Source organism: Mya arenaria, chromosome 8, assembly GCF_026914265.1.
Source record: "Mya arenaria isolate MELC-2E11 chromosome 8, ASM2691426v1".
NCBI lineage: Eukaryota > Metazoa > Mollusca > Bivalvia > Myida > Myidae > Mya > Mya arenaria.
Window position 1 is genome coordinate 46,132,548 of NC_069129.1, and position 54,328 is coordinate 46,186,875.

Consider the following 54,328-nt stretch of genomic DNA (forward strand, 5'->3'; position numbering starts at 1 on the left):
GTGATCAAATATCTAAGTCCATATGCATAAATGGAAATACATGTGTTGCGACACGCATTGATACGTTAGAGGTGGAAAAAAGAGTTGCGGCATCATACTTTGATTGCGAGTACCACAAAATCCATAATGAGCCATTAGATCTCACAGTCAATTGTTTAAAAGATGACATTCATGTCATGCAACTCTTGATTGGCCGCATTGAAACAAATTCGGATACAACTATTCTATATCCAATGTTTTCCATTATATTGGATGACGATGATGCTCTAATAGACATTGGTTGCTCTAGTTCGAAAGGTGATGTGGCCATGCTCATATCAACATGTCTCTCGACATCTGTCTTTATTTACAATTTAGGTTCGTGCTCCTTGACACAAATTGAAATCGTTGATGTGTCGTCTGAATTAACGATGCATGGCTTTCAAAACGGATTTGCCATCGCCGATGAAAATGACATTACTCTTGTCAGACATACGCAAGATAGGAGTGTTGTTCAACATTTCGAGATTGAGTCCTCGCCTGATCGGAAGATGTTTTCAACTGACAATGCAATTTATCGATATCAATACCATTCATGTGTGGAGAATTATACATTAGATATGACCAACATAGAGGAAATAGAAGAAACAAGAAGCTTTGACCACATCAATTGGAGACAGTTGACCAGCCCTGAATTAAATGTCGAATGTATAAAGTCTGTAATTGTTTTGGAGTTACCTAACAATATTGATCGGTGTCATTTGCATTGCCCACATTGCGAGCAATTGCCTAGGGGACGCAAAAGGAAATATTTTGATATCTGGTGGGATTGTTTTTTTCCCTACTGTCCAATGTACCAGTCTCAAATGTTGTCAAATGAACAAAGCGACAGTGAAAGCGATATCATCACCGACGGAGATGAAAGTGACCAATCATAATTTGCTGATTTTGCACGGTGAAACAAGATGTCTGTTTTATGTAGGCAAAAAATAGTAGAAATAGTGCCAATACACAGACGAGAACGAACGATGATCTGATCAAACACACTAACATGATATAAAATGGACAACCTAACAATACAAATGACGAACAAATAAATGCAGCGAGACGCATTCATTCGAACATTATCTAAACTCACATTGCATAAAATCATATTTTTTATAAATGTTTACAAATCACCGGATACACGCCGGAAATCACAACGGTTTAAAAAAAATGACTTTTTATCTGCACTTGCATTATACTGCATCATAAAATGTCTACATGTATTGAACTTGTTTACGTTTTCTGAAATAATGCGTGCCCTAATTTGTGTATTGAGCAGATACTATTATCTGATTTCAAAGAAGAACGTTATTTATAGACAGGATACTAGTTTTAATACAAATCTATAATACATTGTCGATACAATATTTTTTCGATGACAAAAGCAACGGATAAAACTGTTCTATTAGTATGATTCATAGAATAGTTACGGGTTTGCAAATGTAAAGCCTTTTAAATATGAAAAGGATTATCCGCCAGTACACTCGTTTCGCTTTATGAGATTCCAATTTCAATTGTTCTTTTGTTAAATTGAATTTGATATTAGTTTTGGTTATTGAAGGGACTCAGTGTATTTCGTATCTTGATTAATATAAAGGTTTTTTCAAATATTACTTTGTTGAACCTTAAATTTATTTGTGCACTCGTTTTAGTTTTTCGATTGTAAACATATGTATGATTCCCCTTAAAATTTGTCTTATACATTTTAATTTTACATAAAACAATAAAATTAACATAAGGAATTTCATTTTTAATCTCTACAATATATGTGTCAATTCATTTGTATTAAAATGGTACCATTAAATAAAAAAACATGAATACATAATTGTCGCTATTAAATGCTTTTTTACATTGACGGATTTAAACAATGTCTTCCACATTACAATGATATCATTTACAACGATTGAAGTGAGGAACCAAGTTTAGCAAAGCGTATTCATACGACAGAGGTCGCTGTTAAATACTTACGTTTCCCTTCCGGTACGAACGTTAAATCACCTAAGGTGAACTGGAGGTCATATTATAATAATTATAATCGTTTCTCCTATATGTAATTCTTAATCTGGCCATCTTCCAGTTATTTTTAAGGCATTTTTCGTAAACACAAACTGACTGTTAAGTGCTTAACCAATACCTTAGCCGAATTAACCTTAACAAGGTGTCATTCATGGTCAACCTGAAGCTAGCCCTTATTCGCTGGTACCAGGTGTAAGTCCTAGATGTGTTCTACGTAGTAGTACCCTAGCTTTGTGCGTCACATCACCTCCTTCTTGTAGTATTTACCCCGATTTCGATGTCCATACACTAGCTTATAATAGCAAAAATAGCGGTCATTGACCCTGGTAGTCAATTGAGGTAAACCTGATCCCAAGTCGGCCCTTAGTTGCTAGTACCATGTTTCAGACCTAGATATCCCATACGTTCTAGTATCCAGTGTTCGGACGTCACATCGCATCCTAGTAGTAGAACTAATACCACCCGAAAGTCCACATACTGGCTTATAGTAGCAACATATGTGATTGATGACCCCATTTTTAGTCAACCTTACCCTTGCTTGCCGTTTTTTTCGCTGGTTTCAGGTGTTGATGTCCCCTACGTACCAGTACCATGTATTTGGGCGTCATATTACCTCCTTTTAAAGTTTGCATGCTCCCCTATTTCGTTTGATGATGTATAAGGCAAACCCCAAATGTTACCCTTATCGCTAGTTCTTAAGTAAGGTGTGGTCGTATATACTTTTAGCATAGAACACTTTTGTTCTAGCTTTTATTTAGCAATAAAACATTTAACAGTCTTAGTGCAATAATTATACTTATAGGCTGCTACGGAAATATAGTTTGTTAAAAATGTGGTTATATTTTAACAGTTTCTTATTGGCTGCAAACTCAGCGAGCAGTTATTTTTTTAACATTTTACCAGTTATCACCTGTTGATTAAAAAAGCCAATATTAGCGCATAAAACTAATGAATTCTGGATTTTACTGTGAAACTCTCATTGTTATGACTTCTGTGTTAAATACATAATAAATAATATCCGCATATGCATGAAATTACCGTCATTTTTGCTTGCAGAAAGCAAGTTCAAATATTTGAAAAACTGTATAAAATGTGTATTAAATTATTTTCAGAAACCCAATTCAAATAAAGGAAAGACGAATTAAAAGCTAGGAAATGCAACATCTGATTATTTTTTGTACGTTATTCATATAACCTTAACTTTAAGGTTCCAAAGTTCATTAAGAGCTCGATCTACGTCATATGGTACAACATTTTAAAAACATCATATTAGACAATAACACAGCTTTAAACAAGTAACATGCAATTATGAAATACAGATATCGTAACGAATAACATGTAAAAATGTCATAAAGCATATTAAGTGACCTTGCGAATAATCCATGTTTGAATGCGAAAGCCTTTATGTATCTTTTTGTAAATAAACTCAGCCTTAACCTGCATTGCCCTTATTGAGTAAAATGCAACTGATTGACGATAAACGTGTGCATTGCAATTCCAAACTGCGACATATTGAACTTATCTTTATGAATGTCGCAGTTAGTTCTTTGACATTTACAATTAGTATTATCTCAACGACGATTTGTCCTGCATTTCACCACACAGTGATTTACAGTTTATATACATGATTCCCACAATCATTTATTGTAATCGCGTTCGGTTTCGTAGGAGATATATATATATATATATTGTCTACATATTGACAGATCACCTTATATTTCATACAACATGGAATAAAAACAAATTTTTATTCTCCATCATTTTTTCCATGAATGGTTGGATTGCAAAATCAAATCGACCGACAATGGCGTTTACTCATAATCTTGTTATAATACTGTTTATGAAAGATAAGCAATGATGAGCAATACGAAGAATTTGGCCTGTACGCGCACTCTCCAACCATTGTCCGCGTTCCGGCATCCGCATTTCTTATACATAAAAACAAGCCATTTGACTCGCGTTGGATCTAGTTCATGAGTCTGTATCCGCATCCACATTTGCATCTGATCTGCATCCTTCCGGTATCGTGCAGTGAATGATTTTTTATTGCGAACTCGGACCCAGTACTGGCAGTCTTTGGAATAAAAAAGTATAAAGAACGTGGAGGATACTACTTGTTTACTTAACTGAGCAAAACACATTGTAATAAAGTATATCATTTGAGGAATGAAAATGTTATAAATTACTAAAACAACTTTGACTACATGGAAAAGTTACATGTTGATAAAGTATATTTATGATTAAGCATTCGCATTAGTAAAAGTAAAAACAAAACACTAGTAGCGTTTCGAGCAAACAAGACTATTAAAAAACGTAAATGTTCTCATGAAGTCCCGACTTAATATTACTGAAGGTCTGACACCTTAACACCGTCCTAGCTAGTGGTTTTTAATCGGAATCGTAATCTTACATTATACGCGATAACATGATTACGTGATAAATGATATGAAACTAGTAGTGTAAATAATGACCAACCGTATCTGCATTTTATTAAGAACAAACAGTCGTTTTACTTTTAAAAGAACTATAGTTATTCTTTCGACTCTTAGTTAATGCGTTCAAATTGCTTTCTTTATCAACTTATTTCCGGTTTGTCATTTTGTATCAATTATTATTTTCCAGTTTCTTTACTGTCATGCATGATCAGGATCCAATACAACTTTTAAATATACAATGTTTGCCCCACTAATTATAATTTTGTCGTTATTTTTTTCACACGGGACACACACAATGTAATCTTTAACAAGCATATTTACGCAATGAGTTGTTTCTAAATATAGCCTGGGACTTTTTCCGATGACTTAAGACCTATTTATATTAGAAAACAGCTTGTGGGGTTAAAATTACTTCTTGTTTCGTTTACAATTTCTTGACTTTTGTTTATTTATCTATGCTTTAATATATTTAGTATTGGTTGGTGGCAATGAAGACTATAATGGAATAAATTCATTGAATTAACAGTCAATAGCGGTTACATGTCTGCTCGGAGCAGAAGATACTTTATCTAACAACGGAATGGAATTTGAACAAGGATATGAACATACATATGTAGATAGGAAACTGTTGAAAGAAGTAAAAGAACAAAATGCACATTTATGTGATGTACCGGTGCAAGTTGGAGGACGGGTATGCACTTTGGCTTTCATTATGTAACTATAATGAATATCAAGTATGTTTGTTTCAATTTATGTTAACTTTATCATAGCTGTCAGGTAATTACCGTTTTATAAGTTATATGGTGCCTTACCAAACACTCAAATTTCTTCTGTAGTAGGTTAGAATATATGTTTCGATATGTAGATATATATTTCTTACCAATTCTTAGAAATTGTTGATGCTAAAAAAGTAGTTAATGTGAAAAATATATCCTTTCCCAGTGACATCGGCTGCTTTCGTGAAATATACTGTCTGTTAGTTTCTTGCATAACCATAATTTAACCGGGCTGGAAAATTCCGCCTGGCATCCCCCATGCTAGATGAGTCTCAACATCACACCACTTCTTATTTTCTTTAACTGTATGATTTATGAGAATAACAGGTGGTATTTCTTAAAATAATCCGGAATATAAATAATCATCAAAAACGTGTTATTAAGAGGAAGTAAATGACGTCAACAACTAGATAAATATTTAGTCACTAAACAACGTCGCCACACTATTTGGTGAAAGGTACATACTTTCACTTTCTATGTCCATTTTTTAAGATTATTTAAGGTATGCAATATATTCGTATGCATGCATTAGTCTTTATATTTGAATATATTTAAATTGATTTGACTTCACAGGTCAGACGATTCCACAGTTGCATATTAAAGGAGAGTGGATTTTTCAACACATTATTTAACACCGGCAAATTCCGAGAACATTTAAGAGGTATATCTAAGAATCTTTAAGTTTTTAAAGTCTTAGAAAATGATGCCGTTCTAGTTTATTACGATTTACCAATTTTATCGCAAGTTAAGACAAGTACATGGTAACAAATGTAATGATTAATTTATATGTCTGCCTGTATATTTTTCAGTATATAATTCGGAAATATGAGTTTCTTAAATAGCATATCTTTTAATTTTTGATTGGAAGAAGAAATCTCTTTTTATAACTGGTCAATTCTATTTCAGGAGTCGTTGAAATTCGTGAAAGAAGATCGCAGATTTTAACAGAGGCTATTCTGTTTCTGTACAATGTGGAACCTACCTTAGATATATACAACATTTGGGAGTACTTTGACATTGCAGAATTTCTCATGATACCACGTCTCAAAGCCTTTTGTGTGGAATGGCTTGAACAAACCAAAAAGACAAACAGTCTGATTGAAATCTGCCTTCCTATATGCACTCTCTTCGATGTTGATATTTCTGCTGTCATTGACTACATCAGGCAGAATTTAAGAGAACTTATGAACGGAAGTGAATTGCGTTACATTGATGTTAACTCATTGAATAATTTATTGTCAGATAAACATTTGTCATATGTTCCAATGGAGATCAAATTTCGGTTTTTGCTGAAATGGGTAAAGTTTGATTTTTTAAATCGATTTCAATATTTTGAGCCGATGTGCGCTTTCATAGATTTCTGGAAATTAAGCGAGACAATTTTAGTCGCTGCAAAACAAGATCCGTTGTTCAGTTTGCTAGATGTAGTTTCTAACTGTGAATATGTACAACATTACGATGAATCCAAAGCTTTCTTAACAGTAATTACAACACATCAAGATCTCGGCCATGAGAAAGAGAACGTAATAATCTATGATGACATTGAAAATGAATGGTATCGTCTTAATATAAGTTTAAGCTGCACAGGACGAAGCAAGTACTTCACTAACACTATCGACAAATCTACGTTCTATCGTGTCCGAAAAACTTTATCAAGCGATACAGTGATAGAGGTGTGCTCAGCTGATGGAAGAATTATATACCATAGTAAAGTAACTGTGAATTCATACGAGGACCAAGCGAGAAGATGCAGTGATGGACTTTTTGAATCGATTTGTATCAGTGGCCGGACATGCGTTGCGACCCACATTATAACAGTGGAAATAGAAAACCTAGATATACCGCATGACAATGACTCCGAAGAGTGTGATGATTCATCGGGAACGGAAGAAATAACGGTCATTCAACTTTTGATTGGTTATATCGAAACGAATTCAGAGACCACTGTTCTCTATCCAATATTTTCCATGAAAGCTGAAGACGATGAAACTAACGTTTGCTTACACGAAGACGGCAATGTGGCCTTGCTTATATCAACATATTTCTCGACATCTGTCTTTATTTACAATATTGATTTGTGTGCCTTACGGCAGATTGAAAACGCTGAAGTATCGTCAGATTTATCAGTTCATGATTGTCAAAACGGATTCATCATCCCTGATGTCTTTGATATAACCCTGATTAGAAATCCTCACGATACGAATGATGTTCAACATTTTGAATCAGTTCTTGCTTTAGGCTTGCAGTGTTCGTCTGACAGGAAGGTGTTTGCAATTGATGACAAACTATATCGATATCAATACCATTCATGTGCGGAAACTTATTTATTAGATATGGCAGTTATTGATGAAATAGAAAGAACACAAAACTGTACATGTGTAACATGGAAACAGTTGTCTAGTCCTGAGTTAACAGTTGAATCAATCAATTCGGTTATTATGCTAGAATTGCCTAAAAATGACGATCGGTGCCATTTGCATTGCCCACATTGTAATCCATTTTCTAGAGGACGAAAACGAAGATTTTATGAAACAGATGAGTGTTATGTGTCCCACTGCAAAACCTATAAGTCTGAAATGTTGTCGGATGAACAAAGTGAACGCGAAATCGATGGTAGCATCGACGAAGACGAAAGTGACTCCTCATAAGTTGCTTTATTTGATGACGTAGCTTTAACACATGTTTATATTTATTGTGCCGTCTATTAAAGTCATATAAAATGATAGTTAACCTATTGAGACATAGTGAACAAATACTTATTACTTATGTGATCTCATCGGAATATGTTATGTATATACAAGACCTAAGAAATTACTTGTTAACCAATTCCAATACAATGTCAATATTGACTAGAGTGGCCCTTGTTGTACTGTTTACACGAAACTGGTATGAATTTGACTAATGCGTTTTACGGCGAGTTTAAAATGAATAGCAATTTAAAAAATATACAATGAAAACTATAGAGAAAAGCCAAGTAACCGAAGTTTGGGGCACTGGACAAGATCCCAAACGACACTTAACTAGAGCCACAAACATATTAAGACCACATACACACATAGAAACTCAACAAACAGGCAACACGTTCATCAAATTTGCTTTATCAATTACGCCAACAGATTGAATGGCCACCGGTCTATGCAGGTAGGAGACTCAAAATGTATGTAAAGGAAACCGATAAACCATTATGCAATGTTTAGATGCCTGGTGAGCAGGCACAACTGTGTATCCTTTGATATGGCTGTATACGTTACATTAAATGATGATAATATAATGTCGACAAATGCTACATTATTGTAAATTAATCTAATTTGACTATTTTGGACGCAAAACTGTACGAGCTTCCAAGTCTAGATGTAAGCATAGTATTATCATCCGATGGCTTGCCGAATTATGTATATATGTAGTTAAAGTTGATCAGCACTATGACTAAGGCGTACGCCCAGTTGTCCGACCATTGCGAGATACGATACTGGTCCTTCTACAGGTTTAAATGATGGCAAGCATTGAAGTGTTGAGCAGAGCAAACAATCGTCAAAACTCTATAGCTATGGCATATTTTTTCTTCTATACTTTAAGGAGCTAAAACTCGCGACATATTAATTCAACGTACAGTTTTTAGCAAATTTAACGTTATTCTCCTGACGCTTTTCGATGTCAGACAAGCTACTTTACGCTCACGATAGTATTGATACACATACATCAATATTTTGTATGGCATTTTGAGATGCACCGGTATGAAAATATTGAGGTTGTCACTGCGTTAATCATTATCGATGACAGATTTAATGACTAGCAGTCTACACAGCTAGGGGAATCCAGAATCCATTTAATGGTATCTGATATACAATTTTTCAATGTTTGGATGCATGGTTACCACGAATCATCTCGTTGTCATTAACTAGGGTTTATATGTTAAAGTAAATGAACATTATGTAAGAATCATAATAATATAATACACACGCTTTTTTGGCGTTGAATGAGTGTACAATAGATCATTTCGTGTCCGATCCCGGTTGAAATAGTAAAACCAATTCAAAAGGCATATTAAATAACAAACACTACATTATTACGAGTACTTATCGGCTTAATTATAATTATTCATAAAAAAACACTGATATTTGGAATCCTTGCGCTATTGTTGAATACTTTTAAAAATAGATCTTAGCCTATTTAGTCATATTTTACAGATAATATCATCTGATTTCGACGAAATGAAATATTTATAGACGAGATATTATTAAGTTCTTTTTGCAACCCATTCCAGTACAATGACGTATCGTTACATTTTTGCCGATAAGATAAGGAACACATCTTACTATTGAAATGTAATTGAAGAGCATGTTTCATGGATCACAATGTGAAATCGGGTGCACAGCGAACTCCGGCTCTATTTAAGTATTGACAATTGATACGGCATGTAGTGGTTCTTCATAGTGGCATAAATTACATAAGTGACTGACAGTAATGAATTAAAAACATACTTTCAAATTAAGGAAGCATAGATAGCATCGTTAGAACAAAAAAAAACAAACACTTAATTAGATAAGTACTACCTTTACAGCCAACGACATCGAAAAAGAACATGAAATTACTACAATTGTTTACATATTAAGAGCTTACTACCGAAAACGAACAGTACAGGATACTGATAACACGATAGGGCTTGATACAGCTATGGCTATTTTGTCTCAATATAGTATTGTTTCTAGCAGCGCCCCTGTTAGACTTAAGTTAGGTCTTGTATGTAACCCTGTTTCTTCGTTAGGTATTGACTATTGTAATGCATTGGACTTTTCAACACTGGATTCCTAACTTTATTTCAACTCGGAGGTTCGTCGATGAAAAATTCTGCTTATCTCAAACTAAATAAATGGTTCGTTATAACATGTGTATAATCACTTTTAAAGATCACACAGAGTCTCCTCTAAAAAGATTGTCAGAGATTTTGATAACTGTCGAAGTATTCAGCTTTTTAACACCCTTAACAATATTTTTCATAACGAACAATGTCACTGCCAGTGGTATGTGCAGCAGGTCTGACCTCCCAAGTGAGCTATGACCGTTGTCGACTGGTCGGAGTGTGCCTTGATGTTCCTAGAGTACTATGTTTTGGTCAAGGTGGCGTTTAAGGTGGCATTTACCCAGACCACTTTTAGGCATTCGCATACGGAAAAGTGATCGACAATAAAATTTCTTCGACTATCGGCTTTTCCATTTGTCGGTATCCTGACACGATTTGAACACGATTCGAACACGTTGTTTACACGACTAGCAAAGACACTGCATACAAAATCATACAGCGCAATGTATTTACATGAAAAAAGCCAAGAACAATCGTTAACGGAAATAAACGAGTATTAATCGGCATTATCATATTATTTCATTGGACAGATACTGTTATATTGTTTCAACGTAATATGTTCTTTATAGATAAGAAACTACAGATAAAACAATTAAGCCTGTATACATGTTAGTTAGTTAATAGCTACGTGGCAATAAAATCCCAAGTTAAAAACGCGTCAAACTATTTAGATTGTTTTATTTGTGCACAATTATTATACATTTTTTTAGTTTTGATCGTTATAGTAAAATGAGCTTGTTTAATTACATAACTACATAATGCCTCAATGACTAGCAAGAAGTAAATGTTGATATCACACACAACTTGGTCGATATCTGGACGCATGTAATCTACAGTGATCTGCAGTATGACTAAGATGTATGACTTATTTAGGAAGTATTGGCAGTATGCGAAACTACCCCTTTACTTGCGACATTCACGACTGGTTCAGCGACATTGTTTTTTCGGGTAAAACAGTAGCGACAAAAGCAAAGATCTTTATGCTATAAAACTACATTGTTGATTTTTCTTCGAAACATTTAGGAGCTAAAATTACTCAAAAAGCTTGATGGTTTAATTTATCATTCGACGCAGGGAGTTGAACAGAATGTGGTTATGTGCCCATGACTTTATTTCATATAAGTTTATACTACTCTTAGTTACAGACAAGTTTGTATAAATGCATATACGTGTACATGTTTTATGAAACTTGTATGGAAATACCGCATTTGACAACGATTTTATCGACGATACATTTAATAGCCAGCGATTTATGCGGATTAAGAAATCGAGAACTATTTTTGACTATTAAGGCATCAGATCCACATACATGTAAACTTGAAACTTATTTGTTTGCTTAAACGCATATATCTACATATAAGTAAGTATTCAGTGGCGTTGTACAATACTGAATTAGAAGATAATAACAGCATACAGACACAAACATTAAATAACCAGTAATCAATGAACACATCATGAATATTAGCACACATTACATTACATACATAGTTCAATTCATAGTATATAAATGATGTACAACATGTATATAAATAATGGGTGTTCACCAACGTGTAAACAGACAACAGCGCTTCAATATATTGGTAAATAGTTCATGGGTATACGTTTTAAAACAATAAATAATAATCTCTGGAAAGGTGAGTTTTCAAATGTTTCTTGAAGATGTTTACTGACTCACTTTGGCTCGGAGGCAGTTTATTCCAAAGCTAAGAGCCAACAGAACTAAACCTTCTGTCACTGAATGTCCTTTTCTTATTTAAAGGCACAACGAAGCATCCTATTGATGATTCCAAGGATCGTAGTGTGCGTTTGTTTTGAATCTTTACTAGACAAAAGTTCAGTAAGGTATTGAGGAGCATTTCCAACAGAATAGATGTACAAATAAGTGAGGATCTTAAAATTAATTCTTGCCTTTATGGGTAACCAGTGCAGATCATATAATGCCTGTTTTGAACTATCACGCCTAAAGCGGTTTAGAACAAGTTTAGCACACACATTCTGGATACCTTGTTATTTACGTAGTTCACACTGAGTGACACCATACAGAATGACGTTTCAATAATCCAAGTGAGAAATTACTAATGACAGAACTAAGACCTCAGTTGCTTCTTTGGTTAGAAACGTACGGATATTTTTTATCTTGAAATAGTTCAACAAAGCAGTTTTACACTTTCTTTTAATATGCTCATTGAACTTAAGTCTGGCATCTAGAAAAGCGCCCAAATATCTGATATTATTCTGCAGTTTGATGTTATTAGCGCATATTTAAATTTCATTGGTGTGACACTTATTCAATTGCGGCGACTACCAAAAAAGATAAATTCTATTTTGGATGCATTCATTTTTAGTTTGTTATTGTTCACCCTGTCGTTTATGACAATAGCACAACCTTGCAGATCTTGAATTGCCGTCTCTTCTGCGATTGCTGTTGGTTGGAAACGATCGTTCTCTGTATGGTCGTCCGCAAACCCGAACACGGAAATGGACGGGGGCACAATGTCAAATAGAGTCCCAGCATAGGTCAAATAGAGCCAAGGACCCAAACAACTTCCTTGCGGGACATTACATGTAATATGGCGTTTAGATGAAGATATTTGATTCACCTTCACGTGACAGCCACGTGGTCGCAGGTACGAATCCACCAATTCCAGATCGCTGATCCACAAACACCATACTGATTGGTCAATACGTCGACGAGAATGTCGTGGCCAACCGCGTGGAACGCCGCACTAAGGTATAATGCTATTAGCGCCGTAACCTAATGTACCATCCCATTAAGCTGATCATTCACAAGCCGGAGTAAAGCGGACTTGCACGAGTGAATCTGTCCATAAGCAGATTGGTTCTTTGGAAGGAGGTTATGCTCATTCACATGCTGATTTAGTCTATAAATGCCGCTTTTTCAATTCATTTCGACAAAAATGACAAATTGCTGATAGGGCGATAATTAGAAAATTTCAGTTCAAGGACAGACTTTTTCAAAAGTGGTCAGACAATTGCCTGTTTCCATTTAGCTGGAAACACTTCTTGTGTCAAGGAAAGGTTCATACGCCTAGTGATTAAAGGCAACGGCTCGTTCAGGAATTACTTTAACACTTTTGTAGGCAACACGTCGAGTTCTGATGATTTTGTTTTTATATATTTATAAGTTTTCTAATTTCCTCCTCTGAAAGTTCTTCAAAATATTCAAACATTGGCACTTTTTTACTGCTGGGTCTAAATTGTCGAAGTCCTTCAAAGATTCTCGTATGTTTTCGATTTTGTCCTTGAAATGGTCAACAAACTTATCAGCTAGACTGCTTCCGTCCTCATAAGGTCTGGGCTTTTATGTGTTACAGTAGATAGCGATTATGTTACAATATGATGAGTATATTATTACAAACAAGCTTTGTTGGCATAGAATAATGACACTATAAGCGACGGAAAGCAATACCGTTCAAAAGTATGTGGGTAATGTAGGCATTACAATTTAACATTGTATGTGCTCCTGATTTTGCCTTCCACTATCGGTCAATTAGATTCAAAGTAACGTACTTATATATTATTTGTCATTCCAAAACTGTGAGATGCATTAATTGTGAATCGCAACTTCTCGGTAATATCAATATCGGTTCGGAAAAGGAACTCGGATGTTTTGGTACATAAAAACATGGTTTTGAGGTTTGTGCTTGTAAGTAGATCATACCTGTCGTCTTAGTAATGTCATCAAATTATGCATCCCTTTTTCATTGTATATGACACTTAAAGAGACACAAACATTAATCATTCGTATATTATAAATAATGTAATGTTAAACGCGAACAACTTTCAATACGATGGCATATGACTTTCGAGATCCATCTCTTAATTTAGCCGAGCGTGATAAGGTTGACTATTTGCAGGATGAGGAACGAATTGAGACGCAACAAAATTAATATGTAATATATGATATAAAAGTAACTGCGACTAATTTAAAATACTTTCATTTAGATCTCAACAAGTTTGTGCCCGTAAATATTTTGTCAGGGTACCCTAAGTATTATCACATATCAAGTTACAAAGCTGTAGTAACTGTTTTGCCCATATTTGCAAAGAGATGTAAGAGAGCTCAGTGACAGAAATATATTTTTCCACAACTATAAACAATAAAGAAGTACAGATACGCTTGACTTTGAAAATAATATCAAAATCGAAATGTGCGCAGTTAGCTATACATATTGGTTAAAACATAACATATTTTAAGTATTATCAATGCGTACCGAAACCTTACAACGTGTATTATTCATATTTATACGAGCCCTGCATGTATGTAAGTGCAGCTTGGTTTTCCTTCGTGTTCATCTTACTGAATATACGTTTAAAACGCTTTCTTGTCCCAAAACAATCATTTTTTGATAACTTGTAACATAGAAAAACCAATGTTTCATTCTTATAGGTTTCGTGTGCACGTATAATGTTACTTACATGCATTTGTTGATTCGTTTTAGTTCGGATAACTCTAGTGACAACAAGAATTGAATGTAACGTAATTATATTTAATTGACACTTGCTCCAATACGTGTGAAAAACTACAGAAACAAGCATAGTAGCCAAATATTTAAACATAAACCCCGTTTAATGGCACAGGATGTATTTTTGCATTATTTATCTTTTCGACGGCTATTGCACTTACATGGGCACTATAAGGCCGATTCATTGTATTTACCGTATTGCGGGACGTTCGTGTTACATCAAGGGTTCTTACATTGATATACCGAGTAATAATTTTATTTCCGAGCACATATAGATGAATTGCTAGAATACTATACAAGTGATTTTGCATAACAAATGCACGGTACGTTCAAATTTCCTTTTGTTATAAATATTAACATGTGTTACAGCTCGTGTCTTAATTTCACTTCTATTAATGTACGCATATTCTGATTCTGCTTCACAAAAAAACTGCATAAAACTTCTTGACCAACATAAAAGGTGTTTAAACATAAATTAATCGGCCGTATAGTGCCCATGTAAGTGCGCTAGCCGTCGAAAAGATAAATAATGCAAAAAGTCAATGAAAAATAACTAAAATAGGTACAAGAATGGTTTCAAGTCACGCAATTTTCTATTTTCACTTTGTAAACAATCAATCGTTCAGCTTATACATTCAATAACTTCTTTGTTAAGGCCTCTAGAAACATAGGTAAAAAAAACGAGAGACGCTTACATGTGTGGTCTCCGGGTAGGCGTATTTATATTGCGAGAAACGTGATATAACTTACCTACCAGGTGAAAATACCTTCCTGAAACACAGAAATTCCTTCCAACGCCGCCATTTTATTCTGCTTCAAACAATTCACTCACTTAAAATTCGGCAAACACAAAACACGTTGGACCCCCTGTCTATCTGCAGACGGAGGAATACAATTCAGAGTACCTAATGCAAAAACTTTTCAAAGATACGATGCAGTCATTGTTTGAAACTTTGAGCATCACAAACAGTCTGTCTTAGAAAATTAAAGGTTTAAAACCTGATAATAAAAGGTTGTTCAGATCGAAAAACGTTATATTTTGAGGACAAGTTAGTAAATGAAACAGAAAAGGGAGTATGCGCATGAGTTTTAATATAATAAACAAGAAAAAACACTTTTAAGACAAGTTCAATAGCAAAACAATGATTTCTGTGATGTACCAGTGCAAATCCAACAATGGGAAGGAATTTCGCTTTAATGTTTTGACTACCATCTTTGGAAGCGTATGAACGCATCCAAGATCCACACTCTATTATATGGTTTTGATGAATTGTATTTTAATTAGGAGATGCTGAGTCGAAATAAGGCGATATTAAAAGTAATAAGGTTTTAAGGGATACTAAGTTCTTATTTGAACATTCCCTTTGTTCGCATATCTTTGCGCATAGCTGCACCCAGGAGGGCCGATACCGTTTCCTGTCGCGACAGGGGTCGACTGCCGACGTACGCAACCTTCGTATTGCCTTTTCTGAAAGTTTGATATGAGATTTTGGCCCACAGACTGCTAAGAATACGGGATAGTATGGATATGCAGCCGCAGTTTGACCTCGGACGTAACGAGGCAAACGATACGCAGCACAGCCCCCTCCTCCGAGTTCCCGTTTACATACACAATCATATGGATTTTGTTCAGAGCCCATGAGGGTCGTAACCGTTCAAACATGACCCTTGACACGATTGCAACTGGTTCGGTTAGGAGATACTCAGTCATTTTTACTAGATAATGTCGATTTAAGATAGAATACACTGTGGCATTAGCACGCTTCCATGATTATGTATATTAACATTTGAATTTGAAGACTTCCAAACAGTTTATCATCCTTTTATTTACGGCGTTCGACTTTTTGATAGTACACTTCCGCCAATCCTTCATCAATAATTATGTTAAAAATGCTGAACAGTCGCTTGTGCAAAGCGGTTTAACTCTAGTGTAAAAATTAAAAGGTAAAGACAATTTGTCTGAACTATGTATGGCCAACGTTTATCTGCTTCTTTCGGATAGATTCTATTACTATACGAGTATAACTCTTTTGATAAGGTAATGTTTGACGTCACGTTCACTTCTTAATTAGTGCATTCATGAGTCCAGCATTGATTCTTTAGTAAGTTTGGGTGATTAACAATATTTAATTTTACAGGTAAATACTTTCCACCCAAACATCGTCATTCTTCATTTTTTCAAAAATCGATAGTACCTTGAAAATAGTGAACAATCGAAAATGTATGTTATAGTACGTAAAACACCCTATTTATCACAAACACGTTTGTTTGTTTTGGTTTCTGATATCATTTGTTTATACATTTGATAATGGAAAACCAGAAATCTAATTTTAGAAACACGCGACAGTGTGACATTATGAAATAGACATGTAATTTTTCAACGGAATTTAAGTAGTATATATCGTTCAATACTTCTTGTTTCGTTTTCGCATATTCCATCATAAGGAGAACTTGTGTTCATATTTGACGTATGCCTTTGCTAAATCATTTATGTTTAGATATCTCTTATATTTGAGGCATACAGAATCAACTGGAAATAAATTGACATTTTCTTGGATTTATATCAGGAATATATATAATATAAGGAAATATGCAAGTAGTACACTATTAAGAGAAGTTAAAGAGCAAAACAAAGTTTTGACACTTTCTTGGATATAATAACGGATTAAAAATGGAGTATGAACAGGAGTATGAAAGGAAATATGCAATTAGTACACTTTTAAGACAAGTTAAAGAGCAAAACAAAGATTTCTGTGATGTACACGTGCAAGTTGGAACATGGGTAAGTAATTTCACTTTTATATAGTGACCACCATGAATATCGTTTTTTCACGTCATTAACATCCGAGTTTCCTCTTAAATAATCGATATAATTCTGTTGTTTTGAAAATACATTAAAACAATTTTTGGTACTGATACGCATCTAATCTACCAATTTCTATAGAAAGTATCTAGATTTTGGAAGAAACAATGTCTATGTGGTGTATCAGTCGCTTATGCAAAGAGGTATAATAAAATTATTATGTAAAGTACGTTTTATTATTATTCTTAAACCCTCTGTCATCGTGTATAGATTGCTTACATTGTTTCATCACCCTTTTCACTTGATAATGAGGTAATCTTTGACGTCAGTGTACTCTTTAGTTACTAAATGCCTGACACAATAGTCACGGAGTCGTTGATAACTTTGAACAATACTTTATACATGTTACAGATATATAACTCCCGTCTAACAGCAAAATTAATACAGACGGTACATTATCATTTAAAGTAACATAACATTTCTAACCATAGTTGCTTAAAAATATGTAGATTTAAAACAATTGTAGCTTATCAAATGTTAAATGAGTATTTTTGAATATACATTTGTGTATGGTACTTTTACAGGTCGAACGCTTCCACAGTTGCATATTAGTGGAGAGTGGATTCTTCGACAAGTTATTTCACACCAGCAAATTCCTGGAACATGTAACAGGTCCATAACATCTAATATTTTCTGAAGTCTTGAAAGTAATTTCAATATAATTGAGCTGTCTTTACGTATACGTAGGCTTTTGAATGACAATGAAAATTCAACCTGCATGCAGCAATTTTGATTAAGCTACTCTGTCTGTGCAGTTAAATGTATCGCATGTATTCCAAGAACAAAAAAAAAAACTTTCACTACTTGTTTTAACTTTCTTTTGCAGGAGTTATTGAAATTCGTGAACGAAAATCATATGTTGTACACGAAGCTATTCTGTTTCTTTACAATGTCGATCCAGTCTTAGATAAAGACAACATTGGTGAATTTATTGACATAGCAGAATTCCTCATAATACCACGTCTTAGAGCATTCTGTGTGAAATGGCTGGAACAAACCAAAAAAACAAATGCACTGATAGAAATCTGTCTTCCTTTATGCACACTCTACGATGTAGATGTTCCTTCTGTGAGTGACTATATCAGGATGAATTTAATCGAACTCATGAATGGAACTGAATTGCTAAGTATTGATAGTAACTCATTACATGATATATTGTCGGATCAATATCTGTCGTATGTTACTATGGAAACCAAATTTAACTTCTTGATGAGATGGGTAAAGGTGGATTCTTTAAATCGAAGTCAGTATTTCAAGCCATTATACGAACTAGTAGACTTCTTGAGATTAAGTCAAGCAACAATTACCTTGGCGAATCAAGATCCGTTGATTTGTTCGACAGAAATGGTTTCTAAATTGGAGTACGAACAACAACATAGTGAACCGAAAGAATTTATCGCAATGATTGCAGAATATCAAGACCTTGGCATTGAGAAAGAGATGTTTATGATCTATGATGAACATAAAACGGAGTGGTTTCGTCTGAATATCAATATGACAACCACACGAAGTAGCAAATACTTCACTAACAGAAACGATAAATCAACATTTTACCGTGTCCGCGAAGATTCGTCTAATGACACCGTGATAGAGTTATGTTCCTCTGATGGAAACATTGTTGCCCATAGTAGGGTTACTGTGGAATCATACGAAAACAAAGCGACAAACTGCAATAAAGGAATATTTGAGTCCATATGCATTAATGGAAGTACATGTGTAGCGACACGCACTGATACGTTACATGTGGAAACCCGAGTTGCGTCATCAGACTATGATCTCGAGTACCACCAACTTCATGATGAACCATTAAATCTCACAGTTAGCTGTTCAATAGATGACATACAGGTCATGCAACTCTTGATTGGCCACATAGAAACGAGTTCAGATACAACTATTCTCTATCCAATATTCTCCATGAAATTGATTGACGATGACTCTCTGACAGACATTGGATGCTTAAATTCAAACGGCGATGTGGCCATGCTTATACCATCATATTTCTCAACATCTGTCTTTATTTACAATATATGTTCGTGCTCCTTGACACAAATTGAAATTGATGAAGTGTCGCCTGAATCAAAGATTTATGGCTTACAAAACGGATTTGCCATTGCCGATGAACTTGACATTACTCTTGTCAGACATATTCAAGATTCAAATGATGTTAAACATTTCGAAGCCGTTCCTGCTTTAAACTTTGAGCTCTCGTCTGATAGTCTGATGTTTTCAATTGACAACGCAATTTATCGATATCAATACCATTCATGTGTTGAGAATTATAGATTAGATATGGCCGCCATAGAAGAAATATTACAAACAAGAACCTGCGACCCTATTAATTGGAGACAGTTGACCAGCCCTGAATTAAAAGTCGAATGTATAAAGTCTGTAATTGTTTTGGAGTTACCTAACAATATTGATCGGTGTCATTTGCATTGCCCACATTGCGAGCAACTGCCTAGAGGACGCAAAAGGAAATATTTTGAGATGTGCGAATGTACTTTTCCAAATTTTCAAATATACCAGTCTCAAATGTTTTTTAATGAACAAATCGACAGCGAGAGCGATAGCATCACCGACGGAGATGAAAGTGATTAATCATTATTATTTGATGAAACAAGATTGGGTTTTTCTTAAACATGTAGGCAAGAATAGTAGAAATAGTGCGAATAGACTGACGAAAACGAAAGAAGATCTGATCGCACACAATTAAATGATAAATAACTGGATAATCTTACTGACAGACGCTTTTAAAGTCTACTTTTTGCAACAATAACAAATGGTCAAAGTCAAATGGAAATGATGAACAAATATACAGCGCGAGGCATTCATTTCAACCATATTTTAACTCACATTGCATGTAATCATATTATAATAAATGAAAGGATTAATATCAGCGGAAAACACGCCGGAAATCACAAAAATGACAGGCTGCATGTCTTATTAAAAACAAAAAATTCATTGTCGTTATTATTTACATTATTTACTTTGACATCATGAGGCCAACAGTTCGCAGCGCCCCGCTTCGGGTTCTCGTATACAAACATATATATATGGATTTTGATGAGAACCCATGAAGGTCCTTACCGTTGAAACCGACCCTTGACACGACTGAAACCGGTCTAGTTGGAAGATACTTAGTCCTTTTAACCAGAGAGTGTTCATTAAAGATAGAATACGCTGTGGCATTAGCAGGCTCCCATGATTCCATAAATTCACATTGAAAATTAGAGGAATACCAAATTCATGTTATCATCACCGGAGGACGGCTTTTTCATATTGAAACAATTCCGCCAATCTTTCATCATTAATCATGTTTTAAATGTTGAACTGTCGCTTGTGCAAAGCTGCATAACTTTAGTATAAAAATATTAAAGTTAAGACAACTTATCTTTACTAAGAACGGCCATTTTTTATAGTAGATTGCTTCCTTAGGATAAATTGTATTATAACTATTTTGATAAGGTAAAGTCTGATGTCAGTTCACTAATTCAAGTGATTTAAAGTGTCCAGCATTGATTTCTTTTGGGTGATAAACAATATTTAACTTTACAGGTAAAAACCTGTAAAATCCAAAATTCAAAATAAATACAGATGATACATACGAAACTGTTTTAATATATTTTTCTCAAAAGTCGTCCTTTATTTTTAAAAGCGGTGGTAACTAGATGATGAAAATAGTGAACACTTAAATAATTGTATTTCTTCCTAATTTTAATGTCTAGTAAATTAAATAAAAGCCATAACAGTGGGTGTTAAGTGCATAAAAACACGCTAGATAACAGTTTTGTTTATTTTCATTTCTGATATCGCTTCTGTATACATTCAAAAAACAACAGTAATCTAATTTTAAAAACACGCGATAGTTTGATGTTATTAAATATACATGTAGTTTTATAATGGAATTTAAGTAATATATATATATATATATTTGGTTCAATACTTCTTGTTACGTTTTCGCATGTGCCATCATAAGGAGAAATTGTGTTCATATTTGACGTACATAACCTTTGTTAAATCATTCATGTTAAGATATTTCTAGTATTTTAGGGAATACAGAATTGAATGAACATGGATTGATCATTTCTGGAAAGTAATAACGGTTAAAGAAGAATGGAGTATGAAGAAGAGTATGAAAGGAAATATATGATAGTACATTATTAAGACAAGTAAAAGAGCAAACCAAAGATTTTTGTGATGTACCCGTGCAAGTTGGAACATGGGTAGGTAATTTCGCTTTAATATAGTGACCACCATAATTGTCGTGTTTTTTCACGTCATAAACATCAAGGTTTTCTTTCAATTAATCGATATTTGTAATTTGGAAATTACATTTTGCATTTTTGATGTCTATTATCTAAATGTTACCATCTTTTCTTGGTACTGATTCATGTCTTATCAGCCAGATGTGAGCAAGTCCTATAGAAACTATCTAGAGTTTGAAGATACAATGTCTATGTGGGGTTTCAGTCACTTTTGCAAAGACGTATATATATGTCTAAGTACGTTTTAAGATTATATTTCAGTACTCTGTCATCGTTTATCGATTGCTAACGTTGGTTCATCACCTTTTTCATTTGATATATAGGTAATGTTTGACGTCAGTGTACTCCTAAATCACTGAATGCCTGACAGAATAGCCATTGAGTCGTTGATAAATTTAAACAAGAATCTGTCATCGTTAACTTTATTGATTGCTATCTTTGTTTCATCAATTTTTCATTTGATATTGAGTTATTTTACGTCAGCAGCGTACAACTAAATCACTGGATTCATACCATATAAATCATTGAGTCGTTGATAAGATTGAACGATACTTTATACCTGATTTTGCAAATATATATTTTCCCGTCCAATATCGCAATCATTACAGTTGGCAAAATGGTATTTACAATAGCAAAACTTTGCTTAGAAATATGTAAATCTAAAAATCTAAAAATAAATGTTGCTTATCAATTGTGATATGAGTATAGTAGTTTTAACATATTTGTATTTTGATCTGCCTTCCTTTATGCACACTCTACGATCTAGACGTTCCTTCTGTCAGTGACTATATCAAGAAGAACTTAATTGATTTCATGAATGGAAATGAATTGCTAAACAATGATGTAAACTCATTACAGTATTTATTGTCAGATCAATATTTGTCGTATGTTTCTATGGAAACCAAATTTAAATTCTTGATGAGATGGGTAAAGGTGGATTCTTTAAATCTAAGTCAGTATTTCGAGCTATTATGCAAATTAGTAGACTTCTTGAGATTAAGTCAAGCAACAATTACCCTGGCGAAAGAAGATCCTTTGAGTGGCTTAACAAAAATAGTTTCTAAATTGGAAAACGAACGAAAACATAACGAACCAAAATAATGTATTGCAATGGTTGCAGAATATCAAGCTCTCGGCATTGAGATAGAGATGGTAATGATCTATGATGAACATAAAAAGGAGTGGTTTCGTCTGAATATCAATATCACATCCACACAAAGAAGCAAATACTTCACTAACAGTAACGATAAATCAACGTTTTACCATGTCCGGGAGAATTGGTCTAATGACACTGTGATAGAGTTATGTTCCTCTGATGGAAACATTGTTGTCCATAGTAGGGTCACTGTGGAATCATTCGCGGACAAATCGACAAACTGCAGTGATGGATTATTTGACACCATATGCATTAATGGAAGTACATGTGTAGCGAAACGCATTGATACAGTGCATGTGGAAAATAGAGTGGCGGCATCAGACTATGATCTCGAGTACCACTAACTCCATGATGTGCCATTAGATTTCGCATTTGACTGTTCAATAGATGACATACAGGTCATGCAACTCTTGATTGGCCACATAGAAACGAGTTCAGATACAACTATTCTCTATCCAATATTCTCCATGAAATTGATTGACGATGACTCTCTGACAGACATTGGGTGCTTAAATTCAAACGGCGATGTGGCCATGCTTATACCATCATATTTCTCAACATCTGTCTTTATTTACAATATATGTTCGTGCTCCTTGACACAAATTGAAATTGATGAAGTGTCGCCTGAATCAAAGATTTATGGCTAACAAAACGGATTTGCCATTGCCGATGAACTTGACATTACTCTTGTCAGACATATTCAAGATTCAAATGATGTTAAACATTTCGAAGCCGTTCCTGCTTTAAACTTTGAGCTCAACAATGATGTAAACTCATTACAGTATTTATTGTCAGATCAATATTTGTCGTATGTTTCTATGGAAACCAAATTTAAATTCTTGATGAGATGGGTAAAGGTGGATTCTTTAAATCTAAGTCAGTATTTCGAGCTATTATGCAAATTAGTAGACTTCTTGAGATTAAGTCAAGCAACAATTACCTTGGCGAATCAAGATCCTTTGAGTGGCTTAACAAAAATAGTTTCTAAATTGGAAAACGAACGAAAACATAACGAACCAAAATAATGTATTGCAATGGTTGCAGAATATCAAGCTCTCGGCATTGAGATAGAGATGGTAATGATCTATGATGAACATAAAAAGGAGTGGTTTCGTCTGAATATCAATATCACATCCACACAAAGAAGCAAATACTTCACTAACAGTAACGATAAATCAACGTTTTACCATGTCCGGGAGAATTGGTCTAATGACACTGTGATAGAGTTATGTTCCACTGATGGAAACATTGTTGTCCATAGTAGGGTCACTGTGGAATCATTCGCAGACAAATCGACAAACTGCAGTGATGGATTATTTGACACCATATGCATTAATGGAAGTACATGTGTAGCGAAACGCATTGATACAGTGCATGTGGAAAATAGAGTGGCGGCATCAGACTATGATCTCGAGTACCACTAACTCCATGATGTGCCATTAGATTTCGCATTTGACTGTTCAATAGATGACATACAGGTCATGCAACTCTTGATTGGCCACATAGAAACGAGTTCAGATACAACTATTCTCTATCCAATATTCTCCATGAAATTGATTGACGATGACTCTCTGACAGACATTGGATGCTTAAATTCAAACGGCGATGTGGCCATGCTTATACCATCATATTTCTCAACATCTGTCTTTATTTACAATATATGTTCGTGCTCCTTGACACAAATTGAAATTGATGAAGTGTCGCCTGAATCAAAGATTTATGGCTAACAAAACGGATTTGCCATTGCCGATGAACTTGACATTACTCTTGTCAGACATACTCAAGATTCAAATGATGTTTAACATTTCGAAGCCGTTCCTGCTTTAGACTTTGAGCTCTCGTCTGATAGTCTGATGTTTTCAATTGACAACGCAATTTATCGATATCAATACCATTCATGTGTGGAGAATAATAGATTAGATATGGCCGCCATAGAAGAAATATTACAAACAAGAGTCTGTGACCCTATTAATTGGAGACAGTTGACCAGCCCTGAATTAAAGTCGAATGTATAAAGTCTGTAATTGTTTTGAAGTTACTTAACAATATTGATCGGTGCCATTTGCATTGCCCACATTGCGAGCAACTGCCTAGAGGACGCAAAAGAAAATATTTTGATATGTGCGAATGTATTTTTCCAAACTGTCAAATCTTCCTGTCTCAAATGTTGTCAAATAAACAAAGCGACATCGAAAGCGAAATCATCATCGACCCGACGGAGATGAAAGTGACTTATCATAATTTGCCGATTTTGCACGGGGAAACAAGATGTCTGTGTTTTCTTATACGTGTAGACAAGAACAGTCGAAATTGTGCTAATACACTGACGAGAACGAACGAAGATCTGATCACACACAATTACAGAATATAAAATGGACAATCTAACTGACAGACAAATGGTCAAATGAAAATGACGAACAGATGTATGCAGCGAGACGCATTGCTTAGAATCATATCTAATCTAACTTTGCATAAAATCATATTTTGATAAATGTAAGGATATAAAAATCAACGGAAAACACGACGGAAATCACGTTAAAATTAATTCTGACCCTTAATCTGTACTTGCATAATATTCATCATAAAATTGTTACATGTATTCAACTTGTTTGTGCATTTTTCTGGTTTCTAAAGATAACGCGTACCCTATTTAGGTGTATTGATTAGATGCTGTTATCCGATTTCAAAGAAATACTTAATCTATAGACAGGATACCAGTCTTATTACATAGATATAATGCATTGTCGTTATAAGTTATTCCCGATGACATAAGCAATGCATATAACATTTTAAATAGTATTGTTCATATACTGTTTACATGTTTGCATATAATGTGGAGCATTCTAAAATGGGATCTACTGGGACAAGTTTTATAGACTGAAATGTAACCAAGTCTCAATAGACACATAACTATTGTCGAAAGCCTTTTATAAATGGAAGGGATTATCCAGTTTACTCATTATGCTTTATGCCATTTCAATTTTTCTGCTACTTAAGTGAATTTGATGTAAGTTTTTTTTTTTATTTTAAAGACTTAGTGTATTTTGTATCTTGATAAAAACGAAGGTGTTAAAATATTATTTTGTTAAACGTTAATTTTATTTGTGCGCAGTTTTTATGTTTTTTGATTCTGAAATTTTATATGATTTCCCTTTAAAATTGTCTAAATATTAGGCATTGAAATCAACATTAGGCATTCAGTTAATCAACTCTTCAAAGTATGTGTCGATTCATTTGTATTAAAATGTTAAACATTTAATAGAAAAATGAAAACATATTTGTGTCAAAATGTTAAACATTTAATAGAAAAATGAAAACATATTTGGCGCTATTCAGTGTTGTTTTACATTGACAATGTCGTCCGCATAACAATGTTGACATTTTCAAAAATTGAAGCGGGGAACCAAATTTAGTAGAACTTTTTCATAAGCCAAGGGTCGTTGTTTTATACTTACTTATCCGTTCACTTAATGCGTACTTGAGGGAATATTATACTAATAATCGTTTCCTCTATATTTCATTCTAAGCCTGGTCATCTTCAAATAAGTTAAGAGGTATTTGTAGATTTGAACGTTAACATAACCCCTGTCTTTTCAGAATAGATACGCACGGGTTAGTATAGATATACATACGTCGAAAATCTATGAGGCTAGGAAATACCAGAACGTATTTAAAGGTATCCGATACAAAATAATGCAATGTATAGATGCCTGGGCAGCCCGTTTCATCTCGGTTTCATTTAGTAGGGGTTTTATATTACAATAATTGAAGGTTATGTCAGAATGGTTATAATATGAAATTGCACACACACTCTTTTGGCATTGAATGATTGTACAGGAATAAACAAATCTAAAGAAAAGTTACTGAAAAAAATAAAAAAAATAATTACGGCATTTTAATATTGCTCCCTAAAACAAGTGATATTTGGATTTACTGCGGCATTGTTGAAGACTTTTTAAAAAATATAAATTCTCCTATTTAGTCATACTTTAACAGATAATGTCATCTGATGTTAAAAAAATAAGATATTTATAGACACGATTTTAATAAGTTCTAATTTTTAACCATTCCGATACAATGGCCTGTCCCTATAGTTTTCCAAATGAGATAAGAAACACATCTTACTATTGAAATTTAATTGACGAGTATGTTTCAAAGATATCACATTACTAACTTGTCTGCTCGTACATAAAGCAAGTATTGTCATATGAAACGAATGTCTATGCGTACTTAATTGTAGATATATTACATCGAAATCTGTCTGGTCTGGTTTTTGGTCGATTATGAATGTTCGATTGTTAACAGTATAAATAGCGGACATACGCGCACTGGTGGACTTCGATGCAAGGCGATCCCAGGCTCTGTTTACAGACATAGTCTTATAATTGATCTGATATGGCATGTTTTGATCCCTAAATTTTGGGCATTCATTAATTAAAGTGACACTCATATCTAAAATCAATACATACACATGTTACACACATAACTTGTGAGTGACCTTTAATTTTTTACTTAATAGTGCATTTCTGGGAAGGTATAAATTACTGATTGCAACCGTGTATTAAATAGCTGAAAACGCACACATATTAAATGACTGATGGATCCATATGATGTACAGTGAACCACTACCGTCTTATATGGTAGAAATACCATGTACAGTTGGCCTGCCCTGAATTTAAAGTCGAATATATAAAGTATGTAATTGTTTCGGAGTAAATTACACATATAGATTGGTGTCATTCGCATTGCCCATATTGTACGCAACTGCCCAGAGGACGAAAAAGGAAATAAATTGATATGTATGGATGTTTTTTACCCAACGTTCAAATCTACCAGTCTCAAATGTTGTCAGATAAACAAAAGTGACATGAAAGTGATGATATCAATGGCGGACAGGAAAGTGACCTATTCCAACTTAGTTAATGCTGTTGTTGGACATTGCAATAAGATGTCTTGTTTTCCTATGCATGTAGTTAAGACTACAAACCGGTACAAAGATGTACTCTACCACAAATTAATGTGAAAAGGGCAATCTAATGGACGGTTTTAAAGTGTAATGTTTAGCGCCAAGAACAAATGGTCAAACGAAAATGACAGCCACATATATTCAGCGAGATTCATCCATAAGAACTATACCTAAACTCAGAAATTAAATCAATATACTTATTTAAATAAATAGGAACTGTTAAAGTTTACTGGAAAACACGACAGAAATCACAATTTTAAACAGAAACATGAATAATTATCTTGCATAGGATTTTGTCATAGAAATGCTGTTTCTATTCATCTTTAAACATTAACTTTGTGCCTATGGTTAATGTTTTCTGAAAATATTGTGTTCAATATTTAAAGGTATTAAACCGATACTGTTATCTGATTTAAAAAAATACGTTATTTTTAGATAAGTAGGGAATCCCATCAAAAAACATTAAAGCAATACTAAAATACCTTGTCGTCATTATTTATGTCCGCTGACATATGCAACCCATATTACATTTTCTTTAATACGATTTCCAGAATATTTACATGTATGTTTACATATGAAGCCATCATATCATGTTTCGTTTTCGCATGATGTAACATGAACAAATTTTAAGTGCATATGTTTTGTATTTGACCTGTGTTTATCAATTCTGTCATGATGCCAGTAGCATTGAAGGTTATGGATAAGTCATTTGATTTTAGGTGACACTTGCGTGGCGTTTAAATACGTATCACGTTTAAGGATATACACTTTTTCAATGAAAAAGGAATGGAGTATGAAGAGGAGTATGAAAAGACATATACAAGTGGTACACTTTTAAGACAGCTGAAATAACAAAACAAACATTTCTGTGATGTATCCGTGAAAGATGGAACATGGGTATGTACTCTCGCTTTATATTATGACTACCACAAATATCATGATTTTTAAGAAATATACTCTTACGTTTTTGACTAAGTTTCTTTCTTATTTTCTCGAATTATATAATACATTTTACACTTAATATTGAAAAAACAACAACATATTTTTAATAGTCTATTTTGTCCTCTTTGCCAATCAATGTTTCAAGATAAGTGGACTACTTGAGAAATTAAGACACGTCAAATCTACAAAATGTGAAATAATTCGATGAAAATACCGATATATTTGAAGAAGTAACGTTTTAAATGCTGTACCATTCGCTTTATCATATGGCTACAACTCGAATATGACAATGTAAAAGGTTAGAAAATGAAACTACAGCTACATATTTTGAATTAAGAACTCTTTCATCGTGTACCGACTGCTTACATTGTTTCATCTCTTTTTTCATTTAATGTTGTGGTAATGTTTGACGCCACTAAACTTTTTAATCACTGAATTTCTGACTGAGAAAGGATTGAATCTTTAAAAAAATAGAACGATAATTTATAATTGATTTAACAGATATACATTTTCTCAGCAAGCATGAATTTATATTCAGGTGGTAGTTAGCACTTTTGATTTAAATTGCTTTTTACAACATATTTGCTTACAAAATATTTACATTTGAAAAAAACATGTTTGTTATCAAATGGGAAATAATAAGTTTTAAAAAGATGCCTTTTTACAGGTGAAACGATTCCATATGTGCATATTAGTGGAGAGTGGATTCTTCGACACGTTATTCCACACCAGCGAATTCCTAGAACAACAACAGGTATGAAATATATTCAAACACGTGATCTAATTGAGCTCTCTGCATCTAGTGATCTGAATGCAAATTCACACTGTATTCACCACTTTAAAAAACGCATGCCGTACGCGTATATGATTAAAATATAATTTAGAAACGATTCTATATTTGCATTTGAATATATCGCCCATTAGAATATATATGTATCAATTAAACTGTCCATGTCCTTTCTTTGCAGAAGTCGCTGAAATTCGTAAAAGAAGATCAAAGATTGTTGATGAGGCTATTATGTTTCTTTATAATGTAGAACCTGACTTGGATGAAGGCAACATTGAATTTTTAGACATTGCAGAGTTTCTCATGATACCACGTCTCAAAGCCTTCTGTGTGAAATGGCTTGAGCAAACCAAAAAGTCGAATGCACTGATAGCAGTATGTCTGCATTTATGCACTCTCTATGGTGTATACGTTCCTTCTGTCACTGATTATATAAGGCAGAATTTATGCGAACTTTTGAATGGAACTGAACTACTAAACGTTGAGGCAATTTCATTACATAGTTTATTGCCTGATAAATATCTGTCGTATGTTTCAATGGAAACCAAATTTAACCTTTTGATAAAATGGGTACAGGTCGTTTCTTAAAATCGATTCTAGTATTTCTAGTCATTGTGCACAATGGTGGATTTCTGGAAACTAAATCATGAAACAATAACCTTGGCGAAACAAGATCCGTTGATTGGTTTGACAGAAAAAGTTTTGAAATTTGAATATGAACAAAAACATAGCGAACCAATGATTGTACAATATCAAAATGGCACCAATGACAGAGAAGAGATGATAATACTTGATGAAAGTAAGGAGGATTGGTTTCGTGTCCTCGAAGATTCGTCTAATGACACCGTGATAGAGTTGTATTCGTCTGATGGGAATCTTGTTACCATTTGTAGTGTATCTGTACAATCAGGGGAGGACAATGTAACAACCTGCAGTGATGAAATATTCGAGTCGCTGTATATAGATGGAGCTACATGTGTTGCGACACGCATTGATACAATAGAGATGGAAAAAAGTGTTGCGGAATCAGGCGGGATCACGAGTACCACCAACTCCATGATAAGCCATTAGATCTTACTGATCCAAAAAAGGATATACAGGTCATGCATCTCTTGATTGGTGACATTAAAACGAATTCAGACACGACTAGTCTCTATCCAGAATTGTCCATGAAATTTGATGGCGGTGACTTTTTGATATGCCCTAGTTGCGCATATTCACACGGCAATGCGGCTATGCTTATATCAAAAGATTCCTCGACATCTGTCTTTATTTACAATATAGGTTCATGCTCCTTGAAAAGAATTGAAAACGTTGAAGTATCGCAATAAGCATCGTTTTATGGCTGTCAAAATGGATTTGCAATCGCTGATGAGAAAGACATTACGCTGATAAAAAACACTCATGATGTCCAACATATTGAAACCGTTCATGCTGTAGAACTTGAGATATCGACAGAGAGAAGTATATTTGTAATTGACAATGCAATGTATCGATGTCAATACCGTTCATGTGCGTACAATTACACATTAGAAATGGTCCCTATCGTAGAGATCGAACGAACAAGAAGGAATGAACCTATATCCTGGACACAGATGACCAGCCCTGAATTAAAAATCGGAAATATACAGTCTATAATTGTTTTGGAGTTACCTAAAAATATCGGTCTGTGCAATTTGCATTGCCCACATTTTGAGCCACTCCTTAGAGGTCGGAAAAGAAAATACTTTGAAATAAACGAGTGTGTTTCGACACACTGTCAAATCAGCCAGTCTCAAATGTTGTAAGATGCACAAAGTGATAGCAAATGCGATGATCTCACCGACGAAGAGGAAAGTTACCAGTCATAAATTGCATTTTTATGACGGTGCAGCAGGATGTCTGGTTCTCTTATGCATTGGAGCAAGACAACGAACCCGATAAGATTAAGTAATCATAGTGGTAATAAACTGACGAGAACGAACGGAAGTTTACAAACGCATTTACATGAAATAGCATGGACACTCTAGATAATAGACGATTTAAGTATTTTTGTTTGGCAACAAGAAAAATTTGCCATAAAAAAGGCAATCACATCTATTCAGCTAGACGCATTTAAAAGAACCATACCTTAATTGTAAAAAAAAATCAATTTGTTTGAGGTTTAAATGGTTTCACATAGACTTGACTAATCGTCTACACCTGCTTAATACTTCATCATAAAATTGCAACATGTATTCATCTTATTCGTGACTTCTGTGTATGTTTTTCTGAAAATAAACAAAATATCTATATTTAAACTTTTTGCTACTGAGCTTGTTTCTGTAGTTTTTCATATAAGTATGGAACAACAGCACAAAATTAAACCTATATTGCCCTCACTAAGTTAAATGCAATTGATCGACGAAAAATGTGTGTACTATTTTCAAATTATAACATAATGGACTTATGACATGTCGAAGTAGTCGCACAATCACCATATTACCATTTCAATGATAAGTGCATTCTAGTTCATCGCAGAGTGGTTTTACAGTTGATATAGATGATTCACATAACTGTCATTGCATTTGTCGTAAAAGAATTAAAAATTTGATCTATATATTCACAGAACACATTATATGTCAAAAAACTTGAATGAAGTATATGTGTCCTTTCCCATCACTTTTTGCATGGATGTTTGGATTGCAACAAAAAAACGACGCAAAATGTTGTTTTCTTGCGCAAAACATCAATATCTTCTCTTTTAGTACTTATTGGGACCATATGATCCATACATACCAATCATATAGTCATGTCACTAGTGATACAGCAATAGAAGGTTCAGAACGGAATATCGTTTTGCGTATTTATTTTTCGGATATTGAAATGTATCAATGTTCCGGCAACATATTGTTTTTGAATTTAGAACCAAAAGTACGATGTTTTTCATTGGTGTCATTTGATCTCTTTGGTCACCCAATTTCGATCAATACCTTATTTTTAGCTCTTTTGTACTATTTTCTCGCTTTCGTAACCTCTTTGCGACGCATGTTTAGAAAACCAAAACGGAAAAGACAAATACAAGTCAAAAACGATATTTCTACTACTATTTCGGTCACATGGACTAAGCTTTCCGCTTTAAAATGCGGATGCGGACCACAAACGCACAACACGGATACTGATTGAGTTCACAATAAATACTTTAAGTGTTACTAAAGGTTTGATACTTCAGACAAAGTCATATCATTTTTTTATCGGAATCGTAAACTTTATACTGATTGCAATAAAATCATTATGTAATACATGATATGAAACTAATACTAATTATTTGAATTACATAGCGACCATATCTGCATTTGATTATTATTTTCACTCTATGAACATTCGTTCAAATTGTTATCTCAACCAACTCATTTCCGATACCGTTCTGTATCTATCAATACTTTACTGTCAAGCTCAGGATCATGTTCATAATTTGAATGTACTAAGTATGACCCAAGTCTTTAATTTTATCGTTATTTGTAACACACGAGACAAAATCAATTGTATCTATATCATGCATATTAACACAATGTGTTTTCGGTATCGTCAAGCCATAAGTCCCGCCCGCTCCTGGGCGAAAGTAGACCAATTATTGTGGTTTCTTTTCATCTTGTCATCTCCCAATTTCGATAATGGTGCCCCCAACCAACTAATGAGGCAAAGTTATGACTTAAACACAGCATCTTGCTTCCGACCTAGATGCAGATTTGCACAATGGGTGTCAAAAATGCTTCAATTCGCAACCTTATAGGCTCTGTCTGTCCGTCAACCGTCCTTTCGGTAGTTCAACAATCGCGTCAGGTCGCCGCTTCGGTGGATGGTTCGCGTGCCCGCTGTGGGACGTGAGCAGTTTTCAGAATTTAAGAATCTCTTTTATCGGTATCCAAAAAACTATGTTACTTAAATGCTTCTAGATGTGTGTACAGAAGGATTTCGGTTGAATTATACCGGCCCAAGATTAGGAATGGAATGCAAAAACCTATTGACGGCTTAAACTCATTTTTCGGGAACTCTTAGCAAAATAAACAAAGAAAAATCACGAAACCGCCTTTAGCTAATTTTCGTACTTCCCCAATAGGCATTATTGCCAAGTCTAGTTGGTGTTTCGCTTACTAACGCACTTGTCTTACCCCAAAGGTAAAAGCGTAAACGATGGGATTGACCATAGTCTTTGTTTTGTTAAATTTGCTTTGTTTGACACCGTAGCGGACATGCTATTAAATCTTGGGGAAGGTGCATTAATGGCAAAGCGTGACTTAAAATCAGCATTTAGATTAGTAAATCTAAGCAAGCAGGCTTCCACTTGCTTGGTATTAAACTCGATCACAACTTTAACTACGACAAATGTTTATGTTTTCTCTGCAGCCACGCCTCTTCTTTATTCGAACATTTTTCAACATTTTTATATTGGGCAGTATCCGATGCTTCTGGCTAAGACACAATTTATCAGTTTTTGGACCACTTTATTTTCGCTGGACCTGCGAATTCCAACCATTGCAAGGAACTCTTGGATAATTTTCGATTGATTTGTAATACGCTCGGTGTCCTTATTGCCGAAGAAAATTATGTAGGCCAAGTAATAATAACAATTGACACGATACTTAGAAAATAAAGTTCAATTGCGAGAATTACGGTCCTTGGCAGGGAAATTAAATTTTGCCCCTCAGGCAGTGCGTGGCGCGCATGCCTTTATTCGCCGGTTTTACGACGCAATGTCCAATGCTAAAGGAATACGCTTTTATATCCGACTAAGAGTCTCATTAAGGAAGATATTTTGCTAAGGCTCAATTTTCCCTCAAATGTTAATGGTAGGATTAGAATCCTAGAATCAATTTGGCATTCGAGTGAATCTTTGCAATGGTGGAGTGATAGCGCAAGGGCAGTAGGCTTAGGTGCAGCCTGTCAATGCGAGGTCGATGGGCTTTCTTAGAATGGTCCGCGTCATAAAAAAAGACACATTTGTTAAAATAATTGCCTTTCCTAGAGCTGGTCCCGGTCTTATTGGCTGTTTATTTATGGAGTAAACATATTTGCGAATAAAAAACTAGTCATGTGGTCAGACAATCTCGGCCTTGTGCATATTTTTAATAAGCAAACTGTTTAATCGAAACCAGTAATGCAACTCCTCAGACCTTTTATATTGTGTATACTATAAAACAACATCACGTTCAAAGCTCGCCACATATCCACCAAACTTAATGTAAATGTGTGATTCTATTTCTCGTATGCGCTGTGACAAGTTCCGGCAAGCGGCACCAGAGGCGAACCAGTTCCCAGATCCAATCCCTCAGACGTTCTTGTCAGTGATTTACTCGACGAAGCTGATATAGTGTTAAATGACTCCAGTTCCATTAATACGATATTGTCATACATGCAAGGCATTAGTGCATTCTTATAGTTCCGGTGCGCGCATCAGTTTATAGAACCACATAGTTCCATTAATTTCCTTTTTATTATTACAGAGCACAACACGACACGCTTCCACTAGTTACCAATGCAAACTCTGGACGTATTGGACCCAACGTCCAGTTTTATAGTTTTAAAGTTACTAGACGGAATGAAATGGCTGTGTAACCGCAAGGACTCTCGCTTACCTATCCACTGGCTTTATCGTCGTCTTTTCTGGGGGTTTTGCGGGTTGGGGAACCTACAGTCACAAAGGAAAATTCACAAGACAAAATAATATCGATGAGCGACGTTTCTGTTTGCAAGAATCTTGTTCAAATAAGTCTCCGCTTTTCAAATCTCAGCAGTGCTTTAAAAATCTCCCCACTGCACTTAGGCCTTAATTACGCTTGATTTAGCTCTCATAGCTTTCGAATTGGGGCTACAACTTCTGCAGCCCTAAAAGTGGTTTCCCTGGATGAACTAAAGCTCGCCGGAAGGTGGCACTCTGACTCTACATACGCCCGAATATGGTTTCCGTTCCTAGAATACTAGTTAAATTTGTCCATCAGAACATGCCCGGTATTATCATTGTTTGGTCTCAGATATTGCCAAGAATGTCATGGCACCAAAGTACAAATTTATCTGCAAAAGACAAGGCAAGGAAAAAAATAAATAGCTATGCAGCACTACTGGTTTTGAACATGGAGGCAGGTACATCAAGTAATGTGACATAAAGCTAGGCGCTTCTCGAGTGTTTTCTGATAGGGTACATCTTTCCGAATAAGGTAACAGTCTTGTCCTTAATCACATCTCGTCTAGACTCGGTTATTTTAATACACGTGGCAAAACAGTATATATACCCCCCCATAATAAGTTTTTAACCCAGTCCAGGGACAGTCTGGTATGGTCCCAAGATGAATATATACTTAATATGGTGTTACATTTGGAGTAGCGCTCAAGTCCCTACAGGAAAGTGGACTCTGGACTAAATCAAATGGTGTTCGCAGCTGGGCAAACTGTTATTTATTAATTGATGGTGTGCAAGGGACTTTTTGTAAATCGTCTTCAAACAACACTAATATTATTAAATAAGGAATTAATTTTTGGGTATAAATTCTTGTCGTTTCGGGTTATTTTTGGCGGTGAACCTTTGCTTCGCGCAGATTCAATTGGCACGGTGGCGATTTATATTTGATCAATTCTTAAAATATAAAATACGACTAGGCAGTTCAGTACCGCTGTTACCAGGGTCTATCTGATGATGGTGTTTAGTGTACAATACGGTGCGTCTTGAAAGGGTCTAAATGGTGACTCTAGGACTTGATAAGGACGAAAGGTTTTCAACCACTGCGTATCCCACCATTAACATTAGCCGTGCAAGTTTAATAAAGACTAAAATATATTGAACTCAATAATACACAGTCAATAGCGGTTACATGTCTGCCCGAAGTAGAAGAGTGTTCTATAAACAGAATGGAATTTGGATAAGGGTATCAAAAGATATGTGCAAATAGGTATATAGGTGGAACGAGTACAAGAACAAAATAAAGATTTATGTAATGTACCCTCGCAAGTTGGACCATGTGTATGTACTTTCGTTTTTATCATGTATTTGTAGTGAATACCGTGTGTGTTAACGTTAAATTAAAAAAAATAATAAAATTTTATTAGTAACAAGGTGGATAACTAAACGCTCATGCTCCTTAGTAGGTAAGACTTTTTTTCGTATTGCATATATTTTTTTTTCTTTATGAAATAATTGACTGTACTAAACTAAGTATTATTACCTGAAAATATCACTTTCCAAGGTTGCTTTCATGGCCTTTACAACATAGCAGGTGTTTTCCTTTAAATTTAACCGCTCAAGATAAGTATGTTTGCCACCCCAAGCTTGATGAGTAAAGTGCAAGATCGCGCCGATTCTTGTAACTTTTACTGTTTGCCTTATCAATTAAGCGCCTTTAATTATATACTTAAATTAAAACTGAATATTTGGTATCGTCAAAAAGGTATTTTAGAGGATTTTATTGATGTCAACAACTATAAATTATACGCGCCATGACGTCCCAACACATTTTAGTGAAATGTACAAAAAAGCGCTTTCTATGTCAATGTTTATAAACCTGGATTATTTAAGGTATGCAAGAAAAAATTCAGCATATGTGTCCTGCCATGATCGAAGGTCAAGTAGTTGTCTGTGATCTTATATATGGAAGAATTCAATCAGAATAAAAGTTTAATCTACATATGATAATGCAAACACTTCACTAAAACGAACGAAAAATCAACGTTCTTTCGTGTCCAAGAAACTGTTTCCAACGAAAGGGTAATAGAGTTGTGCTTAGCTCATGGAAGAATTATTGACTATTATAGAAAAATTAATGTAAAATCACACGAGAACAAAGATAAAAGTTGCATAAATGGACTTTTGATTTGCATCAATGACAGAACATGAGTTGCGACCCGCTTTTTAACAGCGGAAATAGAAAAACAAGATAGGACACATGACTACAATCGCGAATCTCGCCAGAGAATGATGAGTTATCGGAAACGGGAGAAATAACTTTAATTCAACGTTCGATTGGTTATACTGAAATAAATTCAGAAACAACTGTTCTTTATCCAATGTTTTCAATGAAATCTGTTGACGATAAGTATTTTATAGACACTTACATCTGCTTGAACGCAAACGGCATGCTTATGTCAACATTTTCCTCTACGTCTGTCTTCATTTACTATACAAACTTATGTGCCTCAAGACAAATTGAAACTCTGAAGTATTATCAGTATTGATTTGTGATTGTCGAAACGGATTTGCCATTCCTGATGAATTTGATGAAACCCTGATCAGAAATCCCCATGATATGAGTGGTATTTAACATTTTGAATCCGCTCTTGCCGTAGACTTTGAGTATGCGTCTGATAAGAAGGTGTTTGCTATTGATGATAATATTTATCGATATCAAAACCTTTCATGTACGAAAAGATATATATAAGATATAGCAGGCACAAATGAAATTGACCGATCAACATGTTGTACTTTTGTAACATGGCACCAAGTCCTGAATTAAAAGTCGAATATATAATCTCAGTGATTGTGTTTGAATGACCTAAAATGGCGACCGGTGCCAATGTGCCATTGTCAAATAAACAAAAAGAATGCGAAAGGAATTACAGCATCGACGGAGACTGCTAAAGTTGCTTATTTTAATGGTGCAAGATACACCGAAATGCAAAACAATAGCGAAGTGCCAACAAAATTACCACAGGAATGTAAATGTAAAGAATCAGAATTTTATGAACATGTCCACTGACATAATACGTACCTTATTTAGACATATAGAAGAAACACTTTTCACTTATTATCTGATTTAAGACACGATATAAGAAAGGACTAGTTGACCAGTTCCGATACGAAGACTTGCCAGTATTTTATTTTATAAGAAACAATTAAAGCCATTTCAAATTTGTTATCAGATCATTAAATATATCCTTACTTATAAATATATACGGGAACAAGACGCAAATGAAGATGTTGTATAAAAGAAATGTATCAAGTTTTTATTGGTAGACGTACAAAATCTTTCTCGCCTAGCTTTTGGGTTGAATAAATTGAAACCGGCGACAAAGGTCGAGTGATAATGTGTTGTATATATGAAATATATGATAAATTGTCTGCAAACACACAGGGAACTTCTTTTACGAATTTAGTTATAAGTAATGTTTTGGTAATTTACAAACAAAATAATTGTTGATACAGTATGGTGGAACCAATTAAATGTTATTGGTCAAATATTTGGTTCTATAAGTATATTGATTATATAAAGACAGTTTAAAACGGATTTTGCAAAACACATCTATTTGCTAAATAACTACAAATGCATGATTAATCGTTGGTGAATGTTAGTTTAAACATGTCTGATTCATCAGCGTATACACACATAACATAAAGACAAACAGAAAAAAACATGTACAATCTTGAAAAGGATAAGAACGAAAGATAAATATATCTTAAAAAGTTCTTCTCCAATGGTGGTGATGTTGTTCTTCTCCAATGGTGGTGAATGTTGACATCTGCCATTATCGGTTAAATACTTTGTATTCAGTATTGGTATAAGAGTTTGATCTTATCATAGATATCCAAACAATTGCTAAAAAAATTCAAACAACAAGAAGCCTCCGAATTTTTATGTTATTAAATAAAATCATTGTTATTTACCTCTGGCTTTTGGCACTTTTGGTTGTGCAAGATGTTGAAATTATAGATATATTATACATACTTTTTAAACAGCGTATTAATATTGTTAACCATAAATACTGGCAAAATCATGTTAATAATTCATCAAAATGTCACATCTATGAACATTACAAAACTTTATTAGGTTTCATAACTACTAGTATTAATACAGAAATGTATCTACATTTGGAAATTGCATTTTAAAATAACATTGCTTTCGTTAAATCTGATGCTCAAGCCACAATTTTAACATTGAACTTGTAACATATCTAAATACTCCGCAAAATGAGAGATCTGGTATTTTTTGTCTGATACAAAACAGCATGGCCGTTATTGACTCGCAATTCATGTTTAAAGAGTAGTGAATCCGAAAGTACTCGTAGACAATATATATTTACTAGGTATGCATCTGTAAACAATATGTCCTCCCTTTAGTAGGATTTGGCAATTATCGCTATATTGAAATAAACGAAGTATATATTACATCTGTTCAATTTGATTAACATGTAAGGATGTGTTATATTTATATATTTATAACTCTTTTTCTTTTTCATTTCTTAAATGAACGGCCTTTTGACCATTGAAAATATTTTCTGATGAACACAATATCTTCGGATATGCTCGGATGACAAATCACCGCGTATTAATATAGATTGCAGATTGTTTATTTTTTTATCGTTTGTTTTATGTCAGCAGACCACGAATAACTTTAAACAGTATTAAACGTGTTGATTTTTGTCTTGTTTAATGTATTGATGCCGAAAGCCTTTCAATTTTACGTTAAAAAGTAGTTTAACTATTTGTTAAATATGAAGCCATTTTGTTCCTACTTAAGTATGAAGTCATATGATAAACTGTTTCCAGTTTTGATCGGGTCGTTCTATTTACAGAATTGGTAAAAACTGAAAGGTTCTAAAAGGAAATTATTTTTTTAACGATTCTGGAAAGAACTTATGGATTTTTTATGTAAATATTAGTAATAAATTGCTTGATTGATGTCATTATTGGGGATATGTGGACTGATATTTGGGCTGATCAAAGTACGCGTAGAGTCCTTCGGACACACTTTAATCAGCCCAACTGCGTTCATTTCCCGATGAAAACATCAATTACGCAATTCATTCCTTAAACTATAAACATTTTATATTTATTTCATTAATTGGAACTACAAATCGTATCTTGCTCCCCTAGGGGCAAGCATATAGTTGCCGCTTTGTCCGTACGTCCGTCACATTCTTGTCCGGAAAACAACTGCTTGGAATGAAATAAAACTAAGTTTAAAGATGGATAGCAATGAGAGAAGGTGTTGTGCACAAACACCATAATCCTATCATGTATATAAAGGCAGCACATCCCGTACGAAAACTTTCAAACTCTTTAATGTTTATCCTTTAGCCTCGGTTGTTAAGCACAGGACTACAATTGTTTTGAGGGTTTCAAGATAGCGGATCAAATCCATTCAGGAGCTTATTTGTTATTGTTTTTTTGTTATCAGTAATACCATTTTTTACAGAAGATTATATTGATTTTTTTTTATTTAACAGATATTGAATACATTTTTTATTTCTTAAATATTAATGCTTAAGCCTATGTTGTGAAGTACAGGACTATAAGTATTTTGAGGGTTTAGAGTTAGCGGATCGAATCCATCCAGGATCATATTTTTTCAGTAGCTGACATTACTAACATAACTTTTTCGGTGTTTTCATTAATCAGTTATTAAATACATGTTAACACATAGATATTATTAGTTTATTTAAATATTCCATTATTTGCAGGCCCGGTGGCTGGGAATTTCAAACTCTACTTTTTTAACTCGAGACGGTATTTCTTTAAAAAAAATTGCATTACGAACCAAAAAAGGGTAAAATTATATTATTAAAGAACAGGTCTTGAATATTTCTAGAACTTTTTAATTTTGCTTTAAAACTTGTTCCAATTTTCACGGTCAAAACATTACGTTAAAGTTGTAACACCATAAGGATATTTCAGTACAGTTTAATTATATTTGTTGATGATATAATGATGTATAATTTCTGAAAGCTAATATGTTTCTTGTTACTATTATACCTAATTATTACCAAATTGTTGAAAAACAAATTGAAATAAAGGATTGTTCTTGTCGCTCGGGGGGCGTCGTTTTTGTAACAAAAATGAAGTCTACTACTTTCATATAGTTATCATTTTTCGGCGAACGATGATTCTAAATTGATACACATCACCCAAACCTTCTTAAATAAAAATGTTTTGAATATGAATCGGTCGCGTGTACAAAGTATGAATAGGGCACAGTTCAGACAATTTATCTTGGCTGTTTATGGCCATCGTGCCTCTAGATTGCTACTTTCGGATAAAATGAATCATGATTGGGTTATGTTTGACCTCAGTTTGCTTTCAAATCAAAGGTGTCGTAGTGCCTGACTGATGAACTAATGTGTTCAGCATTGATTCATTAGTAAATTGGTCCGATAGAGTATGTTTAATTTAGCAGGTAAATATTTTAACCGAACATCAAAATGTATACAGGTGATCTAAATCAAACTCTCATAATACTTTTTCACAAAATCATACATTTTTCAAAAAAAGTGATTGTGACATACACGTAGTGAACGTAGTTAATGTATTTCTTTCAAATTTTAATGTAAACTTTATTGACTAATAGTGAGAAAATCAGTCAAAACCTTGGGTTAAAAGAACGAGATAACACGTTAGCTATCACTGAAGTGTTTGCTAGTTTTCTTTTCTGATATCATTTATCAACTTTGATAAAAGTAAATCAAAGATTTAATTTTAGACGTACGGGACGGTTTAATGTACAACTGCATGTACATAGTGTGTATAATTTAATCTTACTTGTTTCGTTTTTTCATGTTCTATCAAAAGTAGAACTTGTTTTCATATTTGACGTACGTTACCTATATTAATTCATTAACCTTAAGATATCTCCGATATTTGAAGTAATCAAAAACTGAATGGAAATGAGTTGACGCTTTCTTGGAGTTAATAACGGTTTAATAAAAAAACAGAATGGAGTATGAACAGGGGTACAAAAAGAACTATACGAGTTCTTCACTTATAAGACAAGTTCAAGAGCAAAACGGTGAATTCTGTGATGTACCAGTGCAAGTTGGAACGTGGGTAGGAAATTTCGCTTTGATATAGTTACCACCATGAATATTGTATTATTCCACGTCATAAACATTCAGGTTTCCTGCCAAATTATTAAATTTATATTATTATATTTTTTATAGCCTATACATTTTATGTTACCATCATTTCTTCAAGTAAATTGTATACAGATTGAAAACTGATATCCGTCTACTAAATTTGCAACGAATCCGATTGTCTCGAGATTTTGGGGTAATGTTTGACATCAGTGTACTACTAAATTACTGGATGCTTGATAGGATAATCATTGAATCATGGAAAAGTGAATGATTTTACAGATAGATATTTTCTCATCCAGCAGCAGTTATTGCAGATGGTACCTTGATGTATAATTATATAGCTTTTCTCATCACCCTCGCTTAAACAAATGTAAAAAATAATGTTGAAATAAGTATATTTGATGAAATTGTATTTTTACAGGTCAAACGATTCCATAGACTGAGTTGCTTATTAGTGAAGAGTGGATTTTTCGACAAGTTATTTCAGACCAGCAAATTTCGGGAACACACTTCAGGTACAAACATCTTACAACTTCGGAAGTCTTGAAATTTATCTCAACATGAGTTAAGTTGTCCATACGTAGATATTTGAGAGAATCTGCACGTAGCTATATAGGCAAAGTGACTCAATTTTCTAGGTTAAATAAGTGGCATTAAAGAGGAAAACGCATATCTTTTAACTACTTTTTTGTCCTTTATTTTGCAGGAGTCATTGCAATTCGAGAGAAAAGATCAAATATTGTAGATGAAGCTATTAGGTTTCTTTATACTGTGGAACCTGATTTGAATAAAGGCAACATTGGTGAATTTTTAGACATTGCAGAATTTCTCATGATACCACGCCTCAAAGCATTCTGTGTGAAATGGCTTGAGCAAACAAAAAAGTCAAATAAAATGATAGCAGTATGTCTTCCTATTTGCACACTCTACGATTTTGATATTCCTTCTGTCATTGACTATATCAGGCAGAATTTAATCGATTTTATGCATGGATCTGAACAGCTAAACATTGATGCAGACTCATTACAAAACTTTTTGTCAGATAAATATCTGTCGTATGTTTTGACGGAAACCAAATTTAACTTTTTGATTAGATGGGTAAAGATCGATCCTTTAAACCGATTTCAGTATTTCAAGGCATTGTGCGAATGGGTAGACTTCCGGAGATTAAGTCAAACAACAATTACTTCGGCGCAAGAAAATCCTTTGATTGCTTTGACGAGAAAACTTTTTGAATATAAATTCGAACAAAAACATAGAGAAATGAAAGAATATATGGTAATGATTGCAGAATATCAAGATCTCGGCAATGACAAAGATATTGTAATAATCTATGATGAACAGGAGAAGGAATGGTTTCGTCTGAATGTCAATATGACATATTCAAGACAAAGCAAATACTTCACAAACAGTAACGATAGTTCAACGTTTTACCGTGTCTGCGAATATTCGTCGAAAGACAATCGTGATAGAGATGAGTTCTTCAGATGGAAAAAATGTTGCCCTTAGTAACGTAACTGTAAAATCATACGATAACAAAGCGACAAACTGCCGGGATGGAATATTTGAGTCAATATGTATTCAAGGAAGTACATATGTTGCGACACGCATTGATACGTTAAAGGTGGCAAACGGAGTCGCTGCATCAGACTATGGTTACGAGAACCACCAACTTCATGATGAACCATTAGATCTCACATTTAATTGCACTGATGATGACATACGTGTCATGCAACTCTTGATTGGCTACATTAAAACGAATTCAGATACAACCATTCTCTTTCCATTATTTTCCATGAAATTGGATGATGGTGACTATCTTATAGACAAATGTTGCTTGAATTCAAATGGTAGTGTGGCTATGATTATATCAACGTATTTATCGACATTTGTTTGCATTTACAATATAGAATCGTGCACTTTGATAGAAATTGAAGTCCTTGGAGTGTCTAAAGACTCAACGATTCATTACTTTCCAAATGGATTTGCCATCAACAATGAATTTGACATTACTCTTGTCAGAGATACTCAAGATACAAGTAATATTCAATATTTTGATGACGTCACTGCTGGATGCTTGGACCCCGAGATTGAGAGGAAGATGTTTTCAACTGACAACGCGATTTGTCAATATCAATACCATTCATGTGCAGAAAATTATACGTTTGATATGGCCACCATAGAGGAAATAGAAGAAACAAGAAGTTGTGTTCCTATAAAATGGAAAGAGTTAACCAGCCCTGCAATTAGCGCCCAAAATCGGCCCATAAAATGAGAGCTTCGAATTTTGTAACCCTTCTCAATGCATGTGAGCAAAACTACAAACCCGATTAGATTATGTTAACATAGTGCCAATACACGGACGAGAACGAACGAAGTTTTGACCAAACACAATTTCATGAAATAGCACAAACATTCAAGATAAAAGATATTTTGAAGTCTATTTTTGGCAACAAAAACTAATGGTCCATCGAAATTGATTAACACATCTATTAAGCGACATGCATTTTAAATATCAATACTTATAGACTATAATTGTATTAAATATTTCAACAAATGTAAGGGTTAAAATTGTTCAGCAGGAATTTGACTAATTTTCTAGACTTGCATAATATTTCATTATAAAATTTGCCTTTTGTTTATGTTTTCTGAATATAATGCGTGCCCTTTTTAGTCGATTTTAGCAGTTATTGTTTTCCGATTTCAAACAAATAGTTATTTATAGATAGGATTAAATAGGGATTTCAATTACGATATATATGAACTAAGGCAATACATTATCTTCTGTTTATGTTTGATTGAAGTCTTGGCTTTAATTATTTTTGTATTGTATTTGCATTATACCTGTCATCACCTGTCGTTGGGAAAAATATAAAAAATAAGCAAAGGTAAAAGCTTTAAATCATATTTCCAAAGGGGAGTCACTGCCGTGTAGTCAAAAATATTGGTAACACCAGACCACCAAAAATGTTGTCTGCTACGCTTTTCTATAAATAAATTTTGTAGTCATGTTTCAAAGATATATTTTCAACAACATGTCGCTAAAATGCGTTTTATGTGTTATCTTTCAGCATGATAAGGATCGAGAACCATTCATTTTCTTTCTTTATCATGTTCTTGTCATGTTTTATAAATTTCATCATCATGACACTTTAACAAAAACTATGTACGATTAAATAAACGAATTATATACGAATTTTGTTATTATTATTTATTATTTATTTTTTAACACGGCCTCCTATGTCAAACCAGAAAAAAAGGCGCTTCATAAAGGTCGATCCCTCAAGTGGGGCGCCAACAATTCAAATGCAATTGAAGAAAGGTAGTGCCACTAAACTTAAGATTTCGAAATCCAAAATCAATCAGAATTAAATATAGACGAGGAAATTCGATTCCCCTGGTCCCCGGGGTATATTTGGACTCGGTTATGGGAAATTTTGGATTTATCACCGACTTCGCCGGTATTATGCTCTCACATGACAAAACATTCTGATTTATCCTACATAACGCTGGCTATTATTTCATTGCCCGACAGATCGAATGTCCCAATAAGATAAGGCAGCCGTTTGCCTGAATATATACTTTTTACGTTGCATTCGTCGCTGTAGGTTTTCGCCATAGCATTTTCCACAACGGTTAAGGTTCAAGCGGTACATAAAAGACTCTTGTAGAAAACGTCTGAAAAGTCGCGTAACTCAAAAGTTTTTGAGTTCGAAAGTATTTTCCTTATTGTGAATTACTACAAAAAAACCTACGTATTGACTTAAGTTTGTTCTAAACGGCGTTAATATGACCAACGTATGCCATCCCCACGAACGTTTTCAATAAAAGGAAATGTCTGATTTGCTTAACTCTTTTAGAGGTGAATAATTAAAGAGTATCTAGGGAGTCAATTTTAAATGTGATAGAAGATGCGATAAAGCCTTAAACGATGAGAAAATTTGACCTTCACCAGATATGTCACGAAATATAAGTAAACCGCACAGTTTTCTAAGCTGTGTTCATTTTACTATTAATATGGATTACACGAAATATTTTCCATATATGTTTGCCCTAAATGTTGAAAAAAGTGTAGAAATTACATTATTGTTAACTGTTATGCTTAATCCGAAATGTTTTTGTCCGAAAATGCGAAATTAATTCAAAAAGATCAATATAAAAGGTTGGGTATTGTGTTTTATTGTTGATCGATTTAATATCAACAACTTAGGTGGATATCCCTGTACCGTTAAACAAATTGTTTTTAATACATTATTCATTCACATTTGGTTCTTTCGAACTTTATAATATCCATTCAGAAAATATCTATTTTGGTCATGTTTTCATGCCCATTTCAATCTAAAATATTAATATTGTATAAGCCGTTTCTTAATGACGCAGACCTTAACCGCCACTGTCCAATGAATCATATCTTCAATCGGACCCTATTGATGAATCAATTAAGAGAACAGAATCCAACCTACATTTGCTCAGTACCTGTTTTGCAAGGTTCTATATAGATACAGACCTCCAGAGATTACCGGTCTGCTGGCGCATCGGGGAGGAGAAAGAGAAGTGACGCGGAACAACCCGGACGGCCCGGTGCAAGGGGTTGATAGATCGGTAGAAAATAAACATGAGAGAAGTTCAACAACAAATGCTCCCAAAATAAGCATTATTGTTTGCCGTTTATCAAACAGAGGACAAAAGTGTTAATAAGCTAGTACTTACTATCTCAGGTGAAATGTAGATACTGGAGAATATTCATATACGTTTTGAAAGCAATAAATATTAAATTGAAAATTATGAGTATGTAATCTTTTCAATATTACTATCATATCAATATGATACATTTTGCAATCGCATATATCGTAAATGGTCATTATTTACAAGTACTATTTCAATTTTTTTAACCTTTAAATACCGTTTGTGTGTTTTTCGAGTACATATAAACAACTCTTGCAAGCATTGAACACAATAGGAAAATGAATTTATCTCCCTTTCGTCGTCAAAATCGAATCAACATTAATTTGAGAAGTTACGCAAGGTTAAATTTAAATATGATGACAAGAGTGAAAACGATGCACATTGAAGCTGTTTTATATAGCAAACATGCAATGGCATACTAAAAATATTCCAACACGGTAAAGTAAAAATATATAAATCATAAAAACATAACTGATTACAAATAAATCAAGATAGTATATCGAATATTGAACAGTACGTTAAAATTTGGGGAACGTTTTGTGGCGCTTTTTTTTGTTTGTTTTTTTGTTTGCTCTTTTGCGGTCCCTTTTGGCAGTAGACTTCAACCTTTAAAGTCGTTAGTCAAGGGCAGAACTTTCTGTCGATTGCTTAACTTACTTCAACATGAGTATTATTTAGCAATTCCTGCCCTGCCAATTCTCTGTTCTATTTAACTTTTCGGCGGTGCCATTGTTGTCGTTTCTGCAGACGTGTGTTTACTTTTTGACAGGTGCGCGCGAACGCAGAATTATACCACCAAACGAAGAGTTACGAATTAGTAATGTCCACGTAAACTCTGACAAGTGCAAAGTTTTACGCAGGTACGCAATATTTATGTCTAGTGGCGCAGTGACACAATAACGTACAGCAGTAACTTATGCCGACGTATGTGAATTTTCACCAACACGCTGGTGTGCGTTGACATAAGCTAGGTGTAGGTTTGGTATAATTTGTTTACGTTAAAATTAAGCTTGTATTAACCGACATACGTTGTTGTAGGCATAGTGTGAAATATGTTTTGTGTATGTCGACGTCCTCTTCATAGGTTAGGCATACTATAGACATACGCAAAATATCCATTAAAAAGCTAGAGATTAGTCACTCACACGTCGAGACACGCTGGCATGATGGTGTACCGTACCGCAAAGTTATTGATAACCCATGAGTTACTTACTTCTAACGCATATCTTGCCTATAAATAACGTATCTGCAACGCATATTGATGTATTCAGACGTATTAGACGTATGTCTGTTGATTGAGTGACTCAATGAACGTGCTTCTATCGTACAACAAGCCTATTATTGGCAAGCGTTTTATGATCCCTGTTATAAGGGGTTCTTTGAGTAACAGAGAAGATGGAAGATCCTTATAAACAATTCAATTAATCTGTTACTGTAGAGATCGGCGCTTGCAGAACGTCAGGCGTTCGTTGGATAGCATACATTCCTCATATCTCAAATATAATACGTTTGGCTAATTGAGAACGCTGTCATAAGTTAAACATAAGTTAGTAATTGGATTCTTATATGTAAGACGAACGATATGTATTTGTTCAATACGTTTTGCATACGCCAAATTTATTGATGCTTCAGAATTTCAATGTTTTTTTGCGAATGGCAACATGTTGACATTATCTTATCTAAAAACAAACATTAAAACTCAAAATATTCGTTTCTCTAAAACCTCATTGTTTGACAACTATATAACACATGTTGAAAATGTACGTGGAAACTAAGGCCTTACTTACGCTTTGTAGATAAAACGTAGCCTAGTTTAATATGATAAACGTGTGAATATTTGTTTTATGTTTTATTTAAAAAAAAATGTAGTATACATACATGCAATCCATCTGCATATATTATAATGTGTATAGAAACTGCCTTATTTTGGTCCGAGGCCGTTATTAACTTCAATGAGCATAGTCACTAACGGATTCACCCGGCGCCCCCCCCCACCCCACCGCGTCCCCTAAACTCGTCCAGGTTTACTTTTTTAATAAAGGAGAAGAAAACTAATAAAATACGCCCAAAACGCACCATTTCGGACTAGAAAGTGCTAATTATTTCTTAGGGAAGACCCCCAAACACCACTAATAACACTTTAAACCAGATAAATTTTGTTTCTGAGGGAGGGGCGCAAGTAAAAAAAATCGCCCATAAGTAACGACCCCTCTAACGTCGAATCATGGATCCGCCCCTGTCAATGGACTTGAAACTGAGTTTAGATGAGTTGAGTTGTGTTGAGTTGTGTTGAGTTGAGGTGTAGTTCGCATCAGAAGGCCCTGATTAAAAATTAAATTTAAAAAAATAAATTGAAAAACAAAATTACTTTAAACATGCTTAAATAAAAGAAATATAACATTGATATCCTCAATTAATTTTAATATCGTGTTCAACGTAAGAAAGTAACATTAAAGATGTCAGTTTATAAAATGAATGTAGTTATGTTGTTTGTTCAATCCGGTTTAAATCGAAGGCATAAGTCCTTGTAGAGCTTACACTGTACGTTCACTCATTACTTATTTGAACTTATACCTTTACGTTCGATCATATTTTTTTGTTTGCAAAAGACATCAGCTCATCTGATGGAACAGTATTTAAGCATCTGCTATAATTTTAATGCTTCAAGAATACTTTTCGGCATAAAGGCAACGCATAAAGACGTGTCAGCAAGATACGGATACGAAACATTATCAAGATGACGAAACAAATACCTTTGCTTGCAGCAGCAATAGTACAAGTTTTTAGAGGATGAAATGTAAACAAAATGAGTTCATTTTTATTAAAACCAGAAATAGTATATCCAGGTATCAACAAAACAAATATGCTTAAGTGTTCATTACTCTACAGTTACCCTGCCATCTTTACCTATGTGTATAAAACAATGTCGATCTTTGCACAACATAAATATTCCTCCTACGACCCCAAATGGGCTTGAAAAGGGGACGTCTTGATAATTATTATAAAATACATAGTTATTTGAGACAGATCATTTGGTCACTAACTTAATAAGGTTACCAGAAAAATCTTAGCTTTGTTATCCGATTTTGCCCATTTCTTGTCATAAGTAGTCTACTTATATCACCAATATGACCCGTTTTCTGACCCTTAATCCTGCTGGTTTTGACTCTGGCCAACAATTTAGGTGTTAAGCGGCATAAACAGTTGTTTACCATCTTTTAGACCATCCTTCAGACCAGTCCAACATTATGATATAGTATACATGACATTGCATATGTTTCTTTCAGTTATAAAATATACTTAAATCACAACAACGACGACTTTCGAGTTATGGCTTAAGATCTATGTTTTTCTTTTCGATAAATAAGGAGCTTAATAACGCCAAAGAAAATAAGCATACTTTTACTTAATGCCCACGACGATTTGTTATCGTTACTCAATATTACGCACATAAAAACAAATACTAATACAACGATGGTTTATAGCATCACTATCGGCACCCTTTACGAAATTATGAATTTGCAACCGACTTTTTTATTGTGTTTTCTGAATAAAACTGTTTTAGATCGCTATTATTATCAGACAAGTGTGGGTAAAAATAATAGAGGCTCTGGAAGAAACGACACATAACAATATTCACTGTAGACTTTAGCATGCTTCTGGTTTCCATGTTCAGACATCCGTGTGGTTTCTTATTGGCCACTTAGTAAGCCTCAATCATTGCGATACAAACAGAACAGGGTCAATGATTCCCCGTACAAACTATACAATAAGGACTGTAGGTTTCACCAATGTATTGTGAAATTGGTTTATGAGCATTTTGTATACTGGTCCTGTTGAAGATAAAGTAAAGGTGTTGTAGTTATTCTTGTTGGTACGGTCAGTGGTTTTGGATAATTAAAAGTCAATTCTTGTACCATACTTATGATTCTCAATCATTTGGTTTTGTAAGCAATTATTGTTAATTGCGTGTAAAGATTACTGATTTCATACTTATTTTTTGGGACAATGCAGTCCGTGAATAGATATGTAGTTTACTTTAAGGTAGCTCGGCCAAGCTAGCTAGGGAAGAAAGGTTGCATAATTAAAAGATTTTAAAATAGATAATTTGGCGTCCGATCGCAGTTTAAAGAAAATGATTAAAAAATGGAAACAGTATTAACAGTGGTGTATCATCGGTGATTTATTTATATATTTATATATATGTAAACGACAAGCAGTACTATTCAATGGATACCAAAGGTATATTGGGTATCTAAGCAAACAATTACCATTATCACCAACCACATGCTTTGCTTTAATTCATTTCTAATGTTTTCGCAGGTCCATATCGGCCAATTTAGAGTGAAAGTGGCCATTTCCTGAATGAATTAGGTATACATCGCATTCATCGTCGTAGATTTCCACCTCAGCATTCTTCCACACCGATTGCTGTTCAAGTGGCATAAAGGAGATCAACGCTTGTAGTAAACGTCTGAGAGTCGCCTTGTTGTTGTTGTCAACAGTACCTTAATATCCACAGACTTTCAGAATGGCTTTCCAGATGTTGCGCTGGTTGATCTCTTTACATTGGAACTCAAAATGCTTTTGCTATAAATGATGAGAAAGAATCCTTACGGCTAGCATGCAAAGGTGTTTACATTTACACAGTTATTCATATGTGCATATTATATATACAATTGCTAGCAAATAAAACATTGACATCCGGGACATGAATAATGTTATATTTAGCGTACTCGTCAAACAGAATACTTAGTACATGTATTGTTTATAGCTTAATTATTGTTAGAAACTAAATGCAAAATTTATGTTCTAGGTTTGATCTTGTTGATATGGTTTATATTGATCTGCAATCAGTCAGCGTATTGACATCATAAACAGTGTGTGAACGTCAAAATACGTAATCATTCACCTAATCATCGCTGGCGGATTGTGCAGCAGGTTTGACCACCCGAGCGCTTTTTGACTGTTGGCTACTGGTAGCCGCGTGCGCTTGTGTTTCTTTTTTACTTTCTGTCGGTCTAGGCGGTATCTCAGGTATCATATATTCAACAGATTTTTCACCTTTTCCATTGACGTGGAAGAAAAATGACTTTAGGTGGAATTAACTTGCAAGGAGTGCCCAATACTGATTAAGGAAGTTCGTTTGACAAATATTCAACTTAATTAATCTTGGTGTATACAATGATGTATTTACGATAAGGCTTTCATGGTTCTCATGGTTAACTCATTAAACGAATATTTGTACTCAATAGTTTCAGATAAGTTATAATAATATTTAATAGAAGGACATAAGTGAAGTGTCTTTGACCGTGTTTTAAATACCACATATATTACCCAATATTTTCCAACGAGTTGAAAGCCCTTAAACAGAAAAGCCAACCTTTTGTCGGATTAAATTGAGTGTTTAAAACCCGAGCAGAATAACGAAAACATACAATCTAAAACCAACTGTTTTGTGAAAGAACAAATATAGCAATTTGAATACTAGTATATTTAACTCATACAGTTATCACACAGTATAAGGACATGAAACTAATGCATTTATATAAAAGTTTGCTGGGTAAACAAGCGAATATTAGTATACCGTTTTTAATGATATGATTCTTTTTTTACGCAGCTACCTTTCATCTGGAAGATAACTTTTGTTTAAAAACGTACTGACTTTCGATCAGCATTTATAACGATACAACACACAGAATGATATCAAATCCGGGACTCATGGGTGGGTTCATTCACCAAAGAATGCACTCGGCTGATACCTTCGCCACCCGCTATTTTAAAAATGTGAAAACTTTCAGAGCCTCGTCCTAGCAGATGCTTAAAGGGATAGTTCTTTTGCAGGCGTAACCCGACCAATGTATCTCATTAGAATCAATAAATTCAAGTACAAGACCATTAAAATAGTCCTATTTAACAATGCAAACCATCCTTTCCATTAATAACCAAGTCTGCTTTAACATCATGCCATTTTCTGGTTCCTTTTAATACCCTGTTGATCGCCATTCCATGGTTACTTCAACCCTTCAAATTGTCCATAGTCAAACGGAAAATTCTTCACAGTATTTAGAATGTTTGCATGACCAAGACTTGTGGATGCGTTTTCAACGAAATCGTGTTAGTATCTTTCTATCTGTGTTGAAGGACATCGCCGACATCTACAATAATACCTATCGCGGAACAACTAGAAAGAATCCGAAAACTGCGACTGAGAACAAATCTGATGTAGTGAGGTTGTTACCTTACGTCCCGAAAACCGAAACATGCGAAATATTGGGAAGCGAAATATTTTAAAATTCAAGCAAGTTGATATCGTTCGAATATTACATTTTAGAAGTAGATTCACAAAAACATATGACGAATTACGGGAGACCTATTTCAAATAGCAAAACGTTACTACATTCTACAGAGGTAATTTACCTTCTACCAAAGCTAGTTTTAAAAGACAGAGCTGGTAACATGTTAAACATACAAAATAAAAATTACTTATTACTGATTATACGCATTAGTCAAAAGAAGCGATTCCTTGTCAAGTGGAGATGTAATCACGATAAATTGAATAGCTTGGTCGAGTCCAATGTTATGCAGACCGACCAATATAGTGCACCTTATTTTTCTGTATGTCTTACAAGCTAAAAATTTGTTAATTTTTCCTCAAAATGGTGTGTATGACTTTGCATATTTCGTACAGTATATCAACGAGTTGTTTGTGTGTGTCTTATTAAGTGTTACGTTTATGTTTAAATAAGATAAATATAGTCAATTTCATAATTTTAGGTATGTTTATGTTTTTATTAGGATTGTTTATTTATTTGATATATATCACCGATATATTGGTAAAATGCGTGTATTCAAATTCATATTGTATGCTCATTATGTCTTGAAAATAGACATTTTCCTCTCATACCTCGGCATTGATATATATAGTGTGCATTTAGCTCTCTTAAATGCGCATTGTATGGTGAGGAACAGAGCATGATGCGGAACAGAACAAGAAATTAAAAATTAAGTTTCATTTAGGTTTATATAAACTCTTAAGTATGATATTTCAAATAGACTGAAATTTGATCTTACCGAAGTAGGTAGGTTATCTTGGTATACAACGAATGAAAATACACGTATAGCCTTTCAGTTTTATGTAATAAACTTTTATAAACTTTGCATTGAACTTGGCGTTGGGGTAGACGCATAAGAATCACATGTACACTGTACGTATGAAATATTATACAACTGCATTATTAAAATTCATTGAGTTAATTACAGCATTGGTTC

At 34.2% G+C, this 54,328-nt stretch overlaps 4 protein-coding genes across 4 annotated transcripts in view; all 4 read left to right on the forward strand.

The window, feature by feature from the left end:
• The window catches only part of LOC128243528 (uncharacterized), a 3,931-nt gene extending 2,100 nt beyond the window's left edge, over positions 1-1,831 (forward strand). The window contains exon 3 of the mRNA XM_052961356.1: positions 1-1,831. This exon is cut by the window's left edge and continues 840 nt beyond it. Coding sequence (XP_052817316.1) covers positions 1-917 — 917 coding nt within the window. The 3' untranslated portion in view covers positions 918-1,831.
• A 3,057-nt stretch (positions 1,832-4,888) lies between these two features.
• Positions 4,889-8,103, forward strand: LOC128242619 (uncharacterized). The gene is made up of 3 exons (XM_052959838.1): positions 4,889-5,166; positions 5,825-5,912; positions 6,158-8,103. Exons 1-3 carry the CDS (start codon positions 5,056-5,058, stop codon positions 7,897-7,899), a joined length of 1,941 nt encoding a protein of 646 aa, XP_052815798.1. The 5' UTR covers positions 4,889-5,055; the 3' UTR covers positions 7,900-8,103.
• Positions 8,104-17,019: 8,916 nt separating this feature from the next.
• On the forward strand, positions 17,020-20,423 carry LOC128243568 (uncharacterized). The gene is made up of 3 exons (XM_052961415.1): positions 17,020-17,381; positions 17,987-18,074; positions 18,289-20,423. Exons 1-3 carry the CDS (start codon positions 17,271-17,273, stop codon positions 20,058-20,060), a joined length of 1,971 nt encoding a protein of 656 aa, XP_052817375.1. The 5' UTR covers positions 17,020-17,270; the 3' UTR covers positions 20,061-20,423.
• Positions 20,424-28,641: 8,218 nt separating this feature from the next.
• On the forward strand, positions 28,642-30,398 carry LOC128242616 (uncharacterized). The gene is made up of 3 exons (XM_052959836.1): positions 28,642-28,746; positions 29,459-29,545; positions 29,760-30,398. Exons 1-3 carry the CDS (start codon positions 28,743-28,745, stop codon positions 30,164-30,166), a joined length of 498 nt encoding a protein of 165 aa, XP_052815796.1. The 5' UTR covers positions 28,642-28,742; the 3' UTR covers positions 30,167-30,398.
• The last annotated feature ends 23,930 nt before the right edge of the window (positions 30,399-54,328 follow it).

Excerpts from the sequence above, each read along its gene's own strand:
- LOC128242619 (XM_052959838.1), top strand. The coding sequence starts at position 5,056 with ATGGAATTTGAACAAGGATATGAACATACATATGTAGATAGGAAACTG. Across the intron at positions 5,167-5,824 it reads CGGTGCAAGTTGGAGGACGG|GTCAGACGATTCCACAGTTG; the intron begins GTATGCACTTTG and ends TTGACTTCACAG. Across the intron at positions 5,913-6,157 it reads ATTCCGAGAACATTTAAGAG|GAGTCGTTGAAATTCGTGAA; the intron begins GTATATCTAAGA and ends ATTCTATTTCAG.
- LOC128243568 (XM_052961415.1), top strand. The coding sequence starts at position 17,271 with ATGGAGTATGAACAGGAGTATGAAAGGAAATATGCAATTAGTACACTT. Across the intron at positions 17,382-17,986 it reads ACGTGCAAGTTGGAACATGG|GTCGAACGCTTCCACAGTTG; the intron begins GTAAGTAATTTC and ends GTACTTTTACAG. Across the intron at positions 18,075-18,288 it reads ATTCCTGGAACATGTAACAG|GAGTTATTGAAATTCGTGAA; the intron begins GTCCATAACATC and ends TTTCTTTTGCAG.
- LOC128242616 (XM_052959836.1), top strand. Across the intron at positions 29,546-29,759 it reads AATTCCTAGAACAACAACAG|AAGTCGCTGAAATTCGTAAA; the intron begins GTATGAAATATA and ends CTTTCTTTGCAG.